Raw genomic sequence first — 72,089 nt, forward strand, 5'->3', positions numbered from 1 at the left:
AGCTTCAGTATCGAAAGGGGTTGTCATGATGAAACAACCCATTTAATAGTTCTGTTTAAAGGGATCTTCCGACCCATAACAATAAGCCCCAAGGACAAAAGATATTCTACAGTTGTACCGCGTCGCCAGTACCGTGGTTTTCCACCTTGTTTACAGCAGCACAATAATGCGTCATGCACAATGTTGACTTTTAGTATGTTATCACGTCACCACTTCAGCTAGCGGTTGGCTGTTGCTGTCACCTGTTACATGTATGATACGTCATCATGCTGTCGATGTCAGGGGACCACCAGACAAGGGACCACCATGCCGTTCACATGGGAAGCAGTGGGGAATTTAAACAAAATGTATATAATGTTATTTTTAGTAATTTGTCGCAGGTTTTGGCTTTTTGTTAGGGGTCAGAAAATGAACTTGGATTATAATTTTGAATATTATACTTTCATTACTTCAGAATGACATGCATGCCAAGCATCAGTCAGGACTATAATGCTCCATACTGCTGTTTAACCCCTTGGCGACATGTCACGTACTATTACGTTGCTGTCTCCAAGGTCTTGAGGCAAAGCAACGTAGTAGTACGTGATGTTGCCCGTACCATCACCAGCGGGTGTCCGCTGTATATCACAGCTGACACCCTGTTGCATGGCCAGGACCGGAGCTAGCCTCCGATCCAGCCGATTAACCCCTTAAATGCAGCGCTCAAAAGCGAGCGCTGCATCTATGGGATTTTACCAGCAGATCAGAACCCAGCAATGTAATCGCGGGGTTCAGATAGCTGCTTTGGCAGACCGGAGGCCTAACAATCGCCTCCTGTCTGTCAAGTACGGAAGCCTTTTGGGTCCCGCTTGGAGGCTGCGATGTGGTTGCCGAGCGCAGGGTTGCAGATCGTTGCTATGGCAACCGGAGGCCTAACAATGGCCTCCTTGTCTGCCACGTATGGAAGCCCATTAGGCTCTGCCGGGAGGTGGGGCCTAATAGGCTTGCTGTCAGTGAATAACTGACAGCTCTAATGCATTTCACTATGTGGGTAGTGCAATGTATAGGCTATGTTTACATCACCGTACCTTTCCGCTGAGGGGTACCGTTCGAGGTTTCCATCGAGTTAACCCCTCAGCGGAAAGACAAACGGAAACCTAAGCTTCCGTTTCCCTCGCCATTGAACTCAATGGTGACAGAAATCTAGCTAATGGTTTCAGTTTTGTCACCGTTGTGACAGGGTTCCGTAGTTTTTGACGGAATCAATAGCGCAGTCGACTTCGCTATTGATTCAGTCAAAACAACGGAACCCTGTCATGACGGTGACAAACGGAAACCTTTAGCAATGTTTCCGTCACTATTGATATCAATGGTGAGGGAAACGGAAGCTGAGGTTTCCGTTTCCCTTTGCTTTGATTGGTTAACCAAACGGAAACCTCGACGGAACCCATCAACGGAAGGGCAACGGTGATGTGAACAGGCCCTTGGAGTAAAGATTAGAAGTGCAGGCCTTCAAGTCCCCTAGTGCGACAAAAAAAAAAGTTAATAAAAGTGTAAAAATAAGTGTAAAAAAAAAAACAACTGCCTTTTTTCCTATAATAGATCTTTATTATGGGGAAAAAATGAAACCGTTAAAAAAAGTACACATATTTGGTATCACCGCGTCCGTAACGACCTAAACTGTGAACCCCGAAAAAAAATAAAAAAACAATGCCAGAATCGCTATTTTTTGGTCACCGTCCCTCACAAAACAGAATAAAAAGTGATCAAAAAGTTGCATGTACCCAAAAACAGTACCAATAAAAACTACAATCCGTCCTGCAAAAAACAAGACCTTACACAGCTTTTTTTATGAAAAATAAAAAAGTTATGGCTCTCATAATATTGTGAGACAAAAAAAATCTATTTTTTTTAAAAAAAAGTAAATTTTATTCTGCAAACGTTGTAAAATATATAAAAAAACTATATACATATGGTATCGCCGTAATCGTATCGACCCGCAGAATAAAGTGAACGGCGTAAAAATAAATAAATAAAAAAGAATAAGCAACATTGTCAGAATTGCTGGTTTTTGGTCACCTTGCTTGACAAAAAAGGGAATAAAAAGTGATAAAAAAAATAAATAAATCGCACGTACCCCAAAATGGTAGAAATGAAAACTTGTGGATTGTCCCGCAACAAAAAAGTCCTGGCTCTCAGAATATGGTGACGCAAAATGTGCAGTGTTCCAAAAGCGGATAAGATTGGGCACAATTTAGCAGTGCGACACATTTATGAATTATTTATTTACTGCATTATTATACCCTCTTATTATGCCCAGATGTACTCTGCCCAGCCTACATATGCCCCCACATTATAAACTAAAATACCAGCAAAACCCCAAACAGAAAAATTACCAAGCAAAATCTGCGCTCCAAAAGCCAAATGGCGCTCCCTCGCTTCTGAGCCCTACAGTGTGCCCAAACAGCAGTTTACATCCACATATATGGCGTCGCCATACCCGGGAGAACCCGCATAAGATTTTATGAGGTATTCGTCTTCAGTGGCACAAACTGGGCACAACATATTGTGCACTAAAACGGCATATCAGAGGAAAATTGCAATTTTTACTTTGCACCATCCGCTACGCATTCATTTCTAATGAAAAAACACGTGGGGTCAAAATGCTCACTACACCCTTTAATATGCCCTACAATGTGTAGTTTCCAAGATGGGGGCCACTACTTGGGGATTTGTTTTACTATTTGACCTCGGAGCCCTGCAATTGTGGGCTAATGCTGTGAAAATCACCAAAATAGGCCTCAAATGCTCATGCTGCTCTTCAATTCTGAGCCCTGTCAATTGTCCAGGCAAATGATAAACGTGTTGAGGGGTGTAGTTTCTAAAATGGGGTCACTTCTTGGGGGCTTCCACTGTACTCGGGTACCTCCAGGGTTTTGCAAATGCAACATGGCGCTCAAAAATCAAATCAGCAAGATCTGCATGCCAAATATTGCTCCTGCCTTTCTGAACCCTGCCGTGTGTCCAAACATCAGTTTATGACCACATGTGGAGTATTTCCGTACTCGGGAGAAATTGCTTTACAAATGTTAGGGTGCTTTTTTTTCTCCTTTATCCCTTGTGGAAATGAAAAAATGCAACATTTTAGTGTACAAAATTTAGATATTCATTTTCACGGCCTAATTCCACTATATTCAGCAAAAAATCTGTGGGGTCTAAAAGCTCACTCTACCCCTCGATAAATTCCTTGAGGGCTATAATTTCGAAAATGGGGTCCACTGTTTTGGTCCTTCAGGGGCTTTGCAAATGCGAAATGACACCCAAAAACTATTCCAGCGAAACTTGCTTCAAAAGCCAAATGTCGCTCCTTCCCTTCTGAGCCCTGACGTGTGTTCAAACAGCAGTTTATTACCACATATGGAATATTGCCATAATCGGGAGAAATTGCTTTCCATATATAGGGGTGCATTTTCTCCTTTATCCCTTGTAAAAATTGAAAATTTCCACATTTTATCAGAAAAAAATTTAATTTTCAATTTCACAGCATAATTACACTAAATTCTTCAAAAAACCTGTGGGGTCAAAATGCTCACTATACTTGGTATTGATTTGGTCCGGCAGGGGCTTTGCAAATGTAACATGGTGCCGCAAACCATTCTAGCTAAATTTGAGCTCCAAAAGCCAAATAACGCTCTTTCCCTTCTATGCCCTGCCGTGGGTACGAACAGCAATTTATGCCCAGATATGGGGTATTGCCGTGCTCAGGAGAAATTGCTTTACAAATATTGGGGTGCTTTTTCTCCTTTAGCCCTTGTGAAAATGAAAAATCTTAGCTAAAACTACATTTTATGGGAAAAAAAATTAGAATTTAATTTTCACGGCCTACTTCCAAAAATTAGTGGGGTCAAAATGCTCACTATACCCCTAGATAAATTCCATAAGGGGTGTAAGTTCCGAAATGGGGTCACTTTTGGGGGGGTTTCCACTGATTTGGTCCGGCAGGGGCTTTGCAAATGCGACATGGCACCGAAAACCAATCCAGCAAAATTTGATCTCCAAAAGCCAAATGGCGCTCCTTCCCTTCTGAGAGCTGCCGTGTGTTCAAACAGCCGTTTATGACCACATGTGGGGAAATTGCTATACAAATGTTGGGGTGATATTTCTCCTTTATCCCTTGTAAAAATGAAAACATTGTATGTTTTATTTGAAAAAAATTAGATTTTCATTTTTGGCTTAATTCAAAGAAATTTAGCAAAACAATTGTGAGATCAAAATGGTGTCTTTTTGTTGGTTTTCCATATGTTTTGGCACCACAAGACCTTTTCAAACCGGACATGGTGCCTAAAATATTTTCTAATAGAAAGGAGGCCTGAAAATCCACGCTCCTTTGCTTCGGAGGCCGGTGTTTCAGTCCATTACCACACTAGGGCCACATGTAGGATATTTCTAAAAACTGCAGAATCTGGGCAATAAATTTTGAGTTGCGTTTCTCTGGTAAACCTATGTTATAGGAAAAAATATATTACTAATGAATTTCGGCAAAAAAAAATTTAATTTGTCAATTTCACCTCCACTTTGCTTTAATTCCTGTGAAACGCCTAAAGGGTTAAGAAACTTTCTAAATGCTGTTTTGAATACTTTGAGGGGTGCAGTTTTAAAATGGGGTGATTTATGGGGACTTTCTAATATATAAGGCCCTTAAAGCCACTTCAGAACTGAACTGGTCCTTGAAAAAATAGCCTTTTGAAATTTTCTTGAAAATATGAGAAATTGCTGCTAAACTTATAAGCCTTCTAATGTCTTAGAAAAATAAAAGGACGTTAAAAAAAACCTATGCAAACATAAAGAAGACATATGAGAAATGTAGACTAGTAACTATTTTGTGTGCTATAACTATCTGTTTTACAAGCAGATACATTTAAATTTGGAAAAATGCTAATTTTTACAAATTTTCTCTACATTTTGGAGTGTTCCACAAATATTTGAATTTATCGGTTACATTTTTTCACTCACATAAAGTAAAATGTCACCAGAAAACAATCTCGGAATCGCTTAGATAAGTAAAAGCATTCCAGAGTTATTACCACATAAAGTGACACATCAGATTAAAAAAAATAGGCCGTGTCCACAAGGCCAAAACTGGCTGTGTCTCCAAGGGGTTAATAAACAAATAACGTGTGTTTATTTGTGTGACAAACATCTTATTCAAAAGAAATGCAAATGAAACCACGCCTCGGAGCACCCAGTCCCAGCAGACTGTCATTGTCCCTGACAGGAGGGCGGCAGGCCCACAACCCGACTGTAGTAGCCCCTGTGTGGGAAAAGGGCGGCACATCATCAGCTGGTAAGTGTAGGATGACAGAAATAATGAATAAATAAAAAGACGATGAGCCGAAATACCCTGATGATGTTGTTGTTTTCAGATTTGTCGATAGCAATAAAGTTGCTAGGATGAAAAAAAAAATCAATATTAATGACATCTGCGACCCCGTTGCGCACGCTGCAACTAACCTTGCTAAAGAAATGTAACAAGGAAAGAGGCGTGGTTAAGCAAGCTAGATAGTCCAATAGAAAGCGCGAACATAAAACCCCGGCATAGTTAACGGCCAATAGAATTTCCGGTTGGGGCGACGATAGGCGCGTATTGATGTGAAGCGTATTCACGTTTGTATGTGCTTCTAGGAGGAGGCGGAGGGAGCCGGCGGCGGAAGGGAATCTCCCGCCATTTTTCAATCCCTGCTTTTCTTGTGCGTTTCAGGGTTCAAGGCGGGAAACCGGTGGGGGCTGCTTGTGTCAGGCAGCTTTACCAGCACCTCTCTGCGCTCAGCAGACCGGGATTAGGCCGTCCGTTAACTCCGGAGCCACGCTTTTTTTTCTTCTCAACCTGCTCTCGGGATGGCGCCGTTACTGGGCCGTAAACCGTTCCCGTTGGTGAAGCCGCTATGCGAGGCGCCCGGCGAAGGGGAGGAAGTGTTCGCTGTGGAGCACACCAAAGAAGCGTTCAGAAGCCGAGAGTATCCTTAATAACTGTAAAACCGAGAGATTACGTTATCCGTATGATCATCTGCAGCAGAAGTGTTGGTCTGTATCGCCCGGTGAGCCGGAGGTGGGGGTAGAGGGGCTGCTCGGTGTGTGTAGCAGTTTTTCATCTGTGTGTCGTTCTGTTTAGCGGTCCCCGCTTCCTCCACATATCGGCCCACGCTGAATGTTAGCGGGAGCGGCCATAGCCGGTTGAGCCTGCCCCATTGTTCTCATGTGTGGGCTCAGTTGTGTTCGGAGGGCCCGCCGATCTCTCTCTGTGGATGGAGGAGTTCATGCGTCACTGTGTTCTCGATGCCACTGTATGGCGGCCGCCGATAATGTGGCGTTACCTTGCTGTCAGTAATCCGGTGTGATATGTTTAGTGTATGTCCTGATGTCACTTAGTCCACCATAACTTTTATGTGAAGTCTGCTTTAGGCCTGGACTAGATATGTAAGGTTTTCATTCACTGACAGCAAGTAACCATCCTGAAGCGCGCAAAGTTGCCCAAGTGTGAATATTCCCTTTAATACTGATCTTTGGCCACAGTATGACTTACATGAGGGAATTTGGTCTTGCCGTAGTGTGTGATCTGTTGGTAAAGTTCAGTACTTAGCAGTTTTAGGTTGTGATCTCCTATTAGTGATTGAGTTGGAGATATTATTGCTTTTCATGTGTTAGGATATTGTGATGGTTCCAGAAATATTATGATGACGTTTGCATGTGTCAGCATCATTAATTTACCATAGGAAAGACTTTTTTTTAAATCTTCTATGGTGGATGATTTGCATGAGTGACTATTATTGGCAGTAGACTGTTATTTGCTCCTAGTGAGTGGTCCTTTCAGTCAGCATCTTTCCAGGACACATCAAGACCAACAAAAAGATTAGATAACCTCTGGCCCTAGCTGTTGTGAAACTACATTTCCCAGCATGCCCGGTCAGCCTCTGTCTGGTCTTATTGGAGGTTGTAGATTATCAACCAGTGACCACATGCGGCACTAGATGGTGTTGCGTAAGTCTGGAAGATTTCTTTGAATGCTTTTTTTTAATTTCGTATAATGCTTTGTAGATTACTTCCATGTGGTTTGGAGCAGCTCATTATAAAATGTAGCGACATGCTCGTAAACCTAAAGTTATGTTTTATCAATCATAACCCTGTCTGTGGTCTTATGGATCCCTTAGTGTTAGGCTGTATTTACACCAACGGGTGTTAAATCAGCTGTGAAACTGATGTTTTTCAAGGACTATTTGCACCCGTGCGGGACCCCTTTTTTACGGATCTCCGACTTGAGTCCATTGAGGGATCCGGGAAAACTGGCAAAAATAAGGCATGTACTATTTTCACGGTCTCTTAAAAGAAAAAAAAAATGTAGATCTTAGACAGATCTACATATGATCTAATGTGTATTGTGGAAGCCCGATGATAAGGATTGACATGCTGGATCCTTTTTTTTTTTCTTTTTTAAATAAACATGCAAGCTTATGGGCACCACGGGACAACTATCTAATGTCTATGGCTGGCTTTATTCCATCTTTGCTTTTCTAGTGTAAGTGCTGAATGATGGACAGGTGCTATTTAGCAAGTGTACCTAAAAAGTTAGTCACTACTGCCTGAATTATAGGGTTGTTTTCTATTGATGATGATATTGTGCTAAAGATCTTGCAGACTTCTGGATTTGTTTCTTTGTCCGTATAGTTTTCACTGTGCCGTTTTCCTATAAAGTTTCATGTGGTTTTATAATAGGATATTGCTGCGTATAAAATGAAAGTTGTTTATGTAACTTTTTTTGTTTCCTGGCATTGACACATGAGTTACTTCGTGTCTAGATTAGAATTGGGGTAGTAAATATGAAGTGTCTCTCGTTCCACTTCCTGATTGCTGACATCACAACACCAAGGCTGATGAGTCACTGATGTTATCGCGATGCTGTATTACAACTTGTTCTCCTGTCATGAAAGTAGTTGCTTCCCCCACTCCTCCCATTCTATGCCTTTTAGTTTCATCTTGTGATCTCTAGGTCATGTTAAAGTGGTTTTACCATGATCAATATTTATCACCTAGCCACAGGATAGGAGAAAAATATCTGATCGGTCACCCCTCAGACTTGCCTTTTGGCTGTCATGGATGACATAGTGATTGGATATTATGGATATCCATACGTCATAGCCGGGTAGGGAAAGTATGGAACGGGCTCACTGAGTGATCCCGCTCGATGCGGGTGTCTTCTTTATGTTACAGCTGACCGCAAGCGGTAACGAGCGGGAACCGTGCTCGAGCGTGATCCCGCTTGTTTAACCCCCTCTAGCAGTTCATCGCGCCCCCCGCAATGCAATTGCGGGGTGGCGCTGGTTGCTATGGCTGCCTGGGCACCTAATGAAGCCCCCCAGGTCCGCCGTCTGTGCTCCTACTAAGCCCTGCCTACTAGAAAGACTATGTACTGCAATACATTGGTATTGCAGTATATCGTGCAAGCGGTCCAACGATCGCTGGTTGAAGTCCCCTTGGGGGACTAATAAATAAAGTTAAAATTAGTAACTTTATAAGTTAAAAAAAAACAAACCTTTCCCATTTTCCCCTTAGAGCATAGTAAAAAAAAAAGTAAACAGAATTGGTATTGCCGCATCCGTAAAAGTCTGAACTATTACAATATATCATTATTTAACCCGCACGGTGTACGCCGTAAAAAAAAATGTTGTATACGCCAGAATCGCTATTTTTTTGGTCACCTCCTCTCCCACAATAAAATGGAATAAAAAGTGATCAAAACATCGCATGAACCCCAAAATGGTGTAATTTTAACCCGTTAGTGACCGCCAATACGCCTTTTAACGGCGGCCACTAACGGGCTTTATTCTGATGCATATGCCTTTTTACGGCACTGCATCAGGATGAGTAAACAGAGCAGGTAGCCGTCAAATCTCCCTGCTCTCAGCTGCCAGAGGCAGCTGAGGGCTGGGAGCGTCCCTGCTCTGCCGTGTGAGATCGATATAAGTATCGATCTCACATGTTTAACCCCTCAGATGCGGTGAGCAATAGCGTGCACCGCATCTGAGTGGTTTTGGAGAGCGGGACGGAGCTCCCGCTCTCTCCCACCGACACCCGGCGATAAGATCGCCGAGTGTCTGTGTCTTCTATGGCAGCCGGGGGCCTAATAAAGGCCCCCAGGTCTGCCTGTCATGAATGTCTGCTAGATCATGCCTCTGGCATGACCTAGCAGATGCCTGCCCGTTTTAAACGGACAGGCAGTAATACACTTCAATACAAAAGTATTGCAGTGTATTATAATAGCGATCGCAGAATCGCATATTATAGTCCCCTAGTGGGACTAGTAAAAAAGTAAAAAAAAAGTTTAATAAAGTTAATTTGAAAAAAAATGAAAAACCCAGCTTTTCCCCTTACAAACTCCTTTACTATTAAAAAACCAAAATAAATTAAAAAAGTTACGCATATTTGGTATCGCCGCGTCCGAAAGGACCCCGACTATAAATCTATTACATTATTTAACCCGCACGGTGAACGCCGTAAAAAATGTAATAAAAAACTATGGAAAAATTGCTCTTTTCTGTGAATCCTGACTTAAAAAAAGTTATAAAAAGTGATCAAAAAGTCGCATCTACTCAAAAATGGTACCAATAAAAACTACAAGTCTTCCCGCAAAAAAAAAGCCCTCATACAACCGCATCGGCGGAACAATAAAAACGTTACGGCTCTTCAAACATGGAGACACAAAAACAAATAATTTTGAAAAAAAAGCGTTTTTACTGTGTAAAAGTAGTAAAACATTCAAAATCGATACAAATTTGGTATCGTTGCAATCGTAAAACAACCCGCTGAATAAAGTTATTGTTATTTATATCACATGGTAAACGGCGTAGATTTAAGACGCGAAAAAGCGTGGCGAAATTTCAGGTTTTTTTCTATTTCCCCCCCCTCAAAAAAAGTTAGTCAACAAATATGTCCCCCAAAATGGTGCTATTAAAAAATACAACTTGTCCCGCAAAAAACAAGACCTTATACAGCTATGTCGACGCAAAAATGAAAGAGTTATAGCTCTTGGAATGCGACGATGGAAAAATGTAAAAAATGGCTTGGTCATTAAAGGAACAGTGTCATCACAATTTTTTTTTAATATGTTAAAGATGTTAGTGCTTTATTAAAAACGTTTATATTTATTTGTGTGTTTGTGTTTTACTTTTTCTTATTTTTACACTTTTTCTTCCCTATGGGGGCTGCCATTTTTTTTTCCATTTCTGTATGTGTCGATTAACGACACATACAGACATGGAATACGGCAGCCACAGTCCCATAGGGACTGCGAACGGGGCCCGTTCCATCCACTAACATGTACGCCGTCTGTGTGGGAACTGCGCATGCGCCGCTCCCACACAGTCCAATTTGAAATGCGCGCCGTCCGGCACCATTTTCCTGTGGACCGGAAGTCGCGGCCGGACAGTAATATTACTACTTCCGGTCGCGGCTTCCGGACTTGTGCACTTGGACCAGCGGCAGCAGACTGAGCGGACGGGCCGGAGGGAGCCGCGGCGGCAGGCGCAGGTAAGAGATTTCTATGTATGTTCGTGTTTGTGTACGTTTACTACTGTATGTAAACCTACTACACTGTGTGTTAGCTCAAAAAATGGCGACACACAGTGTAGGAGGTTAGACCGTTCAAACCCCTCGTTTATCCCGGCACTAGCCAGGATAAAGGAGGGGGGGGGGGATGCTGAGAGCTCACTAGAGCGAGGGCTTTTTACCCAATTTTGCAGCATAAAGCAATGTGGTTGCTTTACCACATGCAATGCTGCAATTTTGGGAATAGCTCCATCTAGTGACCAGCAATGGGAAATATTATAAATTAGAATTAATTTATAATATTTCCTGACTCGTGAAAAAAATAAAAAAAATTTGAACAATGTTTAATCACCTACACACTAAATGTTTAATTAAAAAAAAACAAACATGTTTTTCTGGCAACACATTCCCTTTAAGGGGTTAAACTACAGCTTATCCCGCAATAAATAAGCCTGCATACCACTTAATCGACGGAAAAATAAAAAAGTTTTGGCTCTCAGAATTTGGCGACACAAAATAAATAATTTTTTTTACTTGTAGGAGTAGTAAATTATAGAAAAAACTATGTATAGATTTGGTATCGCCGTAATCGTATTGACTTGCAGAATAAAGTTAACATCTTGATTTAATTGCACAATGAATTCCGTAAAAACTAAGCGCTAAAAACAATGGAGGAATCGCTGTGCTTTTCATTTTGTACTGCACAATTTTTTTTTTTTTTCAGTTAACTAGTGCATTATATGGCACAATAAATGGTGCTACGAAAAACCAACTCGTCCTGCAATAATCAAGCCCTCATAGGACTATAAAGACAGAAAAAAAAAAGTTATGGCTTTTGGAAGGTGGGGAGGAAAAAAACGTTAACATTAAAATGGAAGTGGTTTACGACGAAGGGGTTAACAAATATGGGCCCTTATATCAAATGTACATCAGTAGGAAATGTCTTCACAAATGCGAGAGAATCTGGTCGCGATGGCTAAGGCTTCGTTCACATCTGCGTCAGGGCTCCGTTCCGTCAGAGCTTTCCGTCGGAACGGAGCCCTGACTGACCCAAACGGAAACCATAGGTTTCCGTTTCCATCACCATTGATTAGAATATTGATTAGTAGTCGACTACGCTATTATTGTCAAAACGACGGAACTCTTGCACAACGGAGATAAACGGTAACCATTGGCACTGGATCTGTCACCATGGAAACCAATGGTGATGGTTTCCGTTTGTCAGTCAGGGCTCTGTTCTGACGAAATGTTGGAATGGAGCACTGACGCGTATGAACGAAGCCTAAAATTGTCAAACTGCTGTATAAATCTCTAGGTTCTTGTCAAGGATGTGGACTGGGTCGAGTCAGGTCGCGCATCTTGTAGTGTGTGATTGGGATCTTCTATTGACAGTATGGCGGTTGGTTACGTCTATTACCCTAATTGATTTATATGCTTTCCATATGGTATTCTATTCTGCTTACTTTGGCATGTCTTCCCAAAGTTCCCTTTTGTAAAGGTGAATAATCCTCTGCCGTGCTGTATAATAGTTTTTTTTCATTTCTTTTGTTGTGAACAGCAGAATGAAAGACTTTTTTAAAACAAAAAAAAAATATCTGACTGGTGGGGCTCTCGCTGCTGGGACCCCCACTGATCATGAGCAGGCTTACCTTGCCATTCCTGGGAGCCCCATATGAATGAAGTGATAGTGCGCGTTCTTGGCCACCGCTGCATTCATCTCTACGGGGCTGCCGTACGCTATCTTCAGCAACCCTATAAAAATGAATGGAGCGGTGGCCGAGCATGCGCCCTATCACTTCATTCATATGGGGTTCCCAGGAATGGCAAGGTAAGCCCATTCTCGTAATGTGTGGGGACCCCCACCGATCAGTTGTTTTTCACCTATCCTGTGGATAGGTGATAAATATTCATTATGGTAAAACCCCTTCAAAGGCGTTTTCCCATCAAGGGCATTTATGGCATATCCATATGATATGCCATATATGTCAGATGGAGGTCCCACCTTTCAGATCCCCACCTATCTCTAGAATGGGGCCCCCTGAACCCTGTTCTACCTTTCTTCGTTCCCGCTACCACTTCGTAATTTCCGACCATGTAATCAGAAAACAGCGGGCAGCTCGGTACCAGAGTTCCAGCGTCCGGTGGTCCCAGCAATCATACGTTTATCACTTATCCTGTGGATAGGTGACGTATCTTGTGGGACTAGTCCTTTAGTAAAGTTACGAAACCATATTGGCTGCTGTTTTTCCTTAACCGCTTACTTGTAGAGAATATGAAGCACGATTGGAGCGCTATGCAGAGCGTATTTGGACATGTAAAAGCACAGGTAGCGGTCAGCTGACTCACAGAGAGGCCTGGGATGAAGAACAGGAAGTAGCAGAGTTGTAAGTAGCACATTTTACTAATGGATTATTTCACCTGTATTTCTAACTGATGTGTTCATCTTGCAACTACTTTATTTATCTGGTATGCGCAGTACTCGTATACCGTTTCACGGACTGTATTCTCACTTTTTCTAGGGCAGAATACTGTAGACTGCAATATTCATATCTTTATTACGATCTGTGCCTCTACACTTATTGTGCATGAAGGCCTAGGTCAGCCCACTCCATGTCATTTCTCTGGGCCTGGTTAATGCATTGTGTAGAATAGCCACAAAATAGTGGTGGTATGACTAGATTCTGTGGTATCTAATACAGTGGACTAGAGTGAAAGACTGCTGTTGTAAACTCTTAAGACGAATGCTTATGGTTATGTATGTTACAATGCTCTTCTCTTGCTGCAGATTAAAAGAAGAGTTTCCAGTATGGTATGAGAAGCAGGTGTTGGAGATTGTGCACCATAACACAATCTCTTTAGACAAGTTGGTGGACCAAGCGTGGATGGATATAATGACAAAATATGCTATTGATGAAGAGTGTGACTTTGAGGTATTCTGCACTTTGGCTATACCAAGTATTTCTCTGTAAAGCACTTAAAATATAGTAAATTTACGCAAGAAGAATGCAGGATTCTTATTATAACCTAGCATCTGATTGAAAAAAGGGCTTCCCATTCAAATTAATGTTTTATTTCGCAAGATAGGTTTTTCTACTTAGTGCCTAGACTAATATCCAGTTATATTATCTTGATATTTTCCTGATGCCTTAATAAGCGTTAAAAGAATAGCTAAAATGTATTTTAATAGTGTACCCTTCCGACTTTTGATTTTATTTTAAGAACGTTCTTTTTATTAGCGAAGAAATAGGTTTACAATACAATGGAAGACATTGCCGGTTTAGATGTACAATCAAAGTATGCAGAATGAGGACAAGATAAGCTAGGTCTTGAGATCTTACGCCTCTTGCACACGACAGTTTGGGCCATGAAAAGTGGTCCGTGTGTCAGACCGATTGCCTGGCCTGACTGTGGTACAGGTGAACGGGACTCCTGCATCATAGACCTTTATGATCTAGGAGTCTCTGCCTCCTCACGAAACTGCTGTTTTGTACCGAACAAAATGATGCAGTACGGAACAGAAGTTCGGTGGGGAGGCAGACACTCCTAGCATCATAAATGTCTATGATGCCAGTAGTCCCGTCAACCTGTAGCACAGTCGGGCCGGGAAGTCCCGTCGACGGACCGTTTTTCACGGCCCGAACTCAGTCATGTGTAACTGGGGTTAGGGCTCATTCAGACGAGCGTATATGTAGTTCGGTTGACGGCCGTTAAAGCAACGCCCGTCACACGGACTCATGTACTTCAATGGGGCCATTCACATGACCGTTTGAACTGAGCGTGTTATGGGTGTGTGAAAAAATAGGACATGTCCTATTTTACTGCGTGTCACGCATCCCTCCATAGACTCTAGTCTGTGGAGGATCCATGACCACGTGCACCTCACGTCCTAGGTTAGCTACGCTCGTCCGAATGTAGCCTTAAAGAGTCTAAGACCACGCAGCAGGGACCAGATTATACAATGTGCTGTATAATCAAAATGCAATACAGTGAATAACAGATGCAAACAAACCTGGATGAAAACTGATGCACAGAGAACTTTTTTTTATTTTATAGCTTTGAAGTTGTAGAAACGTTTACAATGCCAATCACAGACCATACAATTGATTTAGTAAATAGTGAAAAACTGGTGGTCAGAAAACGTATGCATGGTGGTTTTCTGACGCTCTCTGGTACACAGATTTGGTAATGTATTGATAATATATTCATCTTTTACCAACAAAGTATGTAACTTTTTTTTTTTTCTTCTCTCAGATGGCTCCTGAAAAATACACGAGAGCCAAAATTGTAAAGATTCATCCCCTGGAAAAAGATGAACAGTCGAGTGCAGAGAAGAAGGTTGATGGTGCATGTGACTCTCCATCCAGTGACAAGGAGAACTCCAGTCGGGTTGCACAGGATAACCAACTTAAGGAAGAGCACAGTCGGAGAGACAGTCTGAGTTCGCTTAGAGAAAGTAAGTTCTCGATGTTGTCACCTTGTATAACTGGCTATCGTGTAAGCACACTGTGATGGGGTTCACCTAATGTCCAATATTTTCACACTATATCAAAATTATATGTTACACATGTAGGCTCTGAGACCTGATGGTCGTCCTGCCTTTTTAAACCGTATTCATGTTAGCTGAAAAGCATCTCTGTGTTAAAGGGAATGTGTCGCTAGAATTTTTTTTTTTCTTCAGTTAAACCGTTCGTATTTAAAGAGGCTCTGTCACCAGATTTTGCAGCCCCTATCTGCTATTGCAGCAGATAGGCGCTGCAATGTAGATTACAGTAACGTTTTTATTTTTAAAAAACGAGCATTTTTGGCCAAGTTATGACCATTTTCGTATTTATGCAAATGAGGCTTGCAAAAGTACAACTGGGCGTGTATTATGTGCGTACATCGGGGCGTGTTTACTACTTTTACTAGCTGGGCTTTCTGACGAGAAGTATCATCCACTTCTCTTCACAACGCCCAGCTTCTGGCAGTGCAGACACAGCCGTGTTCTCCAGAGATCACGCTGTGACGTCACTCACAGGTCCTGCATCGTGTCAGACGAGCAAGGACACATCGACACCAGAGGCTACAGATGATTCTGCAGCAGCATCGGCGTTAGCAGGTAAGTCGATGTAGCTACTTACCTGCAAATGCTGATGCTGCTGCAGAATCAACTGTAGCCTCTGGTGCCGACACGATGCAGGACCTGTGAGTGACGTCACAGATCTGCACTGCCAGAAGCTGGGCGTTCTGAAGAGAAGTGGATGATACTTCTCATCAGAAAGCCCAGCTAGTAAAAGTAGTAAACACGCCCCGATGTAACACACATAATACACGCCCAGTTGTACTTTTGCAAACCATTTGCATAAATACGAAAATGGCCATAACTTGGCCAAAAATGCTCGTTTTTTAAAAATAAAAACGTTACTGTAATCTACATTGCAGCGCCTATCTGCTGCAATAGCAGATAGGGGTTACAAAATCTGGTGACAGAGCCTCTTTAAGTGATTAAACATTTCTTAATTTTTTTTAAATTTTTTCACAAGTTAGGAAATAATATAAATTAGATTCTAATTTATAACCTTTCCATGTGCTGGTCACTAGAGGGAGCAATTCCCAAAATTGCAGCATTGCAATGTGGTAAAGCAACCTCATTGCTTTATGATGCAAATTTGGTGTAGACACTCTCTAGTGTCCTCACACAATCCCCCCCTCTCCCTTATCCTGGCTAGTGCCAGGAGAAGGAGGTGGTTGAATCTTCTAATCCTCCTACACTGTGCATTCGCTCAGAAAATGGCGGCACACAGTGTAGGAGGATTAGATACAGTGGTAATCAGACAGTATAACACGAACATAATACACATCTCACAAACATAACTTACCTGCTCCTGCCGCCGCTGCTGCCTCCGATCCTACTCCTCTCGTCGTCGCTGCCTGGAACATATGTACGGAAGCCGCGACCGGAAGTAGTCCTCTTGCTGTCTGGCCGCGGCTTCCGGTCCACATGAAAATGGCGCTGCATGTCGCTCTGCCGAAGACCTTCCTTTTGGACTGTGTGGGAGCGGCGCATGCGCCGTTCCCACACAGACGGCGTACACTATAGTGAATGGAACGGCTCCCGGTCGCATTCTCTATGGGGATGTATGTGCCGTATTCCATCTCTGTATGTGTCGTTAATCGACACATACAGATATGAAAAAAAAAAATGGCAGCCCCATAGTGAAGTAAAACACAAACACAAATAAATAAAATGTATTTTAATATACGAAAAGCAAATTTATGAGAATTTTCGCGACACCTTCCCTTTAAGTATTTGAGCCTATAAAAGGGACTCCAGTTTTCAGTTGAAGATGCTGGCAATTGCAAGTTATCCAGACACCCTATTAGACTGTACCATCTGTTACAAACGGTCATATTTTAGGCTTCGTTCACACCTGCATCAGGGCTTCGTTCAGGCGTTTGAACTGAGCGTGTTATGGGTGTGTGAAAAAATAGGACATGTCCTATTTTACTGCGTGTCACGCATCTCTCCATAGACTCACGTCCTAGGTTAGCTACGCTCGTCCGAATGTAGCCTTACAGAGTCTAAGACCACGCAGCAGGGACCAGTTTATACAATGTGCTGTATAATCAAAATGCAATACAGTGAATAACAGATGCAAACAAACCTGGATGAAAACTGATGCACAGAGAACTTTTTTTATTTTATAGCTTTGAAGTTGTAGAAACGTTTACATTACGGAACCCTGACTAAAATGGAACACATAGGCTTCCGTTTGCATCACTATTGATTTCAATAGTGACTGATCCGGTGCAAATGGTTCCGTCGTTTTGACGGAAGCAATAGCATAGTCTACAACTACGGAAAGCGGAGTGCTTGAACGGAGCCCTGACGCAGTTGTGAATGAAGCCTTAGTTGGTCTTTCTCAGCTTTCTGATGCGTTCTACGTTGTATTCTGACAAAAATTCGGCACGGTATATAATTTCAGTTAATTTGTTTACACAACATTAGCTGAATTAATTTCACACATTTGAGGTTTTCTTTTGGTGAATTAAGGAGTTATAGGCAAATGGATTTGCCAATAGGTTCTATAGGCTGGCGGGTTGCACAGATCAAATACTCCGCTCTAGTTTTAAGTGGTCTTATAATGGCTAAATTAGAGTTTGAACGTAACTTTTTTTTTTTTTTTTTTTTCTTCACTCCAGGTGACAGAGCAAGGCGCTCACCTCGTAAACTCCCTGCAACCTTGAAAAAGGAGGAGAAAAAATGGGCTCCACCTAAATTTTTGCCACACAAATATGATGTGAAATTTCTGAATGAAGACAAGGTGAGATTGTACTCCATACAACATATTCATTTCTGTGGAACAAAACTATTAAATAGATTTCAACCTAGTATATAAAGATCCTAAACTATGGTACTGGTAGGCTGTAAGTTTGGTACCTTGCTTTTTTAATTTTAATACTGCATTGTGTTTGAACATGAAGGTGCCCGGGTATTTCTTAACCCCTTAGTGACCGACGTGAAAAGGCGTATTGGTGGTCACTAAGGGGCCTTAGGCTAGGCTGACGCCTTTTCACGTGAGCCTAGTCTAAGTCCTGCACGGGTCTCCCGTGCAGGCTGGAGCCAGGGCTCAGCTGTCTAATGACAGCTGAGATCCTGCTCCAACGCCCGCGATCGAAGTTTACTTCGATCGCGGCCGTTTAACCCGTTAAATGCTGCGGTCAATAGCGACCGCGGCATTTAGCTTTGTTTACAAAGGGAGTGAGCTCCCTCTGTCACCCATCGGCGGCCCGCGAATGCAATCGCGGGTCTCCGATGGGGTGTCATGGCAGCTGGGGGCTTGATAAAAGCCCCCAGGTCTGCCCTGGACATATGCCCGTTAGGACGCGCCGGAGGCACGTCCTAACAGATTGCCTGTCAGATTTACACTGACAGGCAATAATGCTCTGGTATACGAAGTATACCAAAGCATTATAGCAGCGATCTGAAGATCGCACAGTAAAGTCCCCTAGTGGGACTAATAAAATAAGTAATAAATGTGAAATAAAGATTAATAATAAAAGTTACAGTAAAAAAATCCATTTTTTTCGATAAGTGGTTTTATTTAGTAAAAGTGTAAAAAAATAAATAAAAGTACACATATATGGTATTGCCGCGACCGTAATGACTCCATTAATGAAGTTAATATGTAATTTAAACCGCACGGTGAACACCGTAAAAAAAAAAACAATGGCGAAATTGCTATTTTTTTCCATTGCCCCCCAAAAAAGTCATAATAAAAATGAATCAATAAGTCCCATGCACGCCAAAACAGTACCATTCAAAACTACGTCTCGTCCCGCAGAAAACAAGCACAAAAAATCACTACATTGATGGAAAAAAAAAAAGTTACGGCTCTTGGAAAGCGACAATGCAAAAGCAAATAATTTTAGTTCAAAAGTGTTTTTATTGTGCAAAAGTCGTAAAACATAAAAAACCTCCACATATGTGGTATCGCCGTAATCGTACCGACCCATAGAATAAAGGTAACATGTTATTTACGTCGCATAGTGAACGGCGTCAATTTAAAAACGCATAGAACAATGGTGGAATTTCAGTTTTGTTTTTTTTTTATAACCCCCCCCCCCCAAAAAAAGTTATTAAAAGTTAATAAAAAAATTATATGTACCCAAAAATGGTGCTATTAAAAAGTACAACTAATCCCGCAAAAAACAAGTCCACATACAGCTATGTAGACGAAAAAATAAAAAAGTTATAGCTGTGTGTGTGTGTGTCCCCCCCCCCCCCCCTTGGGGCAGAGACTAAATGGTGACAATCCCTGTAACGCACTTTGGAATATATTCGCACTGTTAAAGCAATAGGAAATAAAAAATAATTGGGAAAAATCCTTCATAAATTGTAACCTTCTAATGTTGGTACCTACCGTTGACAACTAATAATTTGCTCGTTATTCAGGTCATCATCATGGTTCCCGTGGACAGCCTATACCGCTCTGAACGACCTCCGAATAAAGAGATACTTCGTTACTTCATTCGACATAACTCACTGAGAATAGGCACAGGAGAGAATGCCCCCTGGGTTGTTGAGGATGAGCTAGTCAAAAAGTACTCTCTGCCAAGCAAGTTTAGTGACTTTTTACTGGATCCACATAAAGTAAGTAAACAGAGGCCCAAGGTTGTTAATGTGTTCACGCCAGTAGTTGGAATAAAATTAGTGTTTTTGGTCAATCTTTAATGAGACTTTAAAAAAAAAAAAATCTATACAATCTTTTCCGGCTCCTCACTAGCCATATTTGAAAAAGTGGGCATGTTCTCTGAGGAGATGTAGGTTAGGCCACCTTAATTGGAAATAGACGTAAAATAGCGCAAATGTACATCTGCCCACACCAGAAATTCAAAGAACATCTAAATTATTAATACTCTTATAAAATTTGGTGCAGCTCTCGCCATCTACCCTCTTCACTTTGGCAGAAAAATACATCAGTCTAAGTGTGGCTAGACTCTGGTGTAACTGACAGTATTCATTAAATAATACAGATTAGCTTGTCTCCATTTTGTTTATAAAATGTAACTTGTTTTGATGTATAGGAGTGGCATACGGTAGGTTACTATGAGATTTGTTGGCAGGCTGAAGTGTAGGTCTGGTATTTTTTTCGTTATAATTTGGGGACACAGCACATTGGGTTTAGGCTCTTGCCATTAGGAGGGTGACACTAGGTAGGAAAAAGAGGATTGGCTGCTTGTCAAATCTGCTGCACTTTTTTTTTTTTCTTTCCACCTTTTCCCTCTAAGGTTTATGGTGGATTGTCAGCCTGGCCGACAGCCTTCTCCACCCTTGAGGGGTGCCAGGTAGTCCCCTGCACTGCTTCCCTACTTTCACCTAACTCCCCTTTTCTTTTGTCGGCAGCAATCTGGTGCCTCCACTACATGTGAAGGTGATCCTGTGTGCACACGAAGACATGAGGTTTGCCATCCCAACTCCCCCCCCTCCCTCTGTGGAGGGTCCTGGAATCCTCTGCGCAGGCTTACTCCTGGGCAGTCTCGCTCTTCTGGACGTTTTGGAATTTTTTTCAGCGAGTTCGGCTCTCTTTATCTGCACCATAGCTGCAGTCCGTGTTATCCAGGAGCAGGCTTGCTCCAGCCTATCACGGTTTGCCCCATGACTCCTTAGCCGCTTTTCGTCGGAATACAGTGCACTGGGTGTCTAGTAGGCCAGCTCGGTCAGCTGTATATTTTTTATTTTTTTTTTCCCCGGTGGGCTCCCTTCCACTGACTCTAACTAGTGAAGAGGTCCATTCTCTCCCAACATGTCCTCCTGGGAGGAATCCAACCCACATCAGGCTCTGTTAGTGACACACTATAAATGACCATGCGGTCAGCCTTCTCCACTATGCTACCCGGGCCCCTAGGATACAACACCTTAGCAGAATGAGCCTTGTCTTTAACCCCAGGCCTTAGGAGACCTCTTCAGACTCTTGCTCAGTTTCTTTTCTATTGGTAGGTCATGTAAGAGACCCATGAGCACGAGGGACAGAATCTGATGATTCCACCTACCTCCCATATTAGAACCAGTACTGTGGAAGCGCCTTCTCTGCAGGATAGGTCTGTCTCCCCTGGGGAATCCTCTGAGTCAGTTTGATAAAAACACTAAAATAGCAGCTGCTATGCAGGATCTGATTCTTGCTTTTAGGGATACCTTACATGTTAAGGATAACACTGTCTTTCCAGGGAGGGGTGTTTATCTTCGGTCACCGGCATCAGCCGAACTTTTGCCTGCCTGAGGGGTCACCCGTGCTGTTCCCCTTTGTGGAAGAATGGGCGCTCTCCCTTGGTTTCCAAGTGGGCTCTCTTAGTGGATCTGCCTGTCTAAGGCTGTCCAAGTGTACTACTTTTCTGCTATCCAATGTGGAATCCTAGTGATTCTTCGATTGGATTTTCTAGCAAATTCTGACTTTGATGGCTTGTAATGCCATGCATCCATTTGCAAGACTCTTCCGATCGAAGATGTCTTCACCGGTTATGACTTATTTTCGATCAGGCTGGCTAGCTCAAACTGACGCTGCATGGGTTTGAGAGGTGGTGTCCCACAGGACCATTCTTTCTGTCTCTGGCCCCATAGCACGCTTTTGCTTTCTTCACACTCATGAAGTGATAGTCCGAACATCTTCGCTGTTGGTTCTTAATGTTTCCAGTTTGTTACCCTCCTGTTCCAGCTTGCTACAGCTCCAAACGCCTTCACCAAGGTCGTGTCGACCTTCATGGCGCTTCCCCGCACTATAGGAGTTTGTTTTACTTTACCTGGACAACCTCTTGGTGAAGGTCTTCTCAAGGGAGGAAAGTCCTACAAGTTTCGAATCACCCTGGACCCCTTGAAGAGATTCTGATGGATCATCGAAGAAAAGTAGTCTGTGGTGCCAGCCCAGCACATTGAGTTACTGGGTTTGATTTTCACCACCCGGACGGCCAGGGTTATACACCCGATGGACCAAGATCTAGGCCGGAGTGGCTTTGCTTCGCCAGTAGCCTCTAGTTTCCATTTGCTTCTGCATGTGGGTACTAGGCAAGATGGTGTCGGCCTTTGAGTTCATGCCCTATGTCGAATTTCACAAGGCTTTAATCCGGACTCGGGGTCCCAGAGGTTGCGCCATCGATGCCCTGGTCCCTCCTTGGTAGAGGTTCCCCCTACTGTTTCTCTTCCCACCCATTCTGCTACTGCCCAGAGTGCCCAAGCGTGTCCAGGCAGAGGGCATTTCAGCCCTAGACTGAACTTGCAAGGTCTGGTATGCTGACTTAATTTACCGAATACTTTGGTTGTTACTTTGCTTCCCATTTTCGGAGCCGTACCTGGCTTTGGCTCCAAAAACTGCATTAAAGAGACTGTCACCACATTATAAGTGCCCTGTCTCCTATATAAGGAGATGGGCGCTATAATGTAGGTGACAGTAATGCTTTTAATTAAAAAAAAACTATCTTTTTTTCACAACGTTAGGAGCGATTTTGGTTTATGCTAATGAGCTTTCTTAATGCCCAAGTGGGCGTACTTTTACTTTTGACCAAGTGGGCGTTGTACAGAAGAGTGCATGACGCTGACCAATCAGCATCATGTACTCCTCTCCATTCATTTACACTGCACTAGCGATATAGTTATATCGCTATGTGCAGCCTCATACACAAACCCTAACATTACTACAGTGTCCTGATAATGAATACACATGACCATCCAGCCTGGACGTCATGTGTACTCAGAATCCTGACACTTCTGAATCTTTTTTTTTTTGTGAGATTCCGGCAAGTGAAACCAAATCTCGTTTAGCTCCGTAATCTCGCGAGATTTGGTTTCACTTGCCGGAATCTCACAAAAAAAGATTCAGAAGTGTCAGGATTCTGAGTACACATGACGTCCAGGCTGGATGGTCATGTGTATTCATTATCAGGACACTGTAGTAATGTTAGGGCTTGTGTATGAGGCTACACATAGTGATATAACTATCGCTAGTGCAGTGTAAATGAATGGAGAGGAGGGCATGATGCCGATTGGTCAGCGTCATACACACCCCTGTACAACGCCCACTTGGTCAAAAGTAAAAGTACGCCCACTTGGGCATTAAGAAAGCTCATTAGCATAAACCAAAATCGCTCCTAACGTTGTGAAAAAAAGATAGTTTTTTTTAATAAAAAGCATTACTGTCACCAACATTATAGCGCCCATCTCCTTATATAGGAGACAGGGCACTTATAATATGGTGACAGAGCCTCTTTAAAGCTTCATGTATGATTTCAGCTTTACAATTAAACTCCAGGTAAAAAATGAAAATGTAGCTTTTGCCCAGTCACATGGAGCTCTAAATCTTCCAAATAGTGTTACTTTTCTGAATTCTTCCATTTCCGAGATCCCTCTCATCCACTGGGCTCTACTAGGCCTTGGCTGAAGCATGAGCCATCTGGCATGATGCAAAGTAAATACTACAACCGTGGTGTATTTCCTATGCGGTCTCCCAGGTCGCTCATGCCAGTTCTGCTCAGTCAAGTTGTCCTTGTCATCACATTCTTATCCCTTTGCCTAGTAGAGAATAATAGGTCATCTCTTTCAGGTAATTAAATGTTTGGGGAGATGTAGAGCTCCATGTGACTGGCCAATATCCATTAGTAATTTACTTTCTGTAACCTACAACTAAAAGTGAAGTTATTCAATTGTTTTTCTTTATCCTGAGATGAAAGTAGGTTTTGTTGTAGTTCTATAGTTTCCACCGCCTAGAAGTTGGGACAATTAGTTATTAGCTTACTACTGTTCCAGTTTCTGCCCTTATTTTGCTAGGTCGTTCATACAACATTGTTGTGGGGCATTAGCTTGGTGTTTCTTAAGCCAATCCTTTACAAACCATTCTGGATGTTTGTAAAAAAAAAAAATAAAATATCTGTGTGGCAATTGTCCCGTAGGCCGTTCTTTATAAACCCACCCTTTATAGAGTATATGATGTGAATTTTCCTGTTATTTCCCTTGTGTTGGGGACACAGTCAGCCAGCATGGGTGCATGGGGATCGAGATCCCTTAATTTTCCGCTGTTCCTGATAGGTAGCCTGGTAATCCCTCTTTTACCTAACTTAGGAAGACAACGTTATGTCAGAGCTTTGCATGTTGTAGGTGTACCACTATTACTGTGTTGTGACATATATATAATCATCTCCCCTCACTTGCTTTTTAGTATATGACTTTGAATCCAACTCCAGCAGCAAAGAGGAAGAGCCTAGGATCTCCTGACCAAAAACCATCAAAAAAAGCAAAAGCTGATGGTGATAAAAATGCCCAAAAAGGCAAAAAATCTCCACTCAGCCCAACTTTATGGTGTCAGGTAAACTTGAAGAAATTAGCGCCTGGCTCTCCTTTAAGAGACTTACAAGGGAAATATTCTGAAGAGGAGCTTGAAAAGTTAATGAAGATCATGAGTCCTTCCCAAGTGAAAGCCAGCTTCAAGGCAAGTGCTGCTACAGGGAAAAAGAGAAGTGCAAAGTCCCATGTAATCAATGGGCAGAAAGTTTCTGGTAAGGCTCGTTCCCCTAAGAAGAACCTAAAAAACTCTAAACTTAAGCAGATGACGTTATTGGATATGGCAAAGAGTACCTCAAAAGTTGCACGAACACCAAAAACTAGTTTGTCTACCCCTAAGTCTGCAAGTAAGCGGCTTCCTGCTGCTGCTCTACATCTGATTTCTTACTATCGTGAGAACAAGAATCGTGAAGACCGAAAGAGTTCTCTTTCTGCGCTCATCTCTAAGGTGGCCAGACTTCTTTCTGATGAGGACCGAAATAAACTTCCAGATGAGCTTAAAGAATTAGTACAGAAACGGTATGAGCTTCTTGAGGAACGTAAACGTTGGGCTATGATGACTGAGGAAGAAAGAGAGGAGCACATGCGCATGAAGCGGGAGGCATTGAAGGTTCGCCTCAAAGAAAAAGCTCGGGAACGCAAGCAGAAAGAAAAGCAAGAACGTCTAGAGAAGCAGAAACGGTTTGAGGACCAGGAATTGTCTGGCAAGAACTTGCCAACATTTAAATTGGTTGATACCCCTGAAGGCTTACCAAATACTTTATTTGGCGATGTAGCTATGGTGGTAGAATTTCTGAGCTGTTATTCTGACTTGCTGCTCCCGGATGGCCAGCACCCTGTGTCAGCTGTTTCCTTAATGGAGGCTCTTGCAGCTGAAAAGGGAGGTTTTCTGTATCTGAACAGAGTGCTGCTTGTGCTTTTGCAGACCCTCCTACAAGATGAGATCGCAGAAGACTATGGAGAACTGGGTATGAAGCTTTCTGAAATCCCACTAACCCTGCATTCTGCTTCTGAGCTTGTTCGTCTTTGTCTCCGTAAATCTGATTCACCAGCTGGAGATAGTGACGCGTCTGATAAAGGAGACGAAGAGAGTGAAGGATCTGCTGTCTTCCAGGATGATGAAGTAGAAGATGAGTTCCTAGAGAAACTGGAAAACACTGAGTTTTTTGAACTGACGACAGAAGAGAAACTTCATATCCTTGATGCGCTCTGTCACCGTATCCTTATGACTTACTCTGTCCAGGACCATGTGGAAGGTAAGCAGCAGTGTTCAGCTGAGTTGTGGAAGGAAAGGTTGGCTATGCTGAAAGAGGAAAATGACAAAAAACGTGCAGAAAAACTGAGGCGAAAGGAGCAGGAAGTCAAAGGTAAAGAAGAAGGCTCTCAGTCCAAACAGTCGACTAAAAAAAGTGAAAAGGGCAACAAAACGGAACAAACTGCTGAGGCGGAGCCTGAGCCAGAGGATATGATTAGCGCTGTGAAGAGCCGGAGGCTACAGTCTATGCAAGCCAAGAAGGAGAAGGAAGAACATGACAAACTTACAAAAGGTTAGTATTCTGATGCAATTGAGTCTTCGTCTTTAAACTTTTGGTCTTGTTCCTGAACACACCAGTTTAAGATGCTCCTAACTTGTGGTTTTATATCAGCGATGTGCGTCATTTTAGTTCGTGTGTTTTTGAAATTCCAAAATAGAGTTGGCTGGAGTATGGCATATGATCCTCAAATCTATTTTGCAGTATAGTTTTTTAAAAAAATGTATTTATTTTAGCATTTTGTTACACATACTATTTTCAAGCTGGAGGCACTGATAACACACTTGACTATTCCCCTCCATGCCTACCTGTGTCACCGGGCATGCTCACTACACACTTTTATAAATGTGAGTTTTCCGTCTTAAGGTATACTGTGATACATTTACTTCTTTAAAGGGGTTTTTCAGATTACATACTTAATTTAAAGAATGACATCAGAAAGTGAAGGCTTTTCTTACTATATCTTTAGAGTCTCTGTCACCACATTATAAGTGGCCTATCTTGTACATAATGTGATCGGCGCTGTAATGTAGATTACAGCAGTGTTTATTTATTTAGAAAAACGATCATTTTTGACGGAGTTATGACCTATATTAGCTTTATGCTAATGAGTTTCTTAATGAACAACTGGGCGTGTTTTACTATATGACCAAGTGGGTTTTGTACATAAAAGTATATGACGCTGACCAATCAGCATCATACACTTCTCCCCATTCATTTTGACAGCACATAAATACACTATAACGTTACTGCAGTGTTCTGACAATGAATATACATTACCTCCAGCCAGGACGTGATGTGTATTCAGAATCCTGGCACTTCTGTAGCGTCTCTGTGATATTTACAGCAAGGCAAGCGTAATCTCGCGAGATTACGATGTAACCTGTCATTTCAAACGAGATTACGCTTGCCTTGCTGTAAATATCACAGAAGTGCAAAAAAGTGTCAGGATTCTGAATACACATCACGTCCTGGCTGGAGGTAATGTATATTCGTTGTCAGGACACTGCAGTAATGTTAATGTGTGTTTGTGGCAGCACATAGCGATATCGCTATGTGCTGTCTAAATGAATGGGGAGAAGTGTATGATGCTGATTGGTCAGCGTCATACACTCCTCTCCACAACGCCCACTTGGTCAAAAAGTAAAACACGCCCAGTTGTCCATTAAGAAACTCATTAGCATAATGTTAATATAGGTCATAACTCGGTCAAAAATGAGTTTTTCTAAATAAAAAACACTGCTGTAATCTACATTACAGCGTCGATCACATCATGTACAATATAGGCCACTTATAATGTGGTGACAGGGCCTCTTTAAAACGCAGTTTTGTGCTAGTCTGGTAGTCAAAATCAGTGCCAAATGTCTGTTCATACGTCAGACTGCATACTCTCCATTCTATTTTGTTATAAGATTAGCCAGAATGCAACGCATAAAAAAATGGCAGTCTCTTGCATATTTGTGATTTGGACAATGCTTTCCCAGATTTGGCTAGGTGGCCTACACAGGCAGTGAAACCGCACCATAAGATGTGTATTTTACTAGAGTACAATAAACTGAATACATACGAGAACCGTACAATCGGAAGTGTAAGCTCTGAGTAAGAGCTCTCTGTAGTATTTGTTGCACTCTATTGTATGTACAGAGAGCCAAATGACAAGGCACACAAGAGTATCTGTGGTAGAAAACACCATTTGAATGTTAATTTCCCATTTTTAACATGCATGCTTTTCAATTTTTTTGCAGTAAGATTTCAGAAAGAGGCAGAAGAGGAGAGGATGCGCAAGCAGAAAGCCTCTGTAGAGAAAGCATTTCATGAAGGCATTGCCATAGCCAAGCAAGTATTGAGACGATCACCACTTGGCACAGATCGCAACCATAACCGGTATGGTTCTTGCATACACTTTTAGCACATAAGAAATTGTATATTTAGAAAGTTGCTTTTCAGTTTATTTAAAAAAATATATAATTATTTGCAGGTACTGGTTGTTCTCCGATGCCACTCCTGGACTCTTCATTGAAAAGGGCTGGGTACATGACAGTATTAGTTACAGTTTCAGTCTTCCTATAGAAGATGATGAAGAGCAAGATGAAGATGGTAGGAATTTTACCCTCCTTTATTAACTTACTATAGTGTTAAAGATAATGTGGAGTCTCTTGAATATACCTGTTTTAGTTGATGGGCCAGCCGCCATCTTGGTGCCACCTTCAGCTCTGTGTACTGCCTAACATTGTCTCGTGTAGCAAGGCAGTCTACTATTTCCATTAAGCTTCTGGCTTTTCTGAGGCGGAGTATCACATTGTAATTGCTCTGCCTTTCATCTAAGTGCAGCAAGTGATGAGTTTTATTACTGAAGGACAATAGTTCTATGTCACTAAGCTCTAAGGCTGGGTGCACACGACCTATTTTCAGGCGTAAACGAGTCATATTATGCCTCGATTTACGCCTGAAAATACGGCTACAATACGTCGGCAAACATCTGCCCATTCATTTGAATGAGTTTGCCGACGTATTGTGCAGACGACCTGTAATTTACGCGTCGTCGTTTGACAGCTGTCAAAAGACGACGCGTAAATTGACTGCCTCGGCAAAGAAGTGCAGGACACTTCTTTGCAACGTAATTTGAGCCGTTCATTGAACTCAATGAAGAGCAGCTCAAGATTTACGAACGTCTCAGACGCCTCGTATATTACGAGGAGGAGCATTTACGGCTGAAACGAAGCAGCTGTTTTCTCCTGAAAACAGCCTGTCATTTCAGCCGTAAAAGCAAGCTAGCGTGTGCACATACCCTTACTCGTGCTGCTTTGCTCTGCATCCTGCTTTTAAAGGGAATGTGTTGCTAGAAATTTTTTTTTTTGTTAAACTATTTCAATGATTTACACATTGTTTTACTTTTTTTAATTTTTTCACAAGTCAGGAAATATTATAAATTAGATTCTAATTTATAACCTTTCCAGTTCCCAAAATTGCAGCATGGTCAATGTGGTAAAGCAACCTCTTTGCTTTATGCTGCAAATTTGGGGTAGACGCACTCGCTCTAGTGTCCTCACACAATCCCCCCTCCCTTATTCTGGCTAGTGCCAGGAGAAGGAGGGGTTTGAATCTTCAAATCTCCTAGGCTGTGTGCTGCCATTTTCTGAGCGACTGCAGTGTGTAGGAGGATTAGATACAGTGCCAAGCAGACAGTAGAACACGAACATAATACACACATCACATACACAAACATAACTTACCTGCTCCTGTCGCCTCTGCTGCCTCCGCTCCTATTCCTTGCGTCTTCGCTTCCTTGAACATATGGCCGAATTAAAGTTAGACAGGATAATACTAGACCAAACCTGCAGAAATTATACCAAATGACTCAATGGTGCATGTTGTCATAAATGTTGGAGCAGCCTTCTTAACGTATATTCGACACAAAGTAAACTGAGGACTGGAAAGATTTGTGTAGCTCATATGTTTTAGCTCACAAAGGATTGCATGACTGGATACTGTTGAAGTGAACCTTTTAGTATTGGGTCTGCGAGTTTTTTTTCCTTTCACTTACGGCAAACATTATAGGTATTGAGGAATTGGAAAAATGAAGTATATTAGTTGGAAAGCTTTTAATTAATTTTGACGTACGTAAAATCCGGAAGCTGCTTAAAATAACTGTTCGGCAAAAGGGTGCGAATGTGGATAAATATTCTGGATTTCTTTGTTGCTTAGAATGCTCAGAGTAATAGTTTTCTCCTCAATCCTGTCAGGTAACCTGGAGAGTGAAGATGCCAACAGCAGTGTTGGTGCCCCAGAGGATTCCATGCCAAAGGAACGTCGTAAAGTAGAAAGCACAGTACCTAAACAGGGACAGAACCTTTGGTGAGTTGGTTACATTTTCTCCTGATCACACGTTGGGTTTAACCCCTTAACGCCGAAGGACGGATATATCCGTCCTCAGCAGCTGCTAGTTCGCGCAGGAGGACGGATATATCCGTCCTGTGATCGCGCGGGTACTGACAGTTTACCCACGCGATCAGCGGCAGGAGCACGGCTGTTATACACAGCCTGGCTCCTGCTGCAACTGCCGGAATCGAAGCACGCGCCGATTCCGGCAGTTTAACCCATTAAATGCCGCTGTCAACAGTGACAGCGGCATTTAATGTGTTTGACAGAGGGGGGAACTCCCTCTGTCTCCCGATCGGCGCCCCCGCAAACAAATCGCGGGTCGCCGTCGGGTTTCCATGACAGCCGGGGGTCTAACAAAGACCCCCAGGTCTGTCTTCAGCATCTGCCTGTTAGGCCATGCCAGAGGCATGACCTAACAGGTTGCCTGTCAGTTTTACACTGACAGGCAATAATGCTTCGGTATACTAAGTATACCAAAGCATTATATATGCGATCGGCACATCGCATAGTGAAGTCCCCTGGTGGGACTAAAAAAAAAAAAGTAAAACCGTTAAATAAAGTTTGTGAAAAAAAAAATAAAAATAATTACAGTCAAAGTCAAATAAAACTACTTTTTTGCCCCAAAAAGTGGTTTTATTTAATAAAACGGTCAAAACAAATCACACATACACATATATGGTATCCCCGCGATCGTAACAACTTGACCAATAAAATGAACACATTAATTAAACCGCCGGATGAACGGCGTCCAAAGAAAACGCAAAAAACAACGGCAAAATTCTCTCTTTTCTCCCATTCCCCCCATAAAAAATAAAATAAAAGTTAATCTATAAGTCCTATGTACCCCAAAATAGTACTAATGAAAACTACACATTGTCCCGCAAAAATCAATCCCACGTACGGCCACATCGACGGAAAAATAAAAAAATTACGGCTCTTGGAATGCGGCGATGCTAAAACAAGTAATTTTTTTCTAAAAGGGTTTTTATTGTGCAAACGTAGAAAAAACATATAAAACCTTTACACATTTGGTATCCCTGTAATCGTGCCGACCCATAGAATAAAGTTAACATGTTATTTACGCTGCATAGTAAACGGCGTAAATTTATAACGTGAAAATTAATGCTGGAATAGCTGCTTATTTTCAATTCTCTCCTAAAATAAAGTTAATAAAAGTTAATCAATATGTTATAAGCATCTAAAAATGGTACAATTACAAAATACAACTCGTCCCGCAAAAAACAAGCCCTTATACGGCTATGTCGACGGAATAAAAAAAGAGTTACGACTCTTGGAATGCGACCGTGGAAAAACAAAAAATAATCCTTGGTCATTAACGTGCAAAATGGCCCGGTCATTAAGGGGTTAAAAGCTCCCCATCCGTCCTGCCTGGTCTTATTTGCTAGTAGTTAGTCATGTGCTTGTTTACTTTTAGGTTCCTGTGTGATTCTCAAAAGGAGTTTGATGAGCTCCTGGAGTGTCTACATCCTCAAGGTTTTCGTGAGAGCCAGCTGAGGGAACGGCTACAAAAGAGGTGAGTTTATATTGTGATAACTATACCCTATTTTCACACTTTAATTGGCAGCTATGAACATTGACCAGTTGTGGCAATATTTTTTCTTAATTGGAGATTCAGTACTTCTTGCAGTTAACAGATGGCGCCAAATATTTTCCCTGCCCTGAATTCACTCTGCTTACGATGCAATATGTTGTGCTTATGCTAGGTGTCTGGGTTTAGTTTACACAAACTCGTGCATAGATAGACATGTTGTATTTTAACACATGAAACAATTTAAAAATGTCAATAGTGTTTTCTTTACATAAGTAATAAGACTGCCGCTTATCAAAAGATCATGGAGCTGGTCTAGGCTAAAATTGGTTAATTTATTTTGATTCAACAAAATGGGCCAAATTAGGTCTTCGAATGTATAAAAATGAAGTATGCCATAAGTGTTGGATCGGTGTGGGTCCCACCCAATGTTCCCTCTAAAACTTTCTTGCCAGTGAGTGGACAGTTAGGGACTTGGGCACTTTTCCTGCTAAGGGTAGGGACACACACTCCGCAACATATTAAAAACAGCTACTAGATTGACATGTGGTGCAGAATTTTAATCCGCAGCATGTCAATTTATGCTGCGGATTAGCTGTTTTTCTGTTGTCGGTTTTCCCCATTGAATTCAATGGGGAGGTAAAATCTGCAAAAAAGCAATGTGTTGCGACTTCCGCTGGAAAAAAATCACAAATGGAAACCTTTTATTAATTCCTACCTTTAGACACTACTTTCGTGGGGAAAGCTCCTGGTGCATACATTGAGCATATCCATAGAGCCCAGTTGACCCAACATATGCCTAGTGTCCTTTTAGCGTACATCGAAAAGATATGTCGATACATAACAATGTATGTTTTTTTTTTTTAAGACCTAATGGATGACGTATGCCTATAAAGTGGTATACGTCACCAAATCCTCTCGACTTCTAGCTCAGATGGAAGGCTCTGACCTGATGTGAACTAAGCCTGATGACTGAAGGGGCTAGTGTTGGGTTCCTGAGTTGGCTAAGGCAGTGAAGGGGTTAACATTTCATACCTGGGGTATAGTGCGTTACTCACCTCTCCATTCGCAGGCATTGTCCGGGCTATACCAGGATGCTGAGCACTGCCCTTACAGCTTCCTATTTCCTCCCAGCACTGATCATACCGATCAGTGCAGAGAGGATGAGGACGACTGAGCAGCTGTAACTGTACAAACGCTCTGCCCAATCAGAGTGCTCAGCCTGATCGTTTAGGGGGGAGCACAGGGAGTCAGAGCAGAGGGAGCCAGTAATCTGCACTGCTTTAAAGAGAACTTTTCACCTGCCCATACATGTGCAGCATGTATTAGGCAGGGCTTCGCAAACATTGTCCTACTTTACATTTTTTCCCTATCCTCCTCCGTTATTTACATAGCGGTGCCGTTATATTTGGTGCCCGATGTCTAAATAAGCCACTGAACGGTCAATGGGGCGTTTCTAACTAACTAAATGGCAAAGGGGAGTGATGGCTTCGCCCTGACACTGTCCAATCAGCTATGGACAGTGTCAGGGCGGCTTGCTCTGTGTTCCCTCCTGCGAAAACTGACTGAGCACGCTCTCTGCAGAAACACCAGTCTGTGTGTGGGCTCGCGAGAGGGAACACCGCTCAATCTGCCCTGACACTGTCCGTAGCTGATTGGACAGGATCAGAGCGAAGACATCACACCGCCTTGCCATTTAGTTAGATAGAATCGCACCATTGACAATTAAGGGGCTTATTTACGTATCGGGCACCAAATGTTATGGCACCGATATGTAAATAACAGGAAGTTAGAAGAAAAATTTCATGTGAAACGGTTTGTGAAGCCCTGCCCATTACATGCTGCACATCTATGGGCAGGTGAAAGGTTCTCTTTAAGGGATTCTGTCAGCCGTTTTGACTATTCAAAACTGCTGAAAGAGCTTGATCTGTGTAGTGATATCTGGGATATGACACTCATGCGGTTTAAGTGACAGACATATAGGTTTTAATGTGCCCAGCACTGCGATCGCATGATTTTCTGGGCCTCAGAGTGACCGCTCTAGCAGGCTCCTAATTGGATGTTGTTAACAGTTTTGAAGTGTTAAATTTGCTGACAGATTCCCTTTAACCCCTTAAGGACATGGCCAACTTTGGCCTTGAGAGCGGAACATTTTTTTTAAATATTTCCCTCTTTGCATCCCGACTCAACTCTTGTAGTTGTATGAGACTTTGTTTTTTGCGGGACGAGTTGTACTTTATGTAGGTACCGTTTTTTGGTACAAATACATTATCGTTTAATTTCTAGAAATTTTTATATTTTTGGAGAAATGCAGGAAAAAAGCAGTTATGTTGCAGTTTATTTATTTTTTGACACCACACTCCAATCATCATAAATGTTATAGATTTGTTGTACAGGCTGTTACGGTCGTGGCGATACCAAATATGTATTTCATGTTTTGGGACTTCTAATTTAAAAAATGTATTTATTGTAAAAAGTGTTTTTTTTTTTTGTTTGTTTTTTTTTTAATCACCTTAAGGAATTTATGATTTTGATTTTATTTTTTTTTAACTAATGTACTGGCATAGATCTATATGCTAGTACATTAGCCTGTCTACTGATTGTACGCAGGCAGTTATTGGGACATACTGCAGTATGCCCTAACAGAAAATATATGTTCAGTCAGCCCTGGGGTCCTTCAATGGACCCTGGGCTGTCTGGCTATACAAGTTATGGGTTTTGATCACGTCAGTTATTTGCTGTGACGCGATCAAAGTGCAGTCCCCCCCCCTCTTTAAACACCGCGATCAGCTTTCATCGCGACAGTCAAAGGGTTAACGCCGGGGAGAAGATGTTTCTCTTTTCTCCGCTGGCAGAGTGTGGCTGTGTATTACAGCTGTTGCCCTGCTCTCGATCGTGCGCACAGACGGCTGTCACACAGGATGAGAATGCTCGTCCTAATGCGCCAAGTACTCACCGCTCAGAACGAGCATTCTCGTCCGGTGTCGGCAACTAGTTTAAGGGGATCTGTTGAGGTGGCTGCGACATTCAGGCAGAGGTGGGCGCATCGGAGTGCCACTCTCCATTCACTTCTATGTAAGTAATATTTAGGTTCTAGCCCTTACTTTTTACTTGTGGCAATTTCACATTCCTAACAAATTACATAAATCCTGGCAGTCAATGATAAAATGGACATGGTTTCCAGTCACTCATTCAATTACTTTCAGATATCAGGACATTTTGCATTCGGTTCACCTTGCCCGTAAGCAGAACTTGGGTTTGAAGATATGTGATGGACAACAGGAGCTGCTAAACTTTCTGCGCAGTGATATAATAGAAGTATCAACAAGACTGCAGAAGGGAGGATTAGGTTACCTGGATGATACAACAGAATTTGAAGAAAAGGTAAGAAGCCCTGTTTTGTTCCTGTGTCGCTGTGCACCGTTCCGTAACAGTGCTGCAAGTGTCTGACACAATGTTAGAAGATCTAGAAGTTCTCACTTTATACAAACAGGTTCGCACATTGGAAAACCTCAAAGACTTTGGGGAGTGTGTCATCTCCCTACAAGCCGCTGTCATCAAGAAGTTCTTACAGGGATTTATGGCTCCAAAGCAAAAAAAGAGAAAACCATGGGAGGAGGCTGCAGCCAAAGCTGAGGAGCAGGATGAGGAAAAGAAAATGGTGGAGGAGGCAAAGGCAAGTTCTGCGTGTTTGCCCAGTAACTGTATACTAGAAATGTAGAAGATTTAACTGTTTTAAATGCACTGCTGGTCAACACAAGGGAAATGAGCTCAGGGCATGCCAGGAGCTGCAGTTTCCAAACAGCTGGCGAGCCACATGTTTTGCTACCACTGGTTTAACCCCTTCACGCACCAATAAGTTCTTGTGCAGGGAAAAAAGTATGGAGCGCGCTCCACACGCTGAGGTCAATCGCAACCGCAATATCTGAGGCGTTAGAAAGAGGGGGCCACCCCTCTTCCGACGGGTCATGAGGGCCCCCCCCCCTACCACCACAATGAGATTGGTGGGTGACTACGGTTAAAGCCTCCTAGGGGTTGCTAATGAAATGTGTAAAAAGATACGAATTTTCAGTAGTGAAAAAATATATATAAAAATAAAAAATAAAAAAAATAACCTTTCCCCATTTTTCCTCAAAGTAAAAAAGAAAAGTTAACTAAATTGGTATTGTTGCATTCGTAAACGTCTGAACTACTACAATATAGTGTTTAACGCACATGGTGAACGCCGTGAAAGATAGAAACCGCCCAAATCGCTATTTTTTGGCGAGCTAAGCTGCCAAATTTTTTTTAAAAAGTGATTAATAAGTCGTTTGTACTGACAAATGGTACCAATAAAAACGACAGCTCGTCCAGCAAAAAATAAGCTGTCACACCGCTTAATGCACGGAAAAATTGTGGTGGAACGAAGCCTCTTTTTTTTTTTTTTAAAGTAGAAAAATATAAAAAAAAAACAAACTAATTTTGATATCACCGTAATCGTATTGAGACACAGAATAAATGCTTTTTGTTTTTTAAATATATAAACCACATGGTGAAAGTCATAAAAACGAGACTCCAAAAACAATGGAGGAATCGCAGTTTTTTTCCAATTTCAGTCCGGAATTTTTTTCCCCCTGCTTCCCAGTATGTGCTATAGTATTTTAAATGGTGCCATTAGAAACTACAACACCTCCCGCAAAATATAAGCCCTCACATCACTCTATTGACTGGTAAAATAAAGGAGTTATGACCTTTGGAAGGCAGGGAGAAAAATCAAAAAATTGCTCGGACCTTAAGGGGTTAAAGGATAATGTTTTTTCTCCTTGTCTAGGTTTGTCCCTAGTAACAGCCCAGTACTAGAAAGCCTTACTATGTATAAAACCCTAACCAATATTGAGTTTGTCAAAACATCTGTGACCTTTCTATTAGAGGCTCTGTCACCACATTATAAGTGGCCTATCTTGTGCAATATGTGATCGGCGCTGTAATGTAGATTACAGCAGTTTTTTTTTTTATTTCGAAATACTATCGTTTTTGACGGAGTTATGACCTATTTTAGATTTATGCCAATGAGTTTCTTAATAGACAACTGGGCGTGTTTCACTTTTTGGCCAAGTAGGCATTGTGGAGAGAATTGTATGACGCTGACCAATCAGTGTCATACACTTCTCTCCTTTCATTTACACAGCAATAGTGATCTAGCTCTATCACTATGTGCAGCCACATACACACATTAACGTTACCCAAGTGTCCTGACAGTGAATATACATCACTACCAACCAGGACGTGATGTCTATTAGGAATCCTGACTCTTCGGTAACATTTGTGTGAGATTTACAGCAAGACAAGCGTAATCTCGCAAGATTACGCTGTAAACTGTCATTTAAAACTATATTACGCTTGCCTTGCTGTAAATCTCAATGATCGTCTTTTCTAAATAAAAAACACTGCTGTAATCTACGTTACAGCGCCGATAACATTATGTACAAGATAGGCCACTTATAATCTGGTGACAGAGCCTCTTTAACATTCAGTGTAAGTCCAGCAATTTCTGTCAGTATTTGAGCACTACATAGATCTTCAGTACTTGAATTGGCCACTGGATGGCTCCTCTGCTACCATTTGTCTGGATGTGTCCATTTAGAGGCTAACTGTGTAGATAAGGAGAATACTGTATGTTTAACTAAACTACACAGTAATGTTTTAGGACTCACACCATCAGTAATATGCATTTAAAGAGGCTCTGTCACCAGATTATCAAATCCCTATCTCCTATTGCATGTGATCGGCGCTGCAAGTTTTTTAGTTTTTTTTAAAACGATCATTTTTGCCCAAGTTATGAGCAATTTTATATTTATGCAAATGAGCTTTTCAATGGACAACTGGGCGTGTTTTCTTGTATTACTAACTGGGCGTGTTTTCTTGTATTACTAACTGGGCATGTTTTCTTGTATTACTAACTGGGCGTGTTTTCTTGTATTACTAACTGGGCGTGTTTTCTTGTATTACTAACTGGGCGTGTTTTCTTGTATTACTAACTGGGCGTGTTTTCTTGTATTACTAACTGGGCGTGTTTTCTTGTATTACTAACTGGGCGTGTTTTCTTGTATTACTAACTGGGCGTGTTTTCTTGTATTACTAACTGGGCGTGTTTTCTTGTATTACTAACTGGGCGTGTTTTCTTGTATTACTAACTGGGCGTGTTTTCTTGTATTACTAACTGGGCGTGTTTTCTTGTATTACTAACTGGGCGTGTATTGTTTTTAAAAACTGGGCGTTGTGAATAGAAGTGTATGACTCTGACAAATCAGCATCATACACTTCCCATCGTTCCCACCCAGCTTCTTTCACTAAAGACACACAGCGTGACGTCACCCACAGGTCCTTCAACCTTGTCGTCGGACAAAGATACATCGGCTGAAAGGCGTCCAAAGGGTTAATATGCTTGTCTCTAGGGAGTTTACTATGCTTACCTGCACATGGTGATGCTGCTGCAAATTCAACTGTACGCCTGGAGCTGTGGTGTCTTCTCTCTTCCGACGCCAAGGTTGAAGGACCTGTGGGTGACGTCATCATTCCCAGCCAGCTGCTTTCACTGCAGACACAGCGTGACGTCACCCACAGGTCCTTCAAACTTGGCGTCGTAAGAGAGAAGACACAACAGCTCCAGGCGTACAGTTAAATTTGCAGCAGCATCACCATGTGCAGGTGAGCATAGTAAACTTCCTAGAGACGAGCATATTAACCTTTTGGATGCCTGGAGCCGATGTATCTTTGTCCGACGACAAGGTTGAAGGACCTGTGGGTGATGTCACGCTGCTTGTCTGCAGTGATTTAGTCCCTTGTAGATTCTAATCATTCCATCCCAAATGGAATTCGGCACTTAGGCCCCATGCACCCAACCGTAAAAATTGTCCGTATTGTCCTGGACACCTTCCCGTTTTTTATGGAAGGTGTCCGCCCGTAGAAGTGTCCTGTCTTTTGCAGTACATTTCCTATCTTTTACTTTTTACGGTCTGTGCTCCCATACTTTGTATGGGAGCACGGGCTGAAAATGCGGGTGGCCAGCTCTGCCCGATTACAGGCACGGCCGTGTGCATGAGGCCTTAGGCTGGGTTCCCACGTAGCGTAAATGCTGCGGAATTTCCGCAACGTATTTCTGTGTGGAGAATCCACAGCACTTACAGTAACCGCAAAGGGAATGAGATTTGAACAGATCTCATCCACACGCTTTGGAAAAACGTTCATTAATTAACCTGCGGTGCAGTTGTTGCATTTGTTTTTTTTCCCCCATTGAATTCAGTGGGGAAGTTAGTCGCAAATGTTGAGGGTTTTTTGTTTCGGAAAAGGTGAGATTCTGCTGCTAAAATCTCAAAATAAATAAACTAGAAACTTTTTCAAATTCAATAAAAAAAAAATAAAGTCTATACTTACCCCTGGCATTGTCATAGTGATGCCTTCTCTTCCCCGGCTGTTCTCCATGCAGCCTGGCCTCCGGTGATAAAGTTTCATCCCACATGACCTCTGCAGCCAATCACAGGCTTTAGCGGTCACATGGGCTGCAGCATCAGTATGGTAAAGATTGGCTTTTTTTTTCCTCCCCTGTTTTCTGCAGCGGCGATTCAGGACCAAAATCCCCACCGAATTGTGCAGATTTTTGTCCGGATTTCCCTGCAGGTTCTAAGTCTCATACGCTGCATATGTTGATGCAGCGTATCCAACCTGTGGGAACATAGCCACCATGCAGTAATTTCTGTGAGAAGCAGCCTTGTCCTTTTATTCTCTGAAATGTTCCTGGTCACCAGGAACAAGTCTTTACATGACAGCATTGAAGATTGTAAGAGGCTGATTTAACCACTTAGTGACCACCAATACGCCTTTTTACGTCGGTCACTAAGGGGCCTTAGGCTAGGCTGACACCTTTTCACGTCGGCCTAGTCTAAGTCCTGCACGGGACTCCCGTGCAGGCTGGAGTCGGGGCTCTGCTGTCTAATGTTTAACCCGTTAAGTGCCGCCGTCAATAGCGACCGTGGCATTTAACTTTGTTTACAGAGGGAGTGCGCTCCCTCTGTCACCCATCGGCGGCCCTCGAATGCAATCGTGGGTCTCCGATAGGGTGTCATGGCAGCCGGGGGCTTGATAAAAGCCCCCAGGTCTGCCCTGGACATATGCCTGTTAGGACGCGCCGGAGGCACGTCCTAACAGATTGCCTGTCAGATTTACACTGACAGGCAATAGTGCTCTGGTATACGAAGTATACCAGAGCATTATAGCAGCGATCGGAAGATCGCACAGTAAAGTCCCCTAGTGGGACTAATAAAATAAGTCATCAAAGTCAAAAAGATTATTAATAAAAAGTACAGTAAAAAAATCCATTTTTTTTCCATAAAAAGTGGTTTTATTTAGTAAGTGTAAAAAAAAAAAAGTACACATATATGGTATCGCCGCGACCGTAATGACTCCATTAATAAAGTTAATATGTAATTTAAACCGCAAGGTGAACACCGTAAAAAAAAAAAACGCAAAAAACCATGGCGAAATTGAAATTTTTTTCCATTGCCCCCCAAAAAAGTAATAAAATGAATCAATAAGTCCCATGCACCCCAAAACAGTACCAATCAAAACTACGTCTTGTCCCGCAGAAAACAAGCCCAAAAAATCACTACATTGATGGAAAAATAAAAAAATTACGGCTCTTGGAAAGCGACGATGCAAAAACAAATCATTTTAGTTCAAAAGTGTTTTTATTGTGCAGAAGTCGTAAAACATAAAAAAGCTCTACATATGTGGCATCGCCGTAATCGTACCGACCCATAGAATAAAGGTAATGTGTTATTTACTCCACACAGTGAACGGCGTCAATTTAAAAACGCATAGAACAATGGCGGAATTTCAGTTTTTTTTTTTTATAATCCCCCCCCCAAAAAGGTTAATAAAAGTTAATATAAAAATTATATGTACCCAAAAATGGTGCTATTAAAAAGCACAACTAATCCCGCAAAAAAACAAGTCCTCATACAGCTATGTAGACGAAAAAATAAAAAGGTTATAGCTCTTTGAATGCGACTATAGAAAAACGAATAAAATAGCTTGGTCATTAGGGCCTAAAATGGGCTGGTCACTAAGGGGTTAATGTCTAGCAGCTGAGCCCGTTGCACTACAACAAAATATTTCTCTATTCATCAAGTGTGATGCCGTTTTAAAGCTGTCAGGTTGTGTCTATTTGTCAGGATGCCTGCTTAGTTTAGATTCTCCCTTGTGTGTATGGCTCTTTCCCGAGCCCTTTGATTATGTTCCAAACATTTTTCCATTCTAACATCGGTATCCTTGTGAAGGTGAAAGTGACGTTTGTTTATGTTTTGGATGGGAGCTCCCCTTTTACGGCCATCCCAAAGTCCGTCTCTGAAGCTGTAAGGCTTGGTTCGCACACAATGTAAAAATCTTGAGGTTGAACCGGCCTTAACATTCGCTATTCATTGTATTCTAAGCGGTTTCCGCAACTGAAATTCTGCAACAAATACTCAATGCGTAAGTTTACCATGGATGTTTCTCATAGTTGCCGCATATTTGGAATGTCCACATGGTGGCAGTACATTGCTAAAGCATCTGAAGTCCTTTGCTGTGTAGATTGAAGCCTTCTATACAAATGGAAAAATACATAGGGAATTGGTCTAAACTGCAGATATGATTCATTGTGAAGTCTGAGCACAATGCTGAATACAGGCTTTTAGTTCAGGTGGCATTAACTAGCTATCGTTTTACAGGAAAAGATTTGAGGTTGGATAGAGATTTTTCTTTCTTGGGATCTGTTATTTTAGTGCAGTGTCCATGTGCATTGCTTGCATGGCTGAACCTGACAGATAGTGACAAGATAAGTCTCTATATTCTCTGGGTATTTCACTTTAACCCTGTAGAATAATCCACTGTTAAATAGCAGCGAATGATTAGAAGGGAGAACATGAGACGTCCCTAGTTTATTTCTGACGTGCCGGTAAAATCTATTTTGCTTTTTGGAAAAATCAGTTTAGTAAATTTGACACTCAAATGTTTGGATTGAATTAAATTGGCCATTACTTTTATTCTGGTTGGTACAGTAATTATATACTTTTTTGGGCTGCTCCGTTTTATAATCTATGAATCACTCTATGCGTGTGTTCTGTCCTACAGGTGGCATCAGCGGTGGAGAAATGGAAGACTGCAATACGGGAGGCACAAACATTCTCACGTATGCATGTACTGCTGGGGATGTTGGACGCGTGCATCAAATGGGACATGTCGTCTGAAAATGCCCGCTGTAAAGTTTGTCGCAAGAAAGGTATTGTAACCGTTCTTTTTATTTTTTTATTTAAATTTTAGGCACTTGAAACATTTTTTTGATGTATGATGTCATGTTTCTCTCTGTTCAGGTGAGGATGACAAACTGATCCTCTGTGACGTGTGTAATAAAGCATTCCACCTTTTCTGTCTGCGGCCGGTGCTCCTAAACATACCTGATGGAGAATGGTTGTGCCCTGCTTGCCAACCAGCAACACAAAGACGCAGCTCTCGGGGCAGGTGAGGACCTATGCCTTAACTTCTAAATGTGACAACACCGCTCATCTATATATTTATTTTTAGGCCATGTTCACACAGAACTGCAAATTCTTCTCTTATAGTGGTGTAAATGGGTTGCAAAGATCCAGATTAAATGTTTGAGACCGGAATACGATTTTTTCCTTAAACCTCTGCAGATTTTTTTTTTTTCCCAGTATGTGAATGGGGTTTTGTAAAAGGGCCTTAACTTTACCTATTGAAATCAGCATCGCAGCAAGAACCTCTTTGTAGCAGGGGAAGGGCTCACTGCCACTTGTTACTCTAAATTCTCTATTGGCATTTATTTCCAAGAGGCTGTCCAACCAAATCTGCTTCTTTTGCATTGCTTTTCATAAAGCCTATATCTTCTTATTTTTACTTTCTATAAAGGAATTATGCAGAAGATTCCACTAATGACGACGAGGAGGAGGAAGACTATGAAGAGGAGGAGGAGGAGGATGATGATGAGGAGGATTATGACGAAGATGCAGAGAGTGAAGAAGACCAAGATGCAGTAGGCCTTAGGTGTAAGTGTGTTAAACTTAGTTTATGAAGGGAAGTGGCTGTTTTGCAACTTTTTATTTTTTATCTTTTTTATTCCCACAAAGATAAAAATTTAGGTTTTTGCAATCCATTACTATAAAAAAAATGTTTTTACGGTTGTGTACATCTCCAATGTGTGTTTGAACTTGTACATTACTCTTGTTTTTGATCAGCCTGCTGGATTTGGAAATTTAGATTCATTAGAGCAATAAAAATGCTGCCACAACTTGACATTGCCACTGTATGGTACTTCATCATGCGAGGTCTGTCAGATATTCTCCTCTATAAGCAATCCTTCCCTCACCTGTGCAATATAACGTCCGATGGAATCCTGTATGGCGTCATATGAAAATTGGGACATACAGTGGCACCATAAATCTTAGTGTCCCGAATTACGGCTCTATTCAAAACGAAGCCGTAAACCGGCCGTTTATAAGAGGCCTTTCAATATAATGTTGATTTGATAAGGGATACTTTGAATTTCTAGGTTTGTAACAACTCCAAATGTTTATACTTGATGCAAACTAACATAGGACCATCATCTATAAGCTCAGATGTGTGTGGTATTAGTGAGTGTCTCTGCACTCTATCTTTTCAACGTGTTAATTGATGTGGGATTATAATGTGACCACTCTTCTAAAAATAAAGAAATTGAAAGAATAGTTATAGGATCGAATACGGTGGGCTATCTCTTAAAACAGACTGAACAAGGAACACCCAGCCCGGGGACCATGTTTTAATATTTTGGTCTCCAAATGACCATACACGATCTCTTCTCTTTTTTTTTTTTTTTCTCTCAGAACACATGTTGGTTTTATTGGCCTTCACTTTTAAATTTGTTTGGGGGTGGGTGGAAAACTTTGAGGTTATGAATGTCCTTGAGGAGTAAGTCTGGATTGTTACCGCTTACATCACTAGTTACACCGCTGGTTGCGGGAGGGGTGACTATACCTTGTGTGAAGGAATTTAAGTACCTGGGAGTTCGGGTCTCGGCGAAGGTACAGGAATTTATAGCTCTGAATGTGCAGCCCCTGTTGGGGAGATTGAAAGATAGGATTAAGCTTTGGCTTGGACTGCCATTGTCTGCTTTGGGTTGCGCAAATCTGATAAATTGTTCTTGTGCCTCAGATTCTTTATGTTGTACATAATGCCCCAGTGTGGTTGCCTAAGTATTGGTTCAGGAGGATACACAATTTGTTTACAGATTTGGTATGGAAGAGGGGGATCCCTAGGATCAAATGAGAAAATCTGCAATTGCCGACAGAACAGGGAGGATTAGCTTTACCAAATGCTTGTGTATATTATTTTGCGGCTCAACTGCAACACTTTAAGGAATGGAGAAGTGCACTTTACTCACAAAGTTCTTGGGGTATTCTATGGCGGAGATTAAAGGCAAATGGTAAGGGGATGTTGGGGCTCTTACTACTGAGGAATGGGGGGAAATATTGGAGTCTCCGAAAGAGTTATCCATTCACATAGCGCATAGAGATGCTCGCAACTGTTTTTGATACATAGGGTGTATGACGTCTAAGGTGTTATGGCAAATGCGGCTTAGATGTTCGTCTGATGGAGCTGATTTGAAACATATGTAGCTTTACACGGGTATTGGGGGGAGGTTCGGGGTATGCTAAACAGGGTGTATGGGAGGGATCTTCCGTTCGATCCTAAGGTATATCTTCTGGGGTGCATTGGAGGGGAGGGGAGGGGGAGATAGAGCTGAACTGATGTCTCTTAAAAAAAAAAAAAAGTGCTGGTATGCAAGAAAGCGGATTGCAAAATATTGGTTACCAAGGGATCCTCCGGGCCTACCTGAGCTGGTAAGCGGTCAATCATACGATCTCTTTAGAAAAACGAATATATCTTAAGCGCGGGGCACTGCACAAGTATGACAAATACTGGGGAAAATGGGTGCAAAGTCATGGATTGGTTGCACTAGAAGGGATCTCAGAAGGTGTTTTAATGAATGCATATGATATGGGGTATACTGTGGTAAGATAATCGGCTTAGAGTGAATAGGAGGGTGCGAAGTACTGCAGTCGGGAACGGAAAGGGGTTTTGGGGGGTGGGGGTAAGGGGTTCATGGAGAGATGTGTTGGATTGTATACAGCTGTGACACACAGTTTAATTATATTAAGGTACGAGGCATGTGAGATGGTGTGGGGAATTGTTTGTGAAGGATTCCTAAATAACTTCATGGAAGGGATTGGTACTCTTCGGTGGTATAAGGGGTATAGAGTCTGTATAATATGACAAAGGTTATGATCTGCTGTGAATGTCTTATGTATTATTGGAAACAGATATTCTTTACTGTGTCAGCTGTATTTTGAGGTGTAATGCATTAAAAAGTTGTCTGATTTAAAAATAAAAACACGCTTCGTAAAAAGCAGCATGTCACTTGAGGCATTTTTGTACGTCATTTATCAGACCTGAAAAACTCCGCACATGCGCTTCATTTACAGTTTACAAAACCCCTTGAAATCAGAGGCTGTTTTACCCTTGAAAACGTCTCCGTGATTTTCAGCCACTTCTTCTTGTAAGTGTGAACGTACCCTTGGACGTTGCTGTACAAGGAAATGTATGTGTGAATATTTCCTTTTTACTCACTTTTAATGCTAATTATATAATATTGGGACGAGTGTATGTAAAAGGGATTAATGAACCAGTTTTCATTTAGACAGTCACATTTAGTGAACGATGCAACTCTTCTCCTTTCCTTATATGGCTGCAAATTGTACCTATTTAATGATTATACCAATGCTCTGGATGACCAGTAAGGGCCTGTTCACATCACCGTTGCCCTTCCGTTGAGGGGTTTCCGTCGGGTTAACCCCTCAACGGAAAGGCAATCAACTGCACTATTCCATCAAAACGACGGAACCCTGTCACAACGGTGACAGTGAGAAACCATTAGCTAGATTTCTGTCACCATTGAGTTCAATGGTGAGGGGAAAATGAAGCTGAGGTTTGTTTGCCTTTCCGCCGAGGGGATAACCTGACGGAAACCTCCGATAGAACCCTTCAGCAGAACGCAGTGTTAACAGAGCTTAACTTAAAGTTGTCCAGTCATAAAAAAAAATAGTGGCCTGGCCATCAATGTGATCAGTGGGGGACTGACTACCGCCCCCCCCCCGCCAATCAGCGTTTTTGAAGGTGCCGTGGCGCCCGTACGAGCGCTACAGCCCCTTCATTACTGTTCGTTCTTGTACTGTGAACTGTCGACACACTTATAGGAGCGGTTCACAGTATTACAGCATTCCCCCCCCCCCCCATTGAGTATTACAGCCTTCTACTATTTACTTCAATCACTGCTACAAATGTTGGTGATTCACAGTACGAGCAGTGACCGTAATGAAAGGGAAGCAGTGCTTCTAAACATCCGATTTGCTGGGAGTCGGATCACCTATTGATGGCCTATCCTGAGGGTAGTCCATCAATTTCTTATGACTGGACATTTGTATTACCCATTAGCTTTGTGGTTTATTTTTTGACGATAAGGAGTTAACCCAAGCAATAAGCTTTGCAATGTGGGATTATGGAAAATGGGGAATTGTTGGCCTGTGCACACACAGCATGCCATGCGGGCATTCTGTCGGACGTCGTTTCATTTACAAGAGACACGTTTGTATGTGAGTGTAGGACATAAAGATGAAAGCGGAGGGATCGAACAGGATCAGCATTTCTGTGCCTGTGACAGCCGCCTCTGGGGAATGCAGTTACTGGGAGGCAGAAGAAGTTAAAGTTCACGGTTTAGACCTATAGTCGTAACATGACACGTGTTTGCCTCCTACCCTGTGTCCGTTAACTTCCCAATGATTTACTTGGCAACTGTGCGATCCTGCTGTGTGGCCTTCTTTTTGTTTTGCAGTCTACTGATCTCTCACCGGCAGCAGCTGTGTCACAGCCATTAATTCAGGAGGGGGTTGATGTAGGGAACAAATGTAGGTTTCTTTCCCCCCTCTTCCTCCCATTCCCAGTTGTCTACAGGGATCAATTGTAATTCTATGGAAACTTTGCAGCTCTCCTTTTACTGTAGTGACTTTAGTTTGGTGGCAATGTTGTATTAACAATGTCGCTTCTTAGTTGAGAATTGCTTTTATTGCTCTCTTTATGTATTTACCACTTTATTTAATCTCTCCGATTCATAATAGTGGTGTGGATTGTCAAACTTTCAGCATCCATTTAGAGTCTTAAAAAGTCCTAATTCTGGTGTTCCCTTTTTAGTGAGATCTCGCAAAGCAGCTAAGGGAAAGGCTAGCAAACCTAATCGCACGAGTCCACGTGGGCGTCCACCAGGAAAAAAGAATCGGGCCACCAGATCTTCACAGCAGCACGCACCAGAGGAGAATGGAACCGATGTAGATGAGGTGGTATGTAACACTCTTGCTCACCTCCTAAAACTTTTTCCACTGCACTTTTCTGTAGAATTTTGTCTAGAATGGACCTTTCAGTTATGACTGGGAGAATGGGCTGTTATCTTTGTGTACAGAAACATAGAGAGCGTATTTCTTTTTATAGCATTAGTGCGGATGACCTTATCTTGCATTGTCTTTCTCTCCCTTATGACCTTGCTGTTCAGTCTGAAACGTAATAAGGGTCCACTGCAGAGCATTACTTCCTCCTGGCTGCCATGGGCTTGCTTGGGTAAAAAAAAAAATATATATACTTAATGACTGGGCATCATAACATTTAACAAACATCTGATTGTGATAATTGCAGCAGTTTACGGTTAGGATATTTGTGTAGAGCGCCTTCTATATACTTAATTTTATGCAAATTCACTAAAAATGACCTCTGCATCATTCACATGGCTGGTGAAAAGCGTGTTGATGCTGTATGTGGTTAAATAGATGCATTTAACTGTTCTGTTAAATGCCTTTCTGTAAGCAATGAGGGTGGTAGTCTTGGTTAGTAGGGTTATTGAAATCAATTTAAAGTAATTTTACGTTCAACAAACTTCTGATATGTCGTTAAAACCTATAAGAAGTTATGATTGGTGGGGGGTCTGTCCAGAAACCCCCCACCATCTGTGAAAAAAGTGCAGAAGTGCTCAGCAACTTAACCGGCACCCTCGTTGGGATTGTTTGACTCCTAGACGTTCTATGTGAGCCTGTGTTCAGGCCGACCAGAAGTCTATCCCAGCCGAAGATGCAGAGTGCTCACCTGACTGCTGCTGCACCTTGGTTTCAGCGATGGTGGGGCGAGATGCACCCAGACCCCCACCGATCAAAGCCACTGATGTTTCTATGACATATCAAAAGTTTTCTGAAAGTACAGTTAATCTTTAAATGGTAAAGTAGGGCTACATATTAGGAAGGTTTATATGGGAAATGCCAGTTTTATGGCATAAATTGATTAATAAATATGGCATTTTACCCGCACTCCATATTTTTCAATCTGCCCTGCCACTTTTTACGACACTACAAGAAGGCTTTAGTCGCATAGAGCCCAACTCCTTTATCAAAGATTTCCAACACTTTTCAAAGTGTGGGAAAAAGCGAACTTGGACCTGGCTTTGTCGTTACGACATTAGATTCATCAACAGGGCACATGCTGCCATGCGGGAGTGACTAGCCCACTGTTTGTTCGGTGAGCCTCCTTCACCTTTTTACATCTATTTTGGGGTAACTCCTTTTTTGGGACATTTGGATCTCCCACATCTCTGATGCCTCGGTAGTCTCCACAAGCTGCAAGATCGAATTCTCTTCTATGCCCCTCGATTTTTTTATTTTCAGCAGTAACCCCATGTGTTTCAACACAGCTCAGGCCAAGATCCTGCTCTCTTCAGAATAGCTTTATTACCTACAAAAGACCGTTCTCTCCAAGAACTCTGCCTGAGCTCCGTTCGACACTGTGAATGGCCAGTCCCACACCCGATCCCTTCAGTAAGCTTTTCTAACTTGTTGGAACAATTCCACGGCTACCATGGATTACACCATTCTCCTACCCTTCAGTCCCTAGAGTTGGTAGGTTCCCTCCCCCAAACTGACCCTAGGGCACTTCTTACTATCGCTCCACTGGCTGGTCCTGCTGACTGATGCCACTCTTGACCAGTAAGGGTTCTTTAGAACCGTATGGTGCAGGGGTTGTGGTCCCTTCAGGAGCCTTCCCTCCCAATCGACATCTGGGTTCTTCAGGCCCTTTTATCTCTGCCATTGGATCAATTTCCTGGCACGGCACCAAATCAGGGTTCAGACCAACAACTCAACTGTCGCTAACCTGAACCATTAAGGCGTAGCTATTAGTGATGCAGCCATGTCAGACTACTAGAATCCTGAAGTGGGCAGACACACGTTTTCAGTGCACTTGGCAGTCAAGAAACCAGGATAGTTTGCTGACTTTCTCAGCCAGGAATGGGTTGACACTGGAGAGTGGGTGCTTCCTTCAAAGGTCCTCGGAGAAACCTGCTCCAAGTGGGGTCTCCCAAATGTGGACCTCATGGCTTCCAGACACTACTACAAACTGTCCGCCTTCGTGTCCCGACGCAAGATCCCCTGGTGCTGGAGGTGCACGCACTACTAATTCCATGGCACCAGTTCGAGTATCCATATATTTTCCCTCCACATCCGCTTCTCCCTCGCATCCTCAAGAAGATCAAGGCAGAGGCGTCCCAGTGATCCTTATCACTCCAGATTGGCCTGGTACGCCAACCTGGTTACACTACTGGATGATGCCCCCTTGCATCTGTCCCTCCAGGATGATTTTCTTTTTCATTGTCCATTCCTCCACCTGAGTTAGGGATTTGGTGACAGAGCCTCTATCTCCTATGGCATGTGATTGGCGCTGCAATGTAGATAACAGTAACGCTTTGTTTTTTTTTTAAAACGTTAATTTTTGGCCAAGTTGAGCTATTTTATATATATATGCAAATGAGTTTTGAAATGGACAATTGGGCGTTTTTTTTTTCGTTATGTCCAACTGGGCGTGTATTGTGTTAACTGGGCGTGTTTAAGTGTATGACGCTGACCAATCAGTGACCAGTCAGCATCATACACATCTACATGCGTTTACACAGCACATAGTGTTCTTACTAGAACGATGTGCAGCCACATACACAAGTGTCCTGATAATGAATACTCATGAAATCCAGCCTGGACGTCATGTGTATTCAGAATCCTGACACTTCTGAATCTTTTCTGTGAGATTACAGCAAGCCACGCGTAATCTCGCGAGATTACGGAGGTAAACGAGATTTTGTTTCCCTTGCTGGAAATCTCAAAGAAAAAAGTCAGATGTGTCAGGATTCTGAATACACATGACGTCCAGGCTGGATGGTCATGTGTATTCATTATCAGGACACTTGATTAACGTTAATCTCTGTGTATGTGGCTGCACATCGCTGCTGTGTAAATCAATGGAGATGAGTGTATGATGCTGATTGGTCAGCGTCATACACGTAAACACGCCCAGTTAAAAACACAATACACGCCCAGTTGGACATAACGAAAAAAACGCCCAATTGTCCATTTCAAAACTCATTTGCATATATATATAAAATAGCTCAACTTGGCCAAAAATGAACGTTTTTTAAAAAAAAACAAAGCGTTACTGTTATCTACATTGCAGCGCCGATCACATGCGATAGGAGATAGGGATTTGAGAATTTGGTGACAGAGCCTCTTTAAACAACTTAACGGCGTGGCTGTTCTAGCAGCCATACGGAGAGCAAGAGGTTTTTTTTGTTTTTTTTTCCCTCTGATCAAGTACTCCAGACCAGTGATTTCCCCCAACCACCGGGTTGTGGACCAATACCGGGTCATGTATTGTTACTGGGCTGTGGTATCTGGTACCTTCCCCTGTGGCCACAGGGAATTCCGGGCAAAAACCGCACCAAATTGTGGTTCTTTTTGACCGGAATGTCCGCTGCGGAAAACTGCTGAGCAGCCTGTGATATGGAGAAGACCGCTGCAGCCTGTGATTGGCTACAGTGGCGGTTACATGGGAGGAAGAAACAGACTTTAGTAGGATTTTTTTATTTTTTTTTTCTGAGTTATGTTTTTTACGGCGGATTCGCTGTGATTCCGCTGCAATAAACACAACTGCTATTTGTTGTGGGTTTTACCTCCCCTTTGAATTCAATGGGGAAACCCGCAACAAATAAACAGCGTTTAAGCAAATACAATTGACATTCTGTGGAATAAAACGCCACACCGCATGTCAATTTCTGATTATTTTTTTTCCGCTCACTATTAACGCAGCGTGTGGATGAGATTTGTTCTGTCTCTTCCACTTTGCTGCTACTGTATTATGCAGCGCAAAATCCGCGATATTTACGCAAGTTGTGAACTGACCCATAAACACTTGTCCTTGGTTAAAAAAATGGTTGGGTACCGCTGCTCAAGACCATGCTTAAGGCTAGAAGCGCTCTTCCTCCTGGATCGATCACCGAACTTAAAGTCCTTTTTCTGTTAGTGTTAAGAGGAGGTTTCAGCTGATGTAGTTTTCCCTCTCACTTGCTCTCCTTCCTACAGGACGGTCTGCCTGGGCTCCCTCAAGGGTCAGGTGTCAGCCCTATCCATCCTCTTTCAGTGCCCCTTGGCGACTAAGTCAACCGTCCGTACTTTGCAATAAACTTAAGGCAGGGTTCACATGACCTATTTTCAGACGTATTGGAGGCGTTTTACGTCTCGCAATACGTCTGAAAAAAAGCCTCTAATACGTTGGCAAACATCTGCCCATTCATTTCAATGGGTGTGCCGACCTGTAATTTTACGCGTCGCTGTCAAAAGACTGCGCGTTAAATAACAGCCTCGTCAAAGAAGTGCAGGAAAGAAGTGCAGGACACTTCTTGGAGCGTAATTGGAGCCATTGAATCCAATGAAGAACAGCTCCAAATTACATCCGTATTTGACGCCTCGCAAAACGCGAGTACGAGCAATTACGTCTGAAATGCAAGAGTTGTTTTCTCCTGAAAACAGCACTGTAATTTCAGCCGTAATTGACGTTATAGTGTGCACATACCCTAATAGATTTCCTACCATTGGTATATAAACTAAATGTCTCTTCATTATCAGCAGTGTTTTACTTCAGCCCTGTAGCAAGGGTTCAGTTATCTAAACTTGTACTGTATAACTTTGCCAAGGCTAGTTTTGTATATAAAGACTTTTTTTTTTTTTTTTATTAAGTTGACTTCGGGAGTAACCTTGAATAAATGGGTTATATTCTGCATTCTCTTCCTAATCTGTTCCAGTCAATGTTACAGGGGTGACGCTGCCAGGTCCTAGAACCCATGTTCTTAGAAAGATAAATGCTTGGCATTTCTGCTGATACCCGTACCATGCATTCTTTTCCCCACCCTGACTCCAGAGTAAATACCTGTGGCATCTTGTTGGAATGAATGTCTTGTGACAGTGGTAATGTCTTATAGTCGTGTACCTATCCATTAGAGCTCTTCACAGAATATTCAAATGATGCTTATAAAATTTAGATGTTACACTTGTGGAAGAAGTGTAGGACCCAGGACTAGGCATTCAGATCTAAAACGAGTAGAACAGTTAAAATAGGTTGTACGTCTATGATTTGTATTTTTGATAATTAGGTGCCAACAATATAGTTGTTTACCACATAGACAACCTGTCAGATCTGCCTGAATAACTTACATCCTGCAAGAAATGGTCACACGGGTGCATTGTTATCAGTATTATTCCTAATGCGCAATTACGGTTTTCTCTCCCCAGATACGTCGGAGCAAACCAACCGCCAGGCGCCAGAACCAGGAGCTTCAGAAGTGTGAAGAGATATTATGTAAGCTCATAAAGTATCGGTTCAGCTGGCCTTTCAGGTTAGTATAACTTAAGCCTTAATTTTATTTATTTTTAGTGGATGCTCTGCAAGTTCAAAAATGTTAATGTAATCAAAATTAATGACTCTTAACCCCTTAACGACCATCTATACACCTTTTCATGGCAGCCGTTAAGGGTACTTATGCCAGAGCGCTGCCTTTTCACGGCGCTCTGACATAAGCCCGACACGGGTGTCCTGTGCCGGCTAAAGCGGGTGTCGGGTGGTCTAAAGACAGCTGGACACCTGCGCTAATGGGTAGGATCGATCTCACCCGTTTAATCCCTTAGATGCAGCACTAAATAGCGAGCACCACATCCAAGTGGTTTTGGAGGGAGGGGGCTCCCTCTCTCACCCCATCGGCACCCTGCGATTTGCAATCGTAGGGTGCCAATGACTTCTACCTGAACAGGCAAGGGGGCCTGTCAGTGCTACGGACAGAGCCGTGGAGAGGAGAGCGCGCATGCACGCTCATCTCTTCAGCTCTTGCGAGAGATCAGTCTTGTATTGTCTTCCGAACTGGCAAGGGGGTGTGTCTCTGCTACGGACAGTGTAAGCGCTCCCTACCTCATGCACTGTCTGTAGCAGTGACATTCCCCCTTGCCAGTTCATCAGACAAAGTACAAGACTGATCTCTCAAGAGATGAGAGCGTGTATCCGTGCTCTCTCCACATCTGTCCGTAGTACTGCCACACCCCCTTGCCTGTTCGGATGAAAAGACTGCAATCGCGCACTCTCATATGCTGCGCAACTGTCAATATCTGATTTGGACAGTGTCACTGCCATAGTAACACGCCCCCTTGACAGTACACGCCCCGTTGACTGTTTAGGGGGTTATTTAAATATCGGGCGCCAAATATAACTGCACCGATATCTAAACAGAGGGCGGTAGAAAAAAAAATGTCAAGTGCCCCAGGGTTTGTGCAGGGTTTGCTGCACATGTATGGGGAGGTGAAAGGTTTTCTTTAAGGGGTTAAGAATGGAAACTGTAGCCACGGGTGTGACTTTTATACAGAATTGATCAGTATTTTTTTAGTCAAAGCCGGGACTGGAACCCAAACACGGAATAAGTAAAAGGGAACATTTAATTTTTGTTTTTTTTTTTTTTGTTTTTTGTTTTTTTGGACACCTGGTTTTTGCATTTACATTTTGGTGTACAAAAGGTTTTTGGGGGTTTTTGAGCTTTTTTTTAAAAAAAAAAATTTGTCCTCAAACACTATTCAGGTATGTTAAGGCACAAAGTCAAAAACGGCTGAAAACCATCGAGCTGTTTTCAGAGAAAAGAGCCTCTGATTTTCAGCCGCTTTTGAAGCTGAAAATGAACCTTTTTTAATTTGAAGTTTTTTTTTTTAAGGCTTTAGTCCTAGTGTTCAATGGAAAATCAGCTCCAACAAGAAGTGATATGCTACTTTTTTTTTACTAGGTGTTTTTTGAATTCATAGCATAAAAACAAGCCCCATGAGAAACAGTGCAGACTTATTTCAAGTGTATTTTGGAGCGTAAAACAAGGCTTTTCTGTTCCAAAATCAGCCTGAAAATAAGCCGTGTGAACATACCCAGAGAAGATTTAAAAGAAACTTGCAGGATTGCTGCAAAAGTTTAACCTACAGTTTACACTTAGTCTTAAAGGACTCAACTAAATAATTTCTTGTAATTGTGGTGTTCAGGGAGCCAGTGAATACAGATGAGGATGAGAATTATCTGAAAGTGGTGTCAACCCCTATGGACTTCCAGACAATGCAAAGCAAGTGTTCCTGTTTCAACTATCAGACCGTGCAGGAATTTCTCAATGATCTTAAACTGGTATTCGGAAATGCCGAGCTGTATTTTGAGCCAGGAAGCCAGCAATTATCCTGCCTAGAAAAAACTGAGCAGTGTGTAAAAGACCTCTTCAGTAAACACCTCCCAGGACACCCTTACCAGAGGAGGCATCGCAAGCACCAGGCCCCTGAGCCAGAACCTGACAACAATGGCAGGGAGCGCAAGCGGAAGAAATAAGAGGGTGAATGGAAAGGAGAGCGAGGGATAGATTGTTGTATGTGGAGACAGAACTGGAAGTTCACCCCTATTTTAGAGACCAAACATGTTTTGTTATATCATGTGTGGGAGGTTCAGTGAAGATTCGGATGTGTGGTGTCCCCCCTTTCCCCTCTTGGAAGTGTGCTGCACCCATGTGACACTCAATCACTAACATTAAAGAAGACACTCGCCGGCTTCTTGATTTTAAAAAGTGTTACGGATTGAATCACCGGTTAAGTCTTCGAGCCACCATCAGCTCCATCGATTTAGTTGGTGTGAAAGCTGTGCACACTCCTGTCAAAGGCACTTACTGGTGTGTCCAGCCAGAGAGCAACAAGAGAACTGAAGTTCAGAGCTGTTCTACAAATCATGACCTCTTATACTGCTGCGTTACCGGCAGAGGATCTAACCTCCGATCAACTCCAGGACTCTTCATTGTGTTCCCTATAAGGATGACTCCACTCCACACACCAATTGTATTTAGAGATTACATGCCAACTACTTGTTAGTATGTCCCAGATACACATAGGGAGGTGTCTGAAGCTGGATATAACCCTTAAAGAATCACCAGCATCCCCCAACTTTGCCTGCCTCCCTGTATTTAAATGCTACCAGCAAGGACTGATCGAGATTGGAAGATAATGTGGTTACCCTCCCTCATTAAATGAATTTTTATTTTATTTCTTTTAATCTTCCTTTCTGCCGACACAGGTATCCAACAAGAAAAGAAAATATTCCATTATTTTTTTGTGCATTTTTTTTTTTTTTGTACTGATTTTTCCCTTTTCTAGATATTCAATGTTTGCTTGTGATCTTGTATAAAGGGAGACTTTGTCTGGGTTTGGCACATGTACAGTACAGTTTATATGAAAACAAGTGTTTGCCTTTATTAATATTAAAACAGAAGGAACCACGTAACATTATTGTCTGGATTATAACTTTACCATTTGGGTTTCACTTATTTCGGTACATTGATACAGATGCCTCGTGGCAGTGGTTGTCATGAGACCGTGGCTAAACCTTTCATGGCTTCCCATAGACACATCCTTGGAGGATCTCTCTCAATTTGTCATTTCCAGAACTCAGAACGTGGAAGGCAGCTTCATAGTTTAAGTCCATTTAATTTTCGCTTCCTTTTATGTACTGGTGTAAAAAGATAGGCCAGTGTAATTATAGTTAAACCCCCTAATGGGAGGACAAAATGTGAGAAGATATATAATAAGGTCTTGCTTTGGCCGATTTTTGAATCCACATTTCCAGCATTTATATGGCCACAAATCTACTGCAAAGGCACGTGGATGTCAAAGGGTGAATTTTACAAAATATAGGGCATGAAGTGGATTTGAAAATTGTCCGTGCCTAAAATTCCACGCAGGTATATTAATTTTTTTTATTCGATTTTCTGTGGGTGGGGTTTTGTAAAACCAAATTTATTTGCGTTAGACTGAAATTCTTTGTTTACAAGTGGTGGGTTGGTTGCAAATTTGCACAGAAACCTCTACATACAGCTAGGTCAATGTTGAAATAAAAGTTCTGACTTGTGGGATGTTAGAAGTCAAAAGCCAACAAGATCCTTCCATCTTTTCGGTGCCATAATTTCCAACAGTTACAGGTGACCTTATTTTAACCCTGTAAGATGCCCGCAGTGTTAGACCATGCACAGAACTCTGTACATCACCCCAGACAGATTAGGGTGCACTGGAGCTGCAGGCACAAAACTGGGATATTTTTAATTGCAAAGTTTGCTTTTCTTTTTTTTTCTCTATTTTAGTTTTGTACATTGAAGCAATACAACAAAGGTTTTCATATGTATAAATACTTTGATAGGTTTAGCTACATAAATAAAAACTCCAATGATGGGCCCTAAATCATCAGTCACAGACAATAACGCCTACAAAAACGCTCACTTGTCTATGAATAACTATTATAGTAACGCATATAAAAATATACGATGTGAAGGTAGCACACGTCATTTACAAAGCACAGAAGCCACACAGTAACGCGTGTAAGTGCTGTGAAAAGAGATTTGCCCCTCGCATGATTTCTTTTCATTTTTGCTGATCTGTCACATTTTAATTGTTTCAGATCAACTCATTTTAATAAGATAAAAACACGAGTAAAGACAAAATTGAGCTTTTAAACGTTCGTTTCATTTATAGGTTTTAAATCTTTATCCTCAATGTCATCCATGTGAAAAAGTAACTGCCGCCTAAACCAGATAACTGGTGGTCACCCTTCTCAGTAACAACTGCAGTCCAGCAATAACTTGTGATGAGTTTTTTTTACATCGCTGTAGAGGAATTTTGGCCCACTTTTTTTTTTTTTTTTATTGCTGCTTCATTGGAGCATTTTTGAGCATGAACTGCCTTTTTAATGTCTTGTCTCAGCATCTTAATGGGGTCGGCTACTTCAAAACCTTTTATTTTTGTTTCTTTCCTCTCATTCAGAGGTGGACTTGCTACATAACCCAACTTCGCTTGAGCTTTAGGTCGTGAACGGACAGGTGGACATTCTCCTTCAGGATTTTCTGAGAGCAGAATTCGTGGCTGCATTAATTGACAAGTCATCCAGGTCCTGCAGATGCAGAGCAGCCTTCGTACTACTACCACCACCATGTTTGACTGTTGGGATGTTCTTCTGGTAGAATGCGGTCTTAGCTTTACATCATATGTAAACAGAAACATATCTTGCAAAATGTTACGTTAACTCATCAGTCTACAGATTATCCCAAACATTTTAGGGGTCCTCTAGATATATTTGGGGAACTGAGACGAGCCTTTTGTGTTCTGTTTCATCTGCAGTAGTTTGTGCCTTGCAACTCTTCATATGGAAGCAATTTTATCCCAGTGGCTGTCTTGTGTACATTGACCTTTACTGAGCATATTGATTATGAGGTGGTGGTCTACAGTGCCAAACACTACAGAGAGATCCAGAAGAATCAATAGAGAATAGTTACCACTAGATTTAGTTGTCCGATCATTTGAGGCCTTAGTGGCAGTTTCTGTAGAGTGTGCAAACCAGATTGTAAGGGGACAAAAGCGATCGCTGCTCAAGCAAGAATAGTCCAAGTGTTCCCGGAGTTTAGCAATGACTGGTCAGTGGTTAGCAGCGCAGGACGGGGCAAGAGATGTTTTTGCGGTTTTTTTAATTTTATTACAACAGCATGATAGATGAGGGAAGTTTCTAGAAGAGAGATGAAATATTTTAGTTAGATGAGTAGGATCACTAATGCAGGTAGTAGGGAGAGAAGAACAGAGGTCTAGTGACTAGTTCTGTTATTGGGTCAAATGCTGAAATTGATGAAGCGGCGGAAGAATGGGAAACACTTCTGCTTGGGGACTGAGATGATTTTTGATGGATGTTGTAAATATTAACTTAGGTATTTCAATGTCATTTTGGATTATTAGTCTAAAAACACATTTGGTGCTATCCTGCAATGCCACCTTTTGTGAGTTGCACCAAAATTCTGGTATCCCCTACAGAGTTAGTTTACAAAATCCTGACTCATGCGGTCACCACTAGAAAGCGCTTATGGCATACTGCTATACAACTGTTTCAATTGCTATCTAGTGGCGGCTGCTTGTAGGTTGAGTACCCAACTTTTCAGGTGACTTTTCGGAATAAGCTGTCGTGTGTACATTACTTCTGGCCGTTATGACATTATTTAGCAGGACAAAACACCAAGCAAGGGGGTAAATACTTTTGCAAGACAGTGTCGCTGCTTGTAACTGATGTCATGTAGTTTGATATTTTGCCTTTGTTTGAAACCTCTTAAAGGGAACCTTTTATCAGCAATTCACCTAGTGAGCTCGCCTCACCCATCGCTGGCTGCTGCTGTCAAAAGTTCACTGCTGTTATCCCCGCTCCTTAACTACTCCTCTGACAAATAACGGTCTGCAAACATTTTGCACCTAATATGGTAATACGGCAATCTCGTTTGTTCCTCTTCTTATGCCTGCTCACCGCCAAAAACTGACACGCCCTGCATGCCAAAATGTTGTCGAAAATAGGGTGCGTGTGCCCGTCATGTATGGTCCGCTACCCTTCCCTGCTTCGTCCGGGCCTCAAATCTAGTTACTGCGCATGCGCCACTGTGGTGTCCTGTTGTGCGCATGTACCAGAACAGGACATTGATGCGCAAGAGTGGGATTCATGTGTGCTGGGGGAGGGGAGCTGTCAATCAAAACTAAGGAGGCTGGATTAACTCTGAAAGGCTTGAGGAATGAAGATAAGACTCTTTTCAAATGGAAATATGACTTATGCTCATTAGCACAGGCACACACAAAAATGGAATACTAAAGCTAAAGAGCTGACAGACAATTTATAGGTTACATAAAAAATATTTTTCACCCACTACAAATGGATATTGCTGATTTAGTAAGTGAAATGCTGGTGACCGGTTCCCTTTAAAGAGAATTTGTCAAAGAGATGCACACTGCTATAATCATGCAGTTTATATCCTGTGAGTCTGACTTCGTGCGCCCACTTAGGCCCTAGTCACACGGCAGAGATTATCGGCCGTGTGATGGCTGTCACAGGGCTGTGGCAAAAACTGACCCCAATTGGGGCTATACACATGGGCTGTCAATAAAATGGAACATGCCCTATTTTGGGCCATTTCCGCGGCTGCACGGCTCTCATAGAAGTCTATGGGGCTGTGTGGCACGATCTACAGAGGGCATCAACTTCGATTGCTGAGCAATCGGCCAAAGCTGCAGTACACCGTTCAATGGTTGTGAGGGCATGGTAGCAAGTTAAAAATAGCAGAGGAAAAGCCAGAAACCAATGCAAAGAAGTTGATGGATCAGATAAAGCTCTCTCTACTCTGAAAGCAAGAGAAAATGGTGACTCGGTGATCGTGTGACCTTCCCGTGGGTGTTAGTGGGTTAGTGAAATTCATCCGGTTTTAAAACTTAACAGTGCAAAACTGGTCACTCCAGCCCATGTGACCTCTGCAGCCTGTGATTGGCTGCAGAGGTCACATGGGATGAAAAGTCATCCCAGGGGGCTGGACTGGAGGAAGAAGCAGGGAGTTCTGGATAAGTATAATTTTATTTTACCTTTTCACCTATGACCGCACCCCTGGAGAGACCTCCCATTTGCTGGACAGGAAGCCTGAGGATATATATAAAAAAAAAAAAAAAAGACATACCGCTCCACACACTGTCAGGTTTCCTGTCCTCCGGATGGGATTGTCCTGTTAGGGGGAAAAAATAAAAGCACTTTTCCTTGGGTTGTAGACCCCTTAGAATGTCCTTACCGGTCTCCCTAGAGGTACTCTGGAGGGATCAACCTTAAGTCTGGGGATGGTTACTCCCTCCTCTCCCGGTCCATCGCTTCCCTCCTTGGAGGTGGTTTTAGGTCCCACGAGGTGAGACCTTCCTCTGGCGGAAAAGCAGTTCTCCCGGGGTCATATTCGGTTCCCTGGTGTTGCTGGTACGCATGCCCAGTGTTTGCGGCTTCCGGCACACTCTGTGCAGAACTTCTGGTCGCGGCCTACGCTCCAGAAAGCGTTAGTTCTGGCGACCCTGACGGAGGAGGGGCTCCAGGCATCTGGAGAGGAGGACCTCCACAGCCAATCCAAGGCCTATTTGCCTCAGTCTCCAGCACAATTGAAAACCATTCCATCTGCCCTGTAATTTGTTATTATAAATATATCCTATATAATTACAGCTCCAGAGCCAGACTCATAGATATATACAGTACCACAACCAAGCGCAGTACATAAATACAGCACTAGAACAAAGCTCAATACATATATACAGAACCAGAACAAAGCTCAGTACATATATACATCCCCGGAACCAAGCTCAGTACACATATACAGCCCCAGAACCAAGCTCAGTACATAAATACAGCCCCAGAACCAAGCTCAGCATATAAATACAGCTCCAGAACCAAGCTCAGCACATAAATACAGCTCCAGAACCAAGCTCAGCACATAAATACAGCCCCAGAACCAAGCTCAGAACATATATACAGTACCAGAACAAAGCTCAGTTCTTAAATACAGCCACAGAACCAAGCTCAGTACATATATACAGCCCAAGAACCAAACTCAGTACATATATACAACACCAGAACAAATACAGCTCAATTTAGTGCAACCCCTGCCGTATAGGTTTGTACGGCGTAAATCTACATCTCCCAGCATGGCCTGAACAATGGTAAGGATATGCTGGGAGATGCTGTTTCACAAAAAAAAAAATAATATCGCCCATCATCTTGCTGCAGATTATACAGCGACTACAGTACTGATTAGAGGCAGAATAAACATTTACATTAAGTGACTCACCGGTGATGTCTCAGATTCTAGTTATTTTTCTTCTCCCAACGGTCCAGGCCTCTATGATGGATTTCTCCAGGCCATGACCCATTTCTGCAGTTTTACGCTCAGATGTCAGCTTCTCACTTTTAAAACATTGCTGCACCTATAAACGAAGATAAAGTTCTCAACAGCTCTAAATATAATTGCACCATACACTGCACCTCTAACTATAATAGCGCCATACACTGTGACTCAGATTATTTATTTTTTAATTCTTTTATTTGTAATTTTGTTATTTTATATCACAAATCGTACAAATAATATACACAACATAGTGCAAAAATGGCAGTGAAAAACATGCAACAGATCACAGGTCAGTTATCAGCCTCACATCCTTATTTAAGGAAACTCCGATATGCACCCTGAACCCGCAGCCGTGCATGGTATGTCCTAAGTGTGCATAAGAGCATTAAAGAGAGAAACAGACAGAGAGAAGGAGAGGCAAATTAGTAAGGAAAGAAAAGAGAAAAATGGGGAGGGAGAAAACCAGAAGGGAGGTGGGGGGGCTGACCTGACATACCGGATCTAGACAGGAATTCACGAGGCCATGATGATTTTATATTCCTCGGTTGTTTGGAATCGGATCAATTCACGCCATGTTTTTAGGAAGGAGGCATGATTCCCCTTCATTGATGTCGTGAGGTCCTCCATTCTCATGATTTCCTGGATCTTGCCGAACCACATGCCCACCATTGGAGGACAGGACTGTCTCCACAGTGCAGGAACACATGCCCTAGCCGCGTTTACCAGGTGTTGAACTACCGAACGTCTATACAAGGGCAGTGGGACCTCACACAAATGAAGCAGGAAGAGGCCCGGGGATCTCTGGAGAAGGTAATCCGTAAACTTTGAGGAAATGCGCCACACCTCGGACCAGAACCCAGTCAGGAGTGGGCAGTCCCAGAAAATATGCAGGATTGTACCCACATGGTCCCCACATCTCCAGCATAATGGCGAGGCCGCCGGGATCATAGCATGAAATCTGGAAGGCACCCTGTACCAACGGGGCAATATCTTAAACCCTGCCTCTTGGAATCTACTAGCCATGGAGGACTTATGCGTCATGGTGAACAGGCGTTCTTGTTGTTCAGGTGTAAATGTTTCGCCCAAATCCCTCTCCCAGCTGAGCAAGTACGGAGGTGGTGGCAGATTGGAGGGCGAGATCAAAAACGCATAGATTCTGGATAAAGCATGTCGGATCGTGCCTGTGCCTGTACACAGGAGTTCAAACGCGGAGCAGTCTCGTAGTTGCTCTCCAGGATGTTCTAGGGACACCAGGAAATGTCGCAACTGGGTAACCTGCCATGTCGAGAAAGGGACAGGGTCCAACAGGGCTTGTATTTGATCGCTTTTCATCCACCTCCCCTCCTGCTGAAATTGTAGGGCCTGCCCCTTACCCGCCCGCAACCATACTTGAAATGGACCACTATCCAGTCCCGGTGGAAAGGCAGGGTTGCCCAAGATCGGGAATAGGGGGAGGGGGACGACGAGATCTCTGCCCGAGTAAACACCCGCGCTGCGACTGCCAGAGTGGGGCCGATTGTCGGGTGTAACCGCGCGACCCTGGGAACATGTCTGCCCAACCACGGCAGAGCCTGCAATGGGATAGACATAAACGCCTGTTCCATAGACACCCATTCTTTCATCTAAGATTCGTGTCAAGTGGGAGGCGTGATGATAGGAGACAAAGTCCGGAAGACCAATGCCCCCTTCCCCCTTTACACGAAAGAGCAAAGATCGGGCGATACGTGCTGGTTTCCCTGCCCATATGAATTTGTGCACCAGGGACAGCAGGGACTGAAAGAACGGGCGTGGGATATGGATTGGTAGGGCCTGTAGGAGATACAGAATCCGTGGCAAGATGTTAATTTTAAAAATCGCACATCTACCGATCCAGGTAAAAGTGCCCGACGTCCACGAGTCCAGGTCCGCCTTTATACGTTGAAGAAGCAAAGGGAAGTTCACCGCATAAAGGCGAGAAAGATCACTGGGAAGTTGGACTCCCAGGTATTTAAGCGAGTCTCTTGCCCACTTGAAGGAAAAGGACTCCGACAGGTCAGTGACCAAAGTCTGTGGTAACTAAATATTAAGGGCCTCTGACTTCTGGTAGTTTATTTTGAAGTTGGATAATCTCGAGTATCTACTCAACTCCGCCATCAGGTTAGGCAAGGAAATTCTAGGGGCTGTGAGGAAGAACAGCAGGTCATCCGCGTAAGCGGCAACCTTATGGGATCTGCCTCCCAGGTCCACGCCTGTAATGTCCGGGTTGGAGCGGACGTAACACAACAAGGGCTCCAGGCATAAAATAAAGATCAGTGGAGATAGGGGGCAGCCTTGGCGTGTGCCGTTAGTAATCGTAAAGGAGGATGAGAGGTGCCCATTGACCTTGACCTGAGCCGACGGGGAGGAGTAGAGACCAGAGATCCATGACATCATATGAGTCCCTATTCCTATATGTCGTAGGGTGGCCAACATAAAGTCCCAACTGACCCTGTCGAAGGCCTTCTCCACGTCCGTTGACAAAAAACAAGTGGGGAGTGACGTGACTGCCGCCTGGTACATTAAATTAATTGCCCGTGTGGTGTTATCTCTCGCTTCCCGTAAGGGCATGAAACCCACTTGGTCAGTATGTATCACGGTTTGAAGGAGCGGAGACAACCGATATGCCAGAATCTTTGCAAAGAGCTTCAAATCTACGTCCAGTAGCGAAATAGGACGGTAACTGGCATAGGGATGGGTCCTTCCCTTCCTTGGGTATGACCGTAATATGAGCCCTCAGCGTGTCCCTGGGAATGGAACCCCCTTCGGTAAGTGAATTAAAGGCCCGGATGAAGTGGGGTGCGAGCACTTCTGAATAGGTTTTATAATACGGCAGAGACAGGCCATCCGGTCCCGGGGCCTTCCCCGTAGGGAAGTCTTTCAGTGCCCATGACCACTCCTCTGGGGAGATGGGGGCCTCTAAGGCCGCAAGATCGTCAAGTGGGATGGATTTCATCGCAGAGGATCGAAGGTACTCCTCGATCCTCTCCAGATGGATACCGCCGTCCTGTGAGGAGGGTGCCTTTGGGAGATTGTAGCGAGAGTGGTAATAGGCACGGGAGGTCTCAGAGATGTCATGTGGAAGTTGCAGTCGTTTATTATGGGTACCTATGATGTGCGGGACGTATGTACGCGATCTGGTTTTCCGGAGGGCGCGGGCCAAGGTCCTACTGGGTTTATTACTGAATTCATAAAAGTGTCTTCTACATTTGACTAGGGTGGCCTTCGCCTTGGCCAGACAGAGTGAGCGTACCTGCTCCCTCAATTGTCCCAATTCTGCCCCTAATAACCGGTCCTGTGATACTTTATGGGACTGTTCCAGTCGGTGGATGCGTGACAGTAGGTCTCTGAGATGTGCCGTTCGCTCCTTTTTGAGTTTGGCTCCCAGTCGTATAAGGGAACCCCGCACCACACATTTATGCGCCTCCCATATTCAGAACGGGTCCATCCCTGGTGTGTCATTTCTATCAAAGTATTCCACCAGGTCACGACGTACTTCAGAGACCACTGACGTATCCTGTAGGAGCGACTCATTCAGTCGCCACTGCCAGGAGGGAGGATGGGCCAATGGGCGCGCTAGGGTGATGGTAATAAGGGCATGGTCAGATATTGTTATGTCATCTATTGAGGATGATGTAAGGCTAGGGAGATGTGCGTGGCGCAGGAAAATATAGTCCAACCTGGAATAGGAGTTGTGAGGCGCCGAGTAGTACGTGTAGTTTTTGACTGAAGGATGCATAACTCGCCACGCGTCAACCAGTTGATGGTCGTGCAGCAATCGCCGTATACGACGATGTGCTGCCCTGGGTAGGGAGGAGTGTCCTCGTGATGTGTCTAAAATGGGGTTAAGGGTGACATTTAAATCCCCCCCCATGACTAGGGTACCTTCCAGAAAGCCATCCAGAGCCCTCAAAACTCTGTCCAGGTAGGCCACCTGACCAGAGTTAGGGAGATAGTATGAGGCCAGTGTGTACAGTGCATTATCCAACTTACCCTTTACGAAAAGGTACCGTCCCGCTTCATCTGCGCAGGTGTCCACGTGTTCCCAGTGTAGGGAGCGGGAGACCAGGATGGAGACTCCCTTGGTCTTGGAGTCGGGGGACGCACTATGATACCCTGCGGGGTAGTTGGTGTCTGTAAGCTTCGGGATGCTATCTGCCCGGAAGTGGGTTTCCTGTAGAAAGGCCACGTGTGCTTTTCGTTTCCACAGGAGACGGAGAATGGAGGACCTCTTTTCCGGAACATTCAGACCCTGTGCATTTAGGGAGACAACAGTAATGTCAGTCATGGCAGCGGAAATTTCAGGAGTGGACAGAGGGGGAAGGGGAGGGAAAGGCGAGGAAGAAAAAGAGAGAAAAAAGAACGGGTATATTCAGAGCAAGCTCTCTAAAGTCGGAGTACAATACCTCTCCACTACTCAACGCGAGCTGTGCCGCCCGCAGGAAACCTTCAAACAAGACACAGCTACACGGAACCCTATGAGGGAACGAGGAAAGTGCAGTGACAGCGCGACAACAGTTAAAATGTCAACTAGAAAATTCAATTAACCAAAGTGCTTGAGAGCCCCGGACTCACCCTATTAACAGTTAACATTCCTAATATTCACCTTCCCCTACGTGATAACCCAGGTTAGGCAAGTGAAACAGTTAAAGCAGGTGAACTAGATAAAACCTCCCCCAACAGGTGTGGACCTGCCCGCCCCCTCGACCCACAGTGATACAACCAGCTATAAGGCAATTCCAGCAATGTGTTCCTGACAGTCCTCCAGGAACTCTATGGGAAAAAGAGAGAGGCAAAATGCAAATTGTAGTGCAGGAAAATGTCTACAATAAAGGCGTCTGTGGACATTCAGTCCCTGCGCAGCGATCGTCGTCCAGGGGGATGGAGGTCATCGGGCCCCGACCCTCGGTCTCTGCGTGGAGGTCGACGTTCCATGGCTCGGAGGTCGGATGGCTCTGCTCCAGGTCGGATCGGCTGACTGGACCTAAAATCCGGGTATGGGCCTCCTCTGGGAGCAAATGGTGTCGGCGGTTCGGTCCAGTCTGGTAACCGCACCGGCATGGGCTTCCTCCAGGTCGTCAGGAGAGCGGACAGCAAAAGACATTCCCTGCTTCCGAAGGATGATGTGGAAAGGGTGTCCCCACCTGTATGTTGCGCTTGCTGCCCTTGTTGCTTCCAATAACGGGCGGACAGTTCTGCATATGGAGAGTGTCAGTCTGGATACATCTGGCAGGACGGTGATATCGGTGCCATTGTATGGGACAGACCCTTTTTCCCAGGCTCTGCGGGCAATCTCCTCTTTTTGCTTGTAGAAATGCACTCTACAGATAACATCCCTTGGTCGATTGCCGTCTCCATTCCTGGGACCTGCCAGTCTGTGAACTCTGTCCATTTCTATGGGCATATCTCGCGGGAGCTCGAGCTTGTTGAAAATGTGGGTCACAGCATCGTAAAGTCCATCGGGGGGTACAGACTCGGACAAACCCCTCAGCTTCAAGTTGTTCCGCCTTCCCCTGTTCTCTACATCATCTAAGTGTAGGGAGAGGTCTCAGAGTAGCGTAGCTTGGGTAGCCAAGGACTGGGAGAGGACCGATATGTCCAGGGAGTCGACGGAGTGCTGGCGTCCTAGGGTGTCCACTCTCACGGCTAGGGCACGTACCTCCTGGGTGACCTCACCTATGGCCCTGTCGTGTTTCTCCTCCAGTCGTGCGAGGCGGAGGTCTAAATCAGTTTTAGTGGGCAGTACCTTGACCATCTCCCAGAGTTCTGCCAGTGTCCGTTTCATGGCGAGCGGGGGGCCCGAGGACAGGTAGGTGTGGTGTTCTCCTGTGTGCACTGATGGGGTGGGGGAGAGGGTCTCCCGGAAGATGACTGGTAACCCTTGGCTCTGCTGACTGTTTGGCACGGGTAGAGGCCGCTGGGCCGGTGGTGGTAGTGGTGTCTCCAGTGTCCCGCATGTGGGCGCCATGTCAGGGGCCCCAGGACTGGTAACGGGCTGGTGATAGCTATACAGGAGGGGTGTGTTCTCTGTCTGGGCCGGTGGACGGGGCCCTGTGCTTCCTGCCCGACACTGACCTCTGTCTGCCGGCTGCATCTCTCCTTCAGGTCCTGCGGTGCCGGTGCCGGCGCCGGGCTGTAGCTGGCCGGAGTGAGAGGAAGGCGGGGTGTGCCCCTGCTGCGACCCGGAAGGCTGGCTGCGGCCTGTTGGAGGGGACGAGGAGGCCCATTGTGGGGTGCCTTCTGGAGCAGATCGGAGGAACCGGGCGATATTGGAGGTGCCCGAGGTGTCCGGGGGGTACCAACGGTGCTTCCCCCTGGTCATATTAGGTCCGGCGGCTGTTTTGTGAGCCCTGCCGGGCGATATTCGGCGGGGTGAGTCCGGAGCTACAGTTGCACGCGTCCTCACACCGCCATGCATAAGCCACGCCCCCCTGTGACTCTGATTATAATAGTACCATACACTGTCCCACACACACCGTGCCCCCTGTAGATAGTGCCCCCATAGCCCCCTGTAGTTAATGACCCCCATAGAGCCTCTGTAGATAGTGCCCTACATAGAAGCCCCTGCAGATAGTGCCCCATATACAGCCCTCTGTAGATAGTGCCCACATGTGGACTCCAGAGCTGCACGGCAATGGTGCTAACCACTGAGCCACCGTGCTGCCCTACATATAGCTTCCCCTATAGATAGTGCTCCACATATTGCCCACCTCTGTAGATAGTGCCTCACATATAGCCCACCACCGTAGACAGTGCCTTACATATAGCCCCCCTGTAGTTAGTGCCCCGACAGGTAACCCACCCCTGTAGTGTCCCACACTGTAGATAGTGTCCTACAAATAGCTCCCTCTATACATAGTGCTCCACATATAGCCCACCTCTGTAGATAGTGCCTCACATATAGCTCCCCCTGTATATAGTGTCCCACATATATCCCACGCATGTAGACAGTGCCCTACATATAGCCTCCTGTAGATAGTCCCCCACAGCTAACCCATTCCTGTAGATAGTGTCCCACATATAGCCCACCCCTATAGAAAGTGCCCTTTCAATAGCTCCCCCTATAGATAGTGCTCCACATATAGCCCACCCCTGTATACAGTGTCCTACCTATAGCCCACTCCTGTAGATCCCCACATATAGACCCCTCTGTAGATAGAGCCCCCACTGTAGATAATGCCACTCACAGTTTTAGTAGAAAAAAACGCAAAACTTTACATACTCACCCTGATCCTGTTCCCGCGCCACTGGTGGCAATGCAGATCTGCTGTCTTCTGAGCAGGTCGGCTGGAAGTGAACGACACAAGCGGCGCGTCATTGAAAGGCGCTGATTGGCAGGGCAGAATGACTTGCCCCATCAATCAGCACCTTTCAACCACGGAAGCGGCGCTATGACGTCATCGCTAGGTATAGACACAGGTACAATTACTACAAGAGGGAGTGGCTGTCGCCAGCATCGGGGACCCCTCCGGTGCTATGGACGCCACCGGACCCGTGCCGCCCGGCCCATAAATGTTAGAGGCTCGGCGGTGCGGGCCCCGTAGTAGCGGTGCTACCGCTTTAGCAGCCTTAATGTCCGCTAGCAGCGCCACCGGGTATATGGTGGGGCATGTCGGAGGGTGGCACGAGCTACGGCTGCTACAGCGGTATGTACGCCACTGCCTCCAGTATACTGTCACGAGTCTTCCTCTCATGAGGAATGTCATCTCCATTCCTAGATCTGACCTTAGGTCCTGAGATCGATTTAGCTTGGAGTAAGAGATCAGAAAGGTTGAGAATTTATTAATTATTTTCTGAAAGAAACAAAGGCTTAAAAATCAACCAAACCTACCCTGGGTAGATGGAGTGAAGAGGCCATTAGTTTGGCTTGCATTGATAGAATGCTTATCCACCTCATTTTTCTAGAGCCCACTCTACTAGAGCAGTGTCCACCTATTGGGCTGAATAAAGTCTGATCCAACTGGATCAGATTTGCTGTGCAGTTTAGAGCTTGCACATATTTATCAACCATTATAGGCTGACTTTTTTGTTCTCCGAGGAAACGGCTCTTATATCAGAAGCTTTCACATTGGATAAGGGAACTTGGCAGGGGTGTCCACTGTCCCCTCTACTCTTTGACCTAGCCTTAAAACCCCGCCAAGATTCTTGGAATCGGGCAGCGCCTTTCAGGGAATACAGGTGGGGGAACAAGAGGTACGACTTACCTTGTTTGCGGACGATATCCTGATTTTTATGTCAAACCCCCAAAGGTCAATTACTTTATCTATTAGATTAAATTTATGCTTTTGGAGTGCATCCAGTGTATAAAATTAATATCTCGAAGAGTGCGTTCCTGGAATTAGATCACCCCCATTCTAATCAATATTGGTCCAGACTAGGGATTTCCATACAAACAGCCGCTCACTATATCACATACCTGGGTATTAAAATTGGGAGGACGCCGGACACCTGATATACTCTGAATTACAACCCCCTTATATCCAAGATTTCACTAGAACTGAGGGGGGGATAAATTTCCCAAGCATAAGAAGGTATAAACTAGCGTGTCTGTTCCGTCACTTGCTGGACTGGATGCATGGCACTAGTCACTTCTAAAATTGGGAACTAGAAAAACAATTGGCGGCTCCATGGAATCCACTGGCATTGCTACACACCAGATATTCCAAGCTCCTGAACCATGCAAAACACTCAATCTTACTCAGGGATACCATTATATCATGGAAGATTTTGAGAAAACTATTTGAAGTACCATTTCTATTATCCAAACACATGCCACTTTGGGGCCATCCAGAGTTTATGCAGGGTAAACACAGTGTTCTCACTAGGGAATGGAGAAAAAATAAATGCTAGCACAACACTTAACACACTCAGAACATCCAAGATGGCTTACGATGTAAGAACTTAAAGCAAAATACGAATTCACTGATAACCATAATTTCCCCATAATGCAAATTATGACATTTTGTAAGGATAGATTGCAATCTTTGCATAAGGAGGCGCATATACATACCTTTGACGAAATTATAGGTCCCAGAACAGAAAAAGCCACGAGCCAACAAGTCTCTTCGTTATACAATATCATTAGAAATAGAGTTATAAAACTAAATCCGATGGACTGTTATAAAACCTGGGAAAAAGACACAGCTGATGTCATACTAAAGGGTTGGGGGATAGTGCGCATGGAAATCATAAATGAAAGATGGAGGGAATCTTGTTTCAAACTGATGCACAATGCTATATATGGTTTCAATATCCCAGCTTCCATTTCCAACCCCGATAGGATCACTGCATGCCGTAAATGCCACATGGCCAAATCTGATCTGTACCACAGTATCTGGATCTGTCCGGCCACCCGAGTGTTTTGGGTGGAAGTGAGTCGGTTTGCTGCAACCTTTTGGTCACCCTCCTTTCCACTGTCACCACAAAGTATGTTATTTCATCACGTGAGACCCCCTGATGAGGACACCAATACAATTCCAAGACAGGTACCCTCCATAATTCACATCATCCTAATAGTGGTAAAGAGATGCTTATTACAAAATTGGTTGACCACAGATGTCCCAACGGTAGCAGACATATTTACACAGCTGAAAAACCTCCTGAATATAGATCGCCTTGACAAGGAACAGGCGACATCATTTTTTCAAAAAGTGGAAGCAATTTATCATTACTCAATTGAATAGACAGGAGATCAAAGACACAGCATGGTACACGAAAGCGCACCTAAGTGGATCCTTGGGATCGCTAGACATTTCGGGGAGGACATAATTTTGAGAGAGGATCAGGTATGGCTAGGTAGCCGATTATGAAAATGATAACTTTAAAGTTAAATATCTCAGCGAAAAAAATCTCAAAATCGATTGCGGCATTGTTTTCGTATTGAAAAGAGCTTTTAAATTAACCCCCTACTCGACCCCCCGTGCCATTTAAGATTTTGCTGCCCTGCCCACAAGGGGGTGGTAGTGGTGTTTTTCGGCGTTAACTGGTAGATTTTATGACCCCATTAAATCCCACCAAATTTCAACCTTCTACCTCGAGCTGTTCAAAAGTTATGAGGGTTTTCCGGAACTTTTGGTGGGCACTGTTGATGGAAGCTAAGTGGGGACATGTTCATGTTTATGTTTACTCTGCTATTCATGATATTAGAAACAAATAGCCTTGGGCTGCGACCCAGGATTGAATGTTCTAATGTCATTATATGCCATGTATACTATACACCGTGTTCCAAATTATTATGCACATTGGATTTAAGTGTCATAAACATTTAATTATTAGTTTTTCAATTAAACTCATGGATGGTATTGTGTCTTAGGGCTCTTTGGATCATTGTAATCAATCTCAGACACCTGTGATAATTAGTTTGCCAGGTGTGCCCAATCAAAGGAAAACTGCTTAAGAAGGACGTTCCACATTATTAAGCAGGCCACAGGTTTCAAGCAATATGGGAAAGAAAAAGGATCTCTCTGCTGCCGAAAAGCGTGAAATAGTGCAATACCTTGGACAAGGTATGAAAACATTGGATATTTAAAGAAAACTTGAGCGTGATCATCGTACTGTGAAAAGATTTGTGGCTGATTCAGAGCACAGACGGGTTCGTTCAGATAAAGGAATAATGAGGAAGGTTTCTGCCAGAAAAATTAATAGGATTAGGAGAGCAGCTGCTAAAATGCCATTGCAAAGCAGCAAACAGGTATTTGAAGCCGCTGGTGCCTCTGGAGTCCCGCGAACCTCAAGGTGTAGGATCCTCCAGAGGTTTGCAAGTGTGCATAAAGCTATTATTCGGCCACCCCTAAACAATGCTCACAAGCAGAAACGGTTGAGCAGAAACGGTTGCAGTGGGCTCAGAAATACATGAAGACTAATTTTCAAACTGTGTTGTTTACTGATGAGTGCCGTGCAACCCTGGATGGTCCAGATGGATGGAGTAGTGGATGGTTGGTGAATGGCCACCATGTCCCAACAAGGCTGCAACGTCAGCAAGGAGGTGGCGGAGTCATGTTTTGGGCTGGAATCATGCGGAGAGAGCTGGTAGGCCCCTTTAGGGTCCCTGACGGTGTGAAAATGACCTCTGCAAAGTACGTCGAGTTTATGACTGACCACTTTCTTCCGTGGTACAAAAAGAAGAACCGTGCCTTCCGTAGCAAAATTATCTTCATGCATGACAATGCACCATCTCATACTGCAAAGAATACCTCTGTGTCATTGGCTGCTATGGGCATAAAAGGAGAGAAACTCATGGTGGGGCCCCCATGTTCCCCTGACCTCAACCCTATTGAGAACCTTTGGAGCATCCTCAAGCAAAATATCTGTGAGGGTGGGAGGCAGTTCACATCAAAACAGAAGCTCTGGGAGGCTATTCTGATATCCTGCAAAGATATTCAAGCAGAAACTGTCCAAATACTTACAAATTCAATGGATGCAAGAATTGTGAAGGTGATATCAAAGAAGGGGTCCTATGTTAACATGTAACTTGGCCTGTTAAGTTTTTTT

General features: G+C 43.4%; 1 protein-coding gene across 1 annotated transcript; it reads left to right on the forward strand.

The window, feature by feature from the left end:
* Positions 1 to 5,612: 5,612 nt before the first annotated feature.
* BAZ1B (bromodomain adjacent to zinc finger domain 1B) lies at positions 5,613 to 55,150 on the forward strand. The gene is made up of 19 exons (XM_075854132.1): positions 5,613 to 5,993; positions 12,843 to 12,959; positions 13,361 to 13,505; positions 14,827 to 15,028; positions 17,758 to 17,879; positions 19,511 to 19,708; positions 24,258 to 25,926; positions 27,657 to 27,795; positions 27,890 to 28,008; positions 29,655 to 29,766; positions 31,229 to 31,327; positions 34,549 to 34,726; positions 34,836 to 35,018; positions 41,489 to 41,636; positions 41,728 to 41,875; positions 42,284 to 42,420; positions 46,658 to 46,803; positions 52,111 to 52,214; positions 53,881 to 55,150. Exons 1-19 carry the CDS (start codon positions 5,875 to 5,877, stop codon positions 54,209 to 54,211), a joined length of 4,416 nt encoding a protein of 1,471 aa, XP_075710247.1. The 5' UTR covers positions 5,613 to 5,874; the 3' UTR covers positions 54,212 to 55,150.
* The last annotated feature ends 16,939 nt before the right edge of the window (positions 55,151 to 72,089 follow it).

The sequence above is a fragment of the Rhinoderma darwinii genome, chromosome 2 (assembly GCF_050947455.1).
Source record: "Rhinoderma darwinii isolate aRhiDar2 chromosome 2, aRhiDar2.hap1, whole genome shotgun sequence".
NCBI classification, from domain to species: Eukaryota; Metazoa; Chordata; class Amphibia; order Anura; family Rhinodermatidae; genus Rhinoderma; species Rhinoderma darwinii.

Excerpts from the sequence above, each read along its gene's own strand:
- BAZ1B (XM_075854132.1), top strand. The coding sequence starts at position 5,875 with ATGGCGCCGTTACTGGGCCGTAAACCGTTCCCGTTGGTGAAGCCGCTA. Across the intron at positions 12,960-13,360 it reads GAACAGGAAGTAGCAGAGTT|ATTAAAAGAAGAGTTTCCAG; the intron begins GTAAGTAGCACA and ends CTCTTGCTGCAG. Across the intron at positions 29,767-31,228 it reads AAACAGGGACAGAACCTTTG|GTTCCTGTGTGATTCTCAAA; the intron begins GTGAGTTGGTTA and ends GTTTACTTTTAG.